Source organism: Gigantopelta aegis, chromosome 14, assembly GCF_016097555.1.
Source record: "Gigantopelta aegis isolate Gae_Host chromosome 14, Gae_host_genome, whole genome shotgun sequence".
NCBI lineage: Eukaryota > Metazoa > Mollusca > Gastropoda > Neomphalida > Peltospiridae > Gigantopelta > Gigantopelta aegis.
In genome coordinates, this window is record NC_054712.1 from 21,829,719 (window position 1) to 21,901,807 (window position 72,089).

Here is a 72,089-nt window from a genome sequence, read left to right on the forward strand (position 1 = left end):
GATACTTATCCATTTTATACTACTACAATGAAATGTGTTGCCCTGTTTTTGGTACATTTTCCATCTCTCATTCTTACGACCAAGTGACATTATTATTTCATCCATAACAGGTTTTCTCCCAAGATTGTGTGTCAGAATAATTACGTTAAATACTCAATTTAAAAAAAACACCATTCTGTAGCCAGGAGGTGGATGATTTAGCACTGTCAGTTCAAGAGCACTCGCCTGAGGTGCTAGGGTTATAGGAGCCATTGGATTTTTAATTATCATTTGACCCATGACTGGTTTATTCGTATTTTGAATACTAATATCACATTCAATACAACACCACATTTATAGCCAGTAGTAAGCTAAATGGTTTAAGTGATCAGTTACTTCTTTTAATAGAATTTTCCTTTTTTTGTAATTTTAGACAGCATATACAAGGTCGGAAGAACTGTGAAAAAGGACAGGGCTGCCTGTTATCGAGCAAACCAGAAGCTAGAAATCCTTGTTCAGCAACAGAAGCGAAAGCTTGAAATGTATAAGAAGAGATATAGCAGGTTAAAGAATAAATTAACACCGTCTGATGCTGATAGTCCTCGAACAAAGACTAGAAAGCTACTACGACACCAACAAGTAAATGTGAATGTCCGTAGAACCTTAGACTACCACCATGCACTTGTTCGTTCATTAAAAACACAGGTTAATAATTGCCAAAAACAGAATGATAGATATGTTGTTGCCCATGTTGTAATGAATAACATCACAAAGAGATACCGTAAAATAGCCTAGTCCTCCACAGGCTTCTCCAGGAGGAGATGGGAAGCTTCTAAGAAGCACACCACACCAGGCCTGCCCAGAAAGCATCGTGCCGCCTCAAAGATGGCTGAAAAACTCAAACATCAAGTGAAGATGTTCTACATCAGAGATGATGTTAGTAGGAGCACAGCTGGAAAGAAGGAAACGAAACTAGGAACAAGCAAAAGAATCAGAAACGACTTCTCAGTGATAGCATGTACAATCTACACAAGAAATTTTGTCTGAATACCAAGGGCGAATATCTTACAGTTTATTTTGCCGATTACGTCCATATTGGGTCATGATACCATCATCTGCTGACAGAAATACATGCCAGTGTAAACTGCACGAAAACCTGGCTTTCAAAGCTAACAAAATGAAACAAATTCATTTAGTCAACACCGAAAACCTGGAAGAGTTAGTAGCCAAAGTAGTATGTCATGTTGACAATAAGGAATGCATGTATGGAGAATGCATTCTGTGCAAGGATACACCTTTACCCATTACCTATGCTGATGAGGTGACTGCTCAGGATGAAATCTGGTGGTGGGAGTGGACTACCACGACTGAAGAGAGAGACAATATAAAAGGAGAAAAGCAAGAGAAATACACTGTTCACTTCACTGCAAAGGAAAGGGCACATGGCACTGTTGGCACACTCACAGATCAATTCTTCATGGATTTGCTGAAATTTAAGAAACACATGTACAACATTAAACACCAATACAAAAAATACAGAGAGGTCAGAGAAAGTCTCAAAGTAGATGAAGCACTACTACATATTGACTTTGCAGAGAATTATGCAGGAAAATAGTGAAATAGTGAAATTCAAAGCATGCATTTCGGAAGTGGTCACCAGCAGGTAACACTTCACACAGGAGTATGTTACATCACAATAAGAGATCCCCTAACTTTTTGCACTGTGTCGCCATGCATGGATCATAGTCCAGCTGCTATCTGGGCTTATCTGGATCCTGTCCTCAGATATATCAAGGTGGAACACACTCAAGTATCAACACTTCATGGCTTCAGTGATGGACCAGTGACACAATACCGACAGAAGCAGAACTTCTTCCTCATGTGTACCAAACCATTTCAAACTGGTTTTAATGTGATGACCTGGAACCTCTTTGAATCCTCACATGGAAAAGGCGCTCCTGATGGTGTAGGTGGTGCCATCAAGCGAAGTGCTGACCGCCTGGTAGCTCATGGCATTGATGTACCAAATGCTGAAACATTTTATGAAAAGTTGAAAGGATCTGCAATCAAACTTTTTTATGAACCTGATGTTCCACCAAACACCTTGCCAATGTTGTCCATTGTACCAGGAACAATGTCTCTTCATCAGGTTGTGTCCTCTGCAAAGGAGATTACATATCGACATGTGAGCTGCTTCTGCAAGCCTACAGAAAATTTCAAATGTGAGTGTTTCACAACGAGGCATTTTAGTTTCCATAAAGCAGAAAACCAACCGGCCAAGGAAAACTGCATAACATCGACAGTCTACCCACAAGATTTAAAAGGGCAACACTGCATCATTGAGTATGATGGCAAACCATACCCAGGCCTCATTATGGAAGCTGACGAGTCTGATGTGTTAGTGAAGGCGATGCACCGAGTTGGCCCCTTATGGCATAATCGCTTCTTTTGGCCTACTATGTCAGATGAATGTTGGTACAGCTATGATTCAATAATCAGACTTATTCCAGAACCAGTGAAGACTGGCTCCAGGCACAGACAAGTCGAACAGAAAATATGGGAGCAAATGGTCAAGAAGTATGAACGGATCATTAGAATGAATCAGTGTGAAAACCATACAGATTTAATGTACAATCTTAGTTTATATTCTTTCATTTTAATATTTTATAGTGTTAATGCGTTTATATTGTTTCATTTTAATATTTTATGGTGTTAATGCTTTTGAATCTGCTTGATGAATTTCAAATAATCTTCTATATTATGAATTTTTGGGTTACATACTTAATTTTTGGCTCTTCAGAACAGAATCACATCCATTTGTGGTGCTGTGAAGTCATATGTTTTTTTTTATCATACTGCATCGTTTATGCCTTTGCCATGATTATGCTGAACTTTCTTTGACAAAACTTTATATTAGTGTTTTGTTTGACCTGTATGGCAGTTGCTTCAGATTGTCGTATACTGATAAACAGCAGTTGTATGGTCAAATCATTTCTCTGTATGGTTCGTGGTATTAATTGTTTTAATATCGCCATCTACAAATATAGGATGCATTAGTTTTGTTGTAGTTCCTACTATTTTTATCTAGTGATCTTATATTGTCATCTATGTTACCCAGCAGTCAACTAAGTTACCGAAGATATTTTTATGTTTAAATGAAGAGCAATAAGAAGAAACTGCAAAATATGGTGGTATAATTCACATACATGTTACAGATGCATTATATCACTTTTTCTAATTTATACTACTAAGACTGTGAATATTATACTACTAGTTGAGACATGAAATGCAAATAATAGTTTTTTGTAGTTTAATTTGAAGAGATTATGATATTATCTGCAAAGGTGAACCACTTTGTTTAACACTCTTTCCTCATAATGACTTTAGTTGAATGTGTACAACAGAACTTGGTACAGATCGGACATCACATGTTAAGATAAAATATATCAGAATGTCTCGGTAACTTAGTGGACATTTCAGTATAAGGTACTTTATATCTAGATCCAATGTGCAGTACTATTTCACCCATGAGCTCGGCTATGATACTCACTGTGATATGAAATCTGAAAAGATATAAATAAATTAATTTTTTTGAAGAAATAACTGTTTATATTTTGTAAATATGCATTGTAATTTGACACGATTCATGTAGAATGACCCATATATATATACATACACATACATATACATCCGTCTGTTACCCACTCCCTTTCCTTCCCGTCTTCATTTTGGCATTTACTTTAGTTTGACACCCAATAGCCGATGTATTTTTCGAGCTGGGGTGTCACTATTTCCACCATCATCACCATAATAATCACCATAGGCGTACGGGCTCCCATTTTTGTAGAGGGCCCAAATGAAATGAAAATACCAAACTCTGGATATCAACCTCTGTTCATATTTTCTTTACTGCCAAACAGTTTTATCAGCCTGCAAATGAATCACGCCACATTTTTATATGGATTACAACTAATATTGTGAGTAGAATAATGGAAATACATGGTGAAAAGGTTGCAGACCAGGTCATTTTGCATGAATATCTCCATCTTTTTTGCCTGAACATGAGGATTTGCTCCAGTAGAGGAGGGGAGGGTTAGTTGAGCCACTGAGTTAGTTGAGCCACCCCTTCCCATTTCTCTGTAAAGAGTACTTTCAGACAGGTGGTGACACCTATTGACAGCTGGTGACCCACTTTGTCCTTGACCTAAGAAATAAACATGTCTGCCATTTGTATAAAATTTTTGAAGGAAAAGAGTGTTTTTCACATGGAAAAGTTGATTTCAACAAACAAGGTAAGTTGTTTACTATTTAAATAACTGTAAAGATTGTTAAAGTTATATTAGTGGTAATCAATAGTATAATAACTTATGTCTTTTCAAAACAAGTTTGAATCAAATGCAAGACATAACTTTTTCCTTGATTAAGCAAAATGTCAAATGGTGGGATCTTGAATGGGGGTAATTTTGTGCCACCTTTAGTTGGGCAATACCGTTGTGCCAGTTGGGGCAAGTTGAGCCATGGCTCATTTTACCCCACTGTATTTTTCAGGATGTTTTGTGGAAGACCTAAATATGTAGATATATTAACACATAATATGCATCAGTATGCCACATCTCTATAAACGAAAAACCAGAAGGGGAAATACACCCATAGATATCTGAGAGAGAGCTACTGTGGATGTTAGAGGTGGTAAAAGTATAACGCTCTGCTGCTAAGGATTTTGGAGTGGACAGAATGACATTAAAGCGTTTTATCTCAAAGCGTGATGTTGACCCTGAAGCTATAACTGGATATTCTGCCGTCTCTAGATCACATGCAGTGTTCACACACAAAATGGAAGAGGATCTTGCGAATCATGTGAAACAGCTTTGTGATCAATTCCATGGTATATCTCTACAAAAATGTGAATTTGCATCATGTAACAATCTGCTTATGCCAGACAATTGGCAAAGAGATGGTAAAGCAGGAAAGGACTGGTGGTTTGGTTTCAAACAAAGACATCACCTAACAATTCGCAGCCCTGAGGCAACATCTATGGCTAGAGCTACGGCTTTTAACAAACATTCTGTCAGTCAATTCTATGACAATCTTGCAGCTGTAATGGACAAGTATCACTTCCAACCTCAAGATATTTATAATACTGACGAAATTGGTTGTACAACGGTGCAGAGGCCTAGTAAAATCATCGCTGAACAAGGGAGAAAGCAGGTGGGATCCATAACCTCTGCTGAACGAGGACAGTTAGTAACAGTAGTTTATACCATGGAGCCTCTGGTAATGTGCTACCCCAATGTTCATCTTTCCAAGAGTGAAAACTACCACGACCCATTTCATTAGAGGTTCTCCAAATGATTCAATTGGGCGTTGCACCAAAACAGGCTGGATGAATGAGGATATATTTGTGGATTACTTACAACACATAATTCACCATACAAGATGCACACCAGAACGTAAAATACTTCTGATACTGGACAATCATGAAAGCCATGTTTCACTTCGTGTTGTAGACACTGTCAAAGCCAACGGAATAGTTTTGTTAACCTTGCCACCTCACTGTTCCCACCGCCTTCAACCCTTGGATAGATCAGTATATGGGCCTTTCAAAGCAGCATTTACAGATCAATGGATGGATGGATGCGTTCGAATCCAGGAAAGACTGTAACAATATACGACATCCCTACTCTGGTGAATGAAGCCCACTGTCAGCGATAACACCAAGAAATGTTCTATCTGGCTTTAAAAACACAGGGATCTATCCATATAACAGAGATTTGTTTGCAGACGCTGACTTTGCAGCCGCAATGGTCACTGATCGTCCCATTAAAGTAACACAGCCTGGCCACGAAGGGGATCAACCTGATTCCACTGATGATACCACAGCTTACTCCCTTACAGGTGCTCCTAGTTCATGAACTACTGAAGCTCAGTCTAACGCTGAACATGTAACTACATATGAGATCCAGAACAGCATGGAAGGTCCGTCCACCTCTCTGAATTACTCTGAGAATGTGACAGGATATGTGTCACCATCTTCAATTTTGGAACTTCCTAAAGCAGAGCCACGCAAAAATGTAACTTTGCGTAAGAAAAGAAGCACCAAGATATTGACAGATACTCCAGTTCGAAATAAGATAGCAGCAGCTCTGATTAATAGTAAACCCAGAGGCCAGAAGACAAACAAATCAGTTAAAAAGGCCCTGTTCAAAACCACAAATGTTCGGAAAAAACGACGAAAGGTGGTATTACCTCTTGACTCTAGAAGTAGTATCCAGGCCTGTTGGGCCCCTTGACCTACTTTCCGTGACCTTGACCTACTTTCCGTGACCTTGATGACATCACGTGACCTCGTCCTACTGACCCTGACCTACTTAGACCGGCCCATGACCTACTTAGGCCGGCACGAAAGAGTATAAAAAGGCTAGATACGGTTTCATTGTCATTCGCTCGCCGAAAACGACCAGATATACGTTCGTTTTACTAGAGAACAGACGTGTTTTATGATTCTGACATTCTAGTGGCTTGTTGCACTCCATCTGGAACGAAGAAGATGGCATCGGGATATTCGAGCAGTGTTAGTAGCAGCAGTAGCGACGAGGACGACATCTTGGTATGCAAATGTTCAGAAAGACATACGATCAAAAGAGTGGCTACCAAACCAGATGAGAAGAAGAGTACTCATTGTGTGGATCAAGCGGATGCTACACGCAAAATTGGGGATAGAATTGAAGATGGCGAACTCGTGGATGAACCCACAGATCAGACGGATGCTGCCTGTGACACAGACGCTGCCTGGGATGAGGAAGACTGCTATTCGAGACGTTACTTGTTCTGTCATCGTCCTGAAATGAGACATTTCTATGCCCGGATGCTGACATTTGGGTGGTGGCCCATACATTACGTCAGAAACCAAAAGAACTTGCCAAAACCGGTTTCTACTACACGGGAGACCACGATGCCGTCGTCTGTTACTGTTGTGGACTACGCGCCTACCGATGGCAGAGAATGGACGACCCAGTGATGGAACATTACAGACTCTCTCCAAGATGTCCTTATGTGAACAACCTGTTCAGACATTAAATGTTTTAGACACTTGTGTGCTATGTTATCATGTTGTATGTTGTGAATAAAACCGTGAATAACAGGTTTTGCTTTCTTATTTATGTCCTGGGTCCATGAGTGTGTCTCTGGACGTGTCCCTATGGTAGTAACACTGGTAAAGGGTAATATTTTGGTAACGATTATTTTTGGAAGCTCGCACGATGAGATTTGTGCTTGGGAGGAGGGACACTGCTCATACGTATCACACACATTCAAACATTCCTGTACCATATCTTTATGCGTCATAAGGTATATAAGTAAAATAGTTTTGGAAAACTCGTCATTTGAGGTAGAACTTTCAGAGGAGCAACATGTCAGACCAGTACAAGTTATATGTACCCGACGTGGATAAGTGGACCCGTTTCTATAAACTGCAGGCAGAAGGTAAACTTCAACCTCATTTTCCAGTGCAACGTGGTGGGAAAAGTCAGATCATGTACAGTGTGGATCGATGTCTAGAACTCTACGATCCCACGTGGAAAAAAGAAAAAGAGGAACAGAACAAGTCCCCGACACCCAAAGTCGTCATGGTCTCCCCAACACAACAAGTGGTAGAGCAAGCCAAGGCCGAGCAGAAACGGAAACGTCAAAAGAGTGGCGTGGAACAGAAACGACGAGAGCAGACTGGGCAAAAACGGCACAAGCATTTCTGAGAAGGCTATAAAAGGGGGCATGGCAGTTTCAACATCGTCAGTTCACCTCGAACACTTCAACAATCAACATCATGAATCAGAATTGGTTTATTCCGGAACATGTCATGAACAAAAGATTGTGTCCCGTATGTCCAAAGACTTTTTCAAAACCATCAAATATGCTACGTCATTCGAAGACCTTCCATTCAGCTCAACTCCAGGCTCCTATGGCTCCTATAGCTCCGGCTCCTCTGGCTCCGGCTCCGGCTCCTAGGGCTCATATAGCTCCTCTGGCTCCTATAGCTCCTGCTCCTCTGGCTCCTATAGCTCCTCTCTGGCTCTTATAGCTCCTATGGCTCCTATAGCTCCTCTGGCTCCTATGGCTCCTGCTACTCTGGCTCCTATAGCTCCTATAGCTCCTGCTCTGGCTCCTATAGCTCCTGCTGGCTCTGGCTCCTATAGCTCCTGCTCTGGCTCCTATAGCTCCTCTGGCTCATAGGGCTCCTATAGCTCCTCCTATAGCTCCTGCTCTGGCTCCTATAGCTCCTGTTCATAGGGCTCCTATGGCTCCTCTCATAGGGCTCATATAGCTCCTGTCCTGCTCCTCTGGCTCCTACAGCTCATGCTCCTCTGGCTCCTATAGCTCCTGCTCCGGCTCCTACAGCTCCTGCTCCGGCTCCTCAGCTACTCTAGCTCATATAGCTCCTACTCCTCTGGCTCCTATAGCTCGTGCTCACAGGGCTCCTATAGCTCCTGCTCCGCTGCAGTAGCAGCCCCTAAGATTGTTACATCCGTTCACCATGATCGTGTCGGGACCCACGTCGTGTGGAAAGACAGTTTTGTTGTACAAACTGCTAAGGGATGGTAAAATCCAGCCGCCTCCCGAGCGCATCATCTGGCTCTACAAACGATGGCAACCCCTCTATGATACGATCAAAATGGTTGCTCGAGTGAAATTTGTTCAAGGCATACCCGAGAATTTGGAAAAGGATCGTTATTTGGATTCGAGAGTCAGAAATCTCATCGTGTTGGACGACCTGATGTCTACAGCTGGAAAAGACCCTCGCATCACCGACCTGTTCACAGAAGGAAGTCACCACAGAAACCTCTCTGTGATTGCCATCAACCAGAACTTGTATCACAGCAAGGACCCGACACAAAAAAGAAACTGTCATTACCTGGCACTGTTTAACAACCCCATCGACAAGCAGCAAGTCCTAACCTTGGCACAGCAGATGTATCCTGGAAATACTCGTCATTTCATGCAGCGGTTTGAGGAAGCTACCCACAGGCCCTACGGATATCTCTTGGTGGACTTGAAACCGACCACGCCCGAATATTTGGCGTCTTCGGCCTAATGGTTTACAGACGGGGCCGTCCGAATGGTATAAAAGCATGAACGTAACGGCGAATGTCTCAGAAGAGTTGCAGCCACCGACGAAGAAAGAGCTCTACATGCAAATCATGCAAAGAAACGCATTCAAGAGAAAATTACCAGGCATACCCGCCTACGAAAGTGACGACGAAGAAGAAGATGAGGTAGAACCCTATCTGAAAAAAGTCAAGAGAATGCAGTCTTGCGATACGTGTGGTCTGGTCTTTAAAGACGGAAGCGACTTGCAGCGACACGTGAAAACGTGCGAAGAGGGAAATGAAAAAGAAGAAGAGCCGTCGCCCGACCTGGAAAACGAAGGCATTCGTCTCATGGTGGAACGTGAATTCGACATCAATCGTGACTATCTCCAAAGCAAGAGGAAACGCTACGAAGAAAAAAACATGTCCCAAGATGCCATTGAAAGAAACATGAAGACATTGCAATGGAAGTTATTTAAAGACACGTACTCTCGCTTTCTGACCTATATGCATTACTTTGACAAAGGTCCCAAGACCAGAACATTTTTACAGTTTGTGAATCCAGACAAAGATGTGAGACCACAGATTCGTTCTAAATTAAATCAGTATCGTTCATGGATCGGCGAATATTTGGATGAACAAGACGACGACGATACCGACGATGAGGAGGACGACGATGATGAAGAGAAATGAACACTCATATTATTCACATGTCGCCCTTAAGGTCTCTCGATGTAACCCAGTGTGTGTCCATTTTATATATGTGTCAGTGATTTGTAATTTAGAAATAAATGAAAAACCAAAACATTGCGTTTGTTTTTTGAGTTTTTTACTCTATGACTAGATTTGTGATTGAATATTTCTACCGCTACTTTATAGTAGCAAGAGCTGTGTGTACAAGACAGAACATACCACGATCTTTGATATACCAGACATAATACACTAGTTGGCTATAGCTTAATGGGCCACCGACGGGGATCGATTCTAGATCGACCACTGTATTTACCTATTTGGTAATTAAAAAAGCCCTGTAAAAAGGCTTGTACTCTAGGGAAATACTTGTGTTTAAAATACAGCTAAAAGATCATAGTTTAGGTCGGAGCGTTCAGTTGCAGTCACGCGTTCTTTCTTCAAAGCAATGGGCTGGGGATGTTTCACTCTCTTTCACACACACACACACACACACACACACACACACACACACACACACACACATCCCTTTCTTCTCCTTAACAATTATTCCTTTCTTCTCCTTAATACATATGCCTTTCTTCTTAACAAACATTCCTTTCTTCGAGACAAATATGTCTTTCTTTTCCTATGACTAAAACAAAACAAAATATTTGTATTCAATTAATCTTTATTTTACGAGGAAGGAAATGTTTTATTTACTCAATATATTTTATTTATGGTTATACAAGAAGAAAGAAATGTTTTATTTAACGACGCACTCAACACATTTTATTTACGGTTATATGGCGTCAGACATATTATGGTTAAGGACCACACAGATATTGATTGAGAAAACCCGCTGTCGCCACTGCATGGGCTACTTTTTTTTTATTAGAAGCAAGGGATCCTACACCATCCCACAGACAGGATAGTACATACCGTTGTCCAGTTGTGGAGCATTGGCTGGATATATACCAGACCGACCCACATCAAGGGAACACTGAGCTACGTCCCGTCCCCACAGGGTTATTAGAGGATGCTTGAAAAAAAATCGTAACATAATAAATAAATAAACAAATAAATAATTAAGTAAATAAGTAAAATAAAAACAAACTATAAATTATTATTTTGTTTTAAAAATAATAGAAAAATATAATTTCCCCACATGAGATACGAACGACGTACCTTTCACGCTAAAGTCGACTACGCTAACGACTGAGCTACCGAGACATCAACAAAATCTGTCATTTAAACCATTATATGTGCGAGCGGCGAAGCGCGGAATGAAGTGACGAAATAGGTCAGTTAATAATAATCTTGTGAATGCGCTAGCGCGGGAGACATAGTGGGACGACAATTCTATTTTACACCTATTTAAATCATTTCTTATTTCACGTCTTTAAGAATGTAACTTCTAGTTCCGAAGAGTATTTTATTTAGAGACTGCCAACACAAGATACCACCGCTTCCCGGATGTAAACAGTGATAACCATTCATCATTCAGTGCGCTAAAATTAAACACACTACCTCGCGTCGGGCCGAGTCCTTAGAAGTGGTAGGTTAACGACACCACTAGAGCACCTCGATTTATGAATCATTGACTATTGGATGTGAAACATACTTTTGGACAGTTTTAGAATTTCCCCACATTAGATACGAACGACGTACCCTCAGCGCTGGACGCGAAGTCGTTCGCACTTGACTACTAAACGCATGTTAACAAAACCTGTCATTTAAACCGTTATATGTGTGAGCGGCGAAGCGCGGAATAAAGTGACGAAATAGGTTAGTTAATAATAATCTTGTGAATGCGCTATCAGATAGCGTAGAACAAGAATTCTATTTTACACCATTTAAATCATTTCTTATTTCACGTCTTTAAGAATGTAACTTCTAGTTCAGTACTGCCACCAACAATAAAATAGGATACCACCGCTTCCCGGATGTAAGCAGTGATAACCATTCATCATTCAGTGCGCTAAAATTAAACACACTACCTGGCGTCGGGCCGAGTCCTTAGATGTGGTAGGTTAACGACACCACTAGAGCACTCGATTTATGAATCATTGGCTATTGGATGTGAAACATACTTCTGACAGTTTTAGAGAGGAAAACCCCCCTGCACTTTCCCATTAGTAGCAAGGGATCCTACAGACAGGATAGCACGGGCGTTGCTAAGTACGACGGATCGGGGTCGGGCTAAATAGGTCAGGATTAGACTAAGTAGGACAGGGTCAGTCTAAGTAGGTCGGGGCCGGGTCAGTAGGACGTTGCACACGGTACAGTAGTCCGTGACGTCATCAAGGTCAAGGCCAGTCTAGTAGGTCAGGGCCAGTAGGACGAGGTCACGTGACGTCATCAAGGTCACGAAAAGTAGGTCAAGGTCACGGAAAACAACAGGCCTGGATACTACTTGTAGAGTTTTGAAGAACGCTTTTTATTATATTTGTGTTCACATTTCTAGTAACCATGTTTGCGTTACTAAAGTGCATTCAGAGAGCCTTATTGATGTTAAGACCGCTATTTTTGACCTGTCATGGTTAACATGTTTTTTTTTCTTTCGGCTGTATAGTAACCATGTTAGGATTACTAAAGTGCTTATCAAAATTTACTGACGTGAAGACAGTTATATTTGATATTTCATAGTTCATGTTTTGTTTTCCTTGGCTCCAGTAATCATGCTTGCATTACTTAAGTGCTCATAGAATGTTTTACTGATATTAAGATATTTATATTTCACACGTCATAGTGAATGATGTGGTACTGCTTGGCCAACAGTTTTGAAAAACACTTTAAAGTTTCATTACGTTCAAATTTATTTGTTTTTATATTGTTTGTGTTATTAAAGTACATCCAGTTAATGTTTAACTGATAATAAACATTTTTCATTATGTTTGATTGTGTTTACATTTCAATAAAAACAATTTAACACCACTGGATCAACTTACCCTTTGAAGTGGCACACTTTACCCCAACAGTGGGGAAAGTTAAGCCATTTAAAAAAATATTTTTGATGGCCCATCACACCACATGTATTTGATCTATCATGCTAGCATCACTGGTAAGTATGAATGACATGATGATGTATGCATTACAATATTGATCATCCTCTAATATCTCATATCTTACGGGGCGATCACACTGGCCCGAATGAGCTTCCGTTTGTTTTCCGTATACGAAAGTGGTGTGATTTTTTAAACTGGCCGAGTGTCCCTCCGAATGTGTTTTCCCCAATGTATCACCGAATGCTTTCCGTTTGTTTTCCGAATGTTTTCAGTATGGTTTCAGAATGCTTTCAGAACAGACCGAATACTTCCCGCATGTTGACTTCGAAAGGTTTCCTTTCCGAACGCTTTCCGAATACGGCGAATCGACCTAGAATGGACTGAACTCTTTCCGCATGCTTTCCCGCAAGGGTTCGGAAAGCGTTCGGAAAGGGTTCGTCATGCTCTATGTCCATTCGGGGTGTTCGGAAAGCATACGGAACATACTGTGCATTCTGGAAGTGTACGAGCAATTCGGAAAATGTTCTGAAAGAATACTGGAAGGGTTCTGGCTATTCGTTATACATTCGGCGGCATAAATGAAAAAAAAATCCGGAAAGAATACTGAAAACGTTCGAAAAGCATTCGTCATGTTCTAGGTCCATTCGGGGTGTTCGGAATGCATACGGAACCCAGCACCTCCAAATTTTCATTCCGAATGCACCAAGAACTAGACGCATGCTTCCCGAACATTTTCCGTACATGCCGTATGCTCCTAGAATGCTTCCCGAATACACATGGACGCCACATTCGGATGGTTGATGAAAATTATTTTGAACATGCACAACAAATTTCTGGAGCTACCGAATGCCGTTCCGTATGCATCCGTACGGAGCCGAACAGCCAGTATGCTCCTAGAACACACCGAATGCTTCCCGAATATGATCCGTTCCCTCCCAGAACACCCAAATTCCTATTCGGAAAACAAACGGAATGGCATTCGGGCCAGTGTGATCGGGCCATTACACACCGGACACAACTTTGTAAAAAGTGGCTCAACTAACTCGCCCCTCCCCTACTGGGGGAGTTGCCCCCCTCCCACTGCTCCGCTGTCTCGTATTCTTATGATAACCAACACCACCACCACCATCATAATAATCACAAAACAACACTAAAGTCGTATTTCTTTATTTTTAGTTTAAGTCCACACGGACACATTTTACAGCTTGTTGATTTTTGTTAATATGTGCTTCTGGAACTACATTATTCATTCCATTAAACTGAAATAAAGAATTGTAAATATATATTAAAATACGTAGAACTTTTAAAAAACCCAACAACACACAAAAAAACCAACAACCCCCTTCCCCAAAACAACACAACCCCACCACACACACACAAATCGTTTTTAATGGTTTAGTAAACTGTTCAAATCCATCTAATATTGTGTACATGTATACTGAACAAAAAAAAAGAAACTTCCGATTTGTACATATAGTATTTGTTGTGTTAAAGAATTCATTGTGTAATGAAATTCTATAGGTAGTATTAGCCTTGAGCTGTATTATCAGGATTCATGAATTTTCTCGATTATATTTGCACTGTTAATCGTCGACAACGTGACATTCAATTTGCACATGCATGCATTGTAGGGTCCGCTAGTGTTCACCTGTCCACTAGTGTAACAATGAACACTAGCGGTTGCAATGTTGACCGCTAGTGTAATAATTTAAAATGTTACAGTAACAGTCAACACAGTCGACTAATTTTACTACATCGACCGTTAGTGTAACAACGCCAACGATTAGAACAGCAATTAATTAATTTAATTATTGAATATTCTTGTCCGTGTATTGGATAGATAACTGGATTCAAAACCAATAGATACTTGCACTGTGTCTATATTATTACTTTCGTACAGAATTGTTGGGGATTTGCCTTATATGTTTGACACATAACAGCCTATGGAAAAACTGTACGCTGAGGTGTCCTTTTCACAAATATTCCAATATCTTCTATCTTCAAGGACCATAATTCTGTCATAAAACTCAAACTGTGTCTGTAACTCCACATGACATATACAAACTTCCAGCTCAATATATTGACGCATTGCAAAGAAAAGTCTAGGAAAAGGCTGACGGACAGACTGACAAATGTTGGAGACAAAACCTATAGTCCCCTCCGGTTAGGCTGGTAGAGGACTACTAAACACCCTTGAAAAAGTAGTTGTTTTTTTTCAATGACGCCACTAGAGCACATTGATTTTTATCTTATCATCGGCTATTGACTAAAACACCCTTAAATTCTCTCTTGTACAACAATAGGTTTTGATAATGATTTTTTTTATTTTATTATTTGTTGCAGTACGATAGTGAATACGATGTGATGTTTCTTTCGCATTTCATTGATATAAACTGACTAAATCAAAATAATGTCCAACATCAAAACCAGTTATGTGAACACTAACGGTCGACATTGTACATAGTTAACCGTTAATGTTCACGTTGTTACACTAGCGGTCAACATTGCAACCGCTAGTGTTAACGTCAATTTTGTGAACACTAACGGTTACATTGTCGACCGTTAGTGTTCATATTGTTACACTAGCGGTCAACATTGCAACCGCTAGTGTTCATTGTTACACTAGTGGACAGGTGAACACTAGCGGACCCTGCAATGCATGGTTCGACATGTCCCGTGTAGTATTCGGTCAATTTGTTTTACTTGTCTTACTGACATTGTTGTCAAGTGAACGAAAACGCTTCAAAATTTGTAAAAGAAAGTAACGTTTTTTACATTGTAGCATTTTTAGTATGCCAAGAATACCCAATAATTTACGCGAACGGGCGATTTGCATGCTTGATGCTGGCATGTCGACAGAATACGTCGCAAGGCATGTTGGGAGTTCTAGTCGAGCGATACGAAATCTTCGCGTAAAATTTCGAACGACAGGAAGCACCAACGACTTGCCACGTCGTGGACGTCCGCGTGTTACAACGCGTGGTTAAGACCGCTATATCATGAACACGCATTTGCGCAATCGATTCCAAACTGCCACTGCTACTGCTGCTAACACACCTGGGCTTCATAATAACCGAATCAGTAGGCAAACTGTTCGTAATCGTCTGCGGGAGAACGGTTTACATGCACGACGTCCTTACGTCGGATGCGTTTTAATGCAACGTCATCGTCTAAATCGTCTTAATTGGGAACGTGTACACACTCGTTGGATACGGCGACGCTGGAATACCGTTCTTTTTTCCGATGAATCCCGATTTTCTTTACAACGTGGTGATGGCAGGGTGCGCGTCTACCGTAGGAGAAATGAACGCTATGCTGACTGTTGTGTTCTTGAACGAGATCGTTTCAGGGGTGGAGGTTGTGTCATGGTCTGGGCAGCCATTGCCCATGGTTATCGTTCACCACTAGTCGTCATTGATGGCAATTTAAATGCTCAACGTTACCGCGATGACATTCTCGCTCATCACGTCATTCCTCTGTTCCATAACAACGCCAACATCTCGATTTTTCAGCATGATAATGCCACCTCTCATACAGCTAGAGACACTGTAAATTTTCTTAGGACAAATAACATTGATTTTATTGATGACTGACCCGCTAAAAGTCCTGATCTCAACCCCATCGAGCATGTCTGGGATAGTCTGGACAGACGATTGAGGCGTCGTCCCAACCCACCCGCTAACGTCAACGAACTTCGTCAAGCGCTCATTCAGGAATGGAACAATATTCCACAGGCAGAAATCAACACTTTAGTCAATTATGTGCGCCTACGATGCACTGCAGTGGTCAATTCAAGAGGTGGTCATACCCGTTATTAAGTGGGTTTTTTTTTTTTTAACCCCTACCACACTTGGTCAAAATTTCTCCCACTTTCTGTTAACCTATGGCCATGATTTTTGCAACAAAACGATGCATCATGGACCACTCTTTAAACGCATATATAACAATTATTCCCCCGGTTTGTTTTCATCAAGTTATGTTCAAGCAAAGTTAGCGGAAGTTTCTTATTTTGTTCAGTATATATATAATTAGTACAGTATGACAGTTCTATGATCGTCAGTTAAAGCTGCAATTTTAAAGATGTTATCGACAAACAGAGACTTTTTAACGATTGTAATTACATATCAAATATATTTGATTTCCTAAAAATTATTTTTTCGTAGGTACAAAATTATTTGAAGACAAAATCCAGTTTGGGCTTCTTACAAATATTAAGACGACCAGAAACACACAGAATATACAGACACTGATATTATAAACAAAGAAATGTATTTAATATGCAAGTTTAATCGTAGAAATATTTGATTAGTCGGAAACATCTTACAATGCAGCAAACTCAGGAATGCCCCTTTAAAAAGTGCTTACAGGATACGTACATGTATTTGCATTATATAGCTAAAGCTTCCTTTCTAAAAACAGTTTGGAAAAAAAAATATGACACTTGGAAAATGCACCTGTTTTGTCGAAGTGGGAAGTAAAATCTGATTGCAATTGGACTGGCCGATCTTTATATAGCACAATTTATGAAGTATTTTAGCTTTTACTTACCAATTTAAATCGAGGATCAAACGCCCAGTGGAGCAGGTGGAGCAGGAGGAGGAGGAGGGGGAGTCTGTAGCCCTGGCGAATTGAATTGGTTGTACTGGTTGTAGTCCAGATTAGATGGTGAATTCATATTCATGTTTCGCATGGTGGACAGAACTGTATCTATCATCTGATTGTAGAACATCGTCATCTCATTGGTTCGTTGTTGACAGGTACACTGTGCATTAACGGAGACGGTCATGGCGCTTGCCACCAACACGAATAGAATCAATGTGGACATCATCATCAGAGCTGACTGAATTCGTAATCTAATGCCTTAAGTTTACTTTACATTTCTCTTTATATACCCAGGACGTGACCGAATCGGGTCAGCAGTTACACGTGTCTTCTTAAAGGCACATATACCATTATTTGACAATGTGTTTGTGTGTCTATATATATATATATATATAATATATATATATATAACAAATAAAATAAATGTTTATTTAAGGACAGCCAAGTACAATTTTAATTACTGTTATTAAATGTCTAATAAACTGTCATTTTGTTCATAATGGTGAAAACCCCACTGCCCACACGTTACTGGTAACGAGTAACAGCAATGCGTGTTTCTGCAGACAGGACAGTATCAGCCAGTATTTGCTATACCAGAAGACTGGGAAAGAAAGAGTTCAACTCATCTACTGCTGGGATGGGGTAGTAGGAATTTATCCTACGGCTAATCTCACTCTGAAAAAAGGTCTACCAATGGCTTAAAATCCACCTCTCCATGGTTATAACGCCTTTTGTGGACATTACAAATAAAGAGTCCAGGGCCCAATTTCACTAAACATCGTGAGTCTAGTGTTGCACGTAAACATACATATACGACTAAAACGCAATTCTTATTACTATTATAGTACAACAAATATAGTCTTAAGTACACATATTTCATTTTCTTTGGTCATTAAAATGCTCAATCTGCAGTAATGGTGTAATTTTCTCTTTGAAATAGATGCCAAATACGTGTAAACGTATGCCCGGTATAACTGCTAGTCGCAGACGTAAACTTACGATGTTTAGTGAAATAGGCCCCAGGAGCATTAGGGTTTGACCCGAAAACAAATCGTATTAAGCTGATTTTTTTCCCCCAAAGCGGGCCTACTTCCCTTATATAGTAAGAAATAATATATTAAAAGTCCCCAAGTTTTCTGAGTGTGCTATGTTTTTACTGGTCGAAATTCAAAATGGCTACCAGCAGAATGCAACTACACACTATATTTCAGCTAAATCATAATTAATAATTTTCTCATGTGTCTAATTGTGGGTACTGAAGGTTTTTGTCTCCGTCTGTCCGTTCGTTCGTCTGTCTGTCTGTTCGTCCGTCCCATATATAGTCTTTCGGACTTTTTCTTAATTTGTCTAAAGATCTTGAAATGCACTTTTATCATGTAGAATTATATATAGAGTTAAAATTTCATGGGGTTATGCCTATTGTTGTAAATGTGTTGGTCTCAGTAGGGGACACGTATTGCTTGAATAGTACTCTAAGAATGCTCATTTTCACATAATACAACAAATTAATACATATAATACAACTACATAGCTAGAGATACAGGTGAGACATAAGATAACAATTTTAACTATAAATGTAAGCACATTGTTATGGGCACATTTGTCATCTTTTCCCCTAAACTAGTTGCTGTATTGTCATATGTATCTCCAATACAAGCGGGCTGGACGAAGCTCAGTGGTAAAGAGCCCCGCTTGATGCGCGGTCGGTTTGGGATCCATCCCAGTCAGCTGGACCACTGGGCTATTTCTCGCTCCAGCCAATGCACCACGACTGGTACGCCAAAGGTCGTGGTATATGCTATTCTGTCTATGGGATGGTGCATATAAAAGATCCCTTACTGCTAATCGAAAAGAGTATCCCATGAAGTGGTGACAACGTGTTTCCTACCTCAATATCTGTGTGGTCCTTAACCATATGTCCGACGCCATATAACCGTAAATAACATGTGTTGAGTGCGTCGTTAAATAAAACATTTCCTTCCTTTCTTCCAATACAAGCATGTACCTAAGCAAGCTATGCCCCCTTTTTATCTAAAACAACAATCATTTCCACATCCTGTTGGACAGCCACAGCTAACCTACGTCAACAATGTGGAGCCGCAGGCTGATCAGTGGCAATTAAAATCGGGAATTGTTCGTCTATTTCCACTCCTATCGGTGGGAGAACACCAATTCCATTTTCATTTCAACTTATTTTCGTGCTTATATCCAATTAAGGTTCAAGCACGCTGTCCCGGGCACACACCTCAGCTATCTGGGCTGTCTGTCCAGGACATTGGGTTAGTTGTTAGTGAGAGAGAAGAGGGTGCAGTGGTCTTACACCTACCCATTGAGTCGTTAAAACTCTCTCTGGGTGGGAGCCGGTACCGGGCTATGAACCCTGTACCTACCAGCCTTATATTCGATGACTTAACCACGGCGCCACCGAGGCCGGTACCAAACAACTGTTGAACTTGCAGATACATTCTGTATGAGAGTTATTTAGCTGCTGCACTGCACGTTAGGCAACATCATCCAACATGTCAGTCCCAAACGAAAGACGCCATCTGGAGTTCCATTGACACAGTTGGTATATCAGCATCTAACCGTTTCGCATTATGTCAATGGAATTACGTTCTTGGGAACTCGGGGTACATTTCTCAATAATTATGAATGAACTGAAATATGTTATGAAGTTGCATTATGTGCCAAATAAATAATAATATTCTGTACCAAAATGGTGGACATTTCAAAATTTGGCCAAACTAAAATAGCACACACAGGAAGATATGTTGTTTCTAACTATATAAGGGAACCATACTGTGAAAAAAACCCCGCTCCTAGACTAATGTAGTCGCATTTGCTTGTAATAATCAATTCTGAAACCAATATGTTGTTTGTTTAAAAATTAATTAATTTATGTTTGAAGAGACCGAGACCAACGCTGTTAAATGTTTTATGTTATTTATTTTGTTTTTATTTAGATACACGTTTTATATATAATATCGTATTAATATACGATACCCCCCCCCCCCCCCCCGAAACGTCTTTTTTTTACTTCGACCCAGTATGTCATCAAGGTGTATTACATACATATCTCCAAAATAGATGCTAGATGCAATGTTGAGACGTCAGCAAAAATACTGAAGTTTGCGGAATATGCATCTTTAACAGGCTACGAATAATGCGAACTGTCCATCTGTAAATATATCTTAAAACATCTGTCTTCACACCTGTCTGACACTTATTCATGTCGATAAACCTAAGTTTGCATTGACATAAAAACACACAGGATTTTTAAATAAAAGAACGTGTAATTATATCAAGTTTAGCACGAACGTTACACTAAAACAAATACTAGTACACTACCAGACCTCACTATTGTATCATCCCAATGGAGGGAAATGTTACCCCTTTCGGAAATGTTCTTTTTTGAATCTTTGAAATTTACCGCGCTGAATATAGCAGACAATTCCAGCAGACACGAGTGGTGACTGCCTAAACATCAGACTAGTACACTTATAAATAACACACAGACACAGACACACACACACATGGATAATTCTATAATTGCGGACTTTAGCATCTAAATTACGAACGTATGAATAGCTTTTTAATTTAATAGTATATTTATAGAATTATTGAAATTATGCTAATAGTGTTTCAATTTCAAATTTACTGAACTACCCCCCCCCCCCCCCAAAAAAAAAAAAAAAAAAAAAAAAAAAAAAATTGAAAATATTACTGATCCAATTGGGATATGTTTATAAGAATAAAAGTACTAAAATTATCAGTCTACAAGCAGCTTTCGTTATTTTATTTTTATGAATTGTGTTTGTTTCTAATATATTCTTCCAATATTTAGTATGTTATTATATTTAAAAGTGTTGTCTTCTGATATTGTCATTGGTGTTACTGTATGAAGGTGTTAAAAAAAGTAAAAAAAGAGAGATGATCTATGGGAGATAGCTCTAATCATTTCAACTCTTCATTGAATATTTTCGAAGCAGACGATAGATACACTTCAAACAGTAAGTTTTTATAGTAGTTTATATACAAATTATACCTAAATTAATAAAAAAAAATTAAAATAGGTTTTATAAGAGTCATTGGTGTTACCGCTGACATGGCAAAACAATACAAATATTTAATTAAATAATAACATATTAATGTGACTGTGTTGTCTGTAAACAGTGCAACAATTTTACTATGAGCTATTTATTTTTAGAAAGAGTTGATTAAATGTAATTTTATCATTGGTGTTAGCTTGTAGGTAACACCAGTGACATCGGGAATAATTTTAAGGTATAATTTCTTATTTAACCTGTACTTGTAGAACTAGTATTATACATTGCTGACACGTGAACGTTTTAAAAATATATTGTAAAAATATACATTTCAACGATATTATACTATTTTTATTTAATATAAAGAAAATAATACATGAGTGGCCATTAGATACCATTATCTTACTACATGTTGTTTAAAAATGTATATAACGAGCGAAAGCAAGTCGGACAAGTTTTTAAACGAGTTGTAAGATAAATGGTATCTAACGGACATGACTGTATTATTCTATTTCTTACATATCCTCAAAAATCAGGTTTTAAGCAAAATTTAACATCTTTTTCGACTAAAAGTTATTTACAGCTATGGTCTTGTAGCTAACTTACGCGTCACAAACAAATGATTGCCAGGTTAAATATATGTCACGACAAAGAGTATGCTAAGATAGTAAAAGAAATAATAAATAATATAAAAATGCAATATGCTGTCCCGGTATATAATATAGATGAAATAAACAATTCCAAATGACACACTTCAATTTACCATTAATGATCAACTTTTCTTGGAAACGCTATTAATGGAAATCAGAGGGAAAAAGATATCATATTCTTCTGCCAAAAAAAAAGGGAAAAACAAAAACTGGAAACTAAACTGTGCGAAGATATTAAGTCGTTAGAAAAAAATGCAGCCATAAACAAATAGAAGAACAAAAACAAAACTTGGTAGAAATTAGAAAAGAGAAATTAAAAGGGCATTTTATTAGATCTAGAGCTAAATGGGTAGAAGGAGAGAAAACCTTCAAAATATTTTTGTAACATGGTAGCAAGAAACTTTCATAGCAAATTAGTTTCCAAAATAGAATTAGAAAACGGAAATTTAATCACAGACCAAGCGGAAATATTGAAAGAAACAAAATGTTTTTATGAAAAACTGTATTCAAAACAGGAATCTGAATGTGAAGATATAACAAAATTAATTGACAATTGTAATTTTAATATTCTCTCTGATAACGAAGCAGCAGAGTTGGAGGGGGAATTAACGTACGCTGAAGCTTTATTATTTCTTAAAAACATGAAGAATGAAAAAAGTCTTGGTTCTGATGGATTTCCAGCAGAATTTTAAAAATTATTTTGGCTTGATTTGGAGCACTTTGTAGTTAGAGCCATCAATTATATTACAGTATTCAAGAAATGTCACATGTACAAAAACTAGGCATCATAACCTGCATACCAAAAGCAAACAAACCTAAGCAATTTTTTTTAAAAATTGGAGGCCACTCACCCTTTTAAATTGTACTTATAAAATAGCATCTAGTTGCATTGCTAATAGGATAAAAACCGTATTGGACAAAATTATTGAAAAAGATCAAACAGGATTTATAAAGGGAAGATACATAGGAGAAAATATAAAGTTGATATATGACATTATGCAATACACAGAAACATATAAAATACCAGGTCAGCTATTATTAGTCGATTTTGAAAAGGCGTTTGACTCCTTATCCTGGAAATTTATTCAAAAAGCTCTAGACATTTTTAATTTTAAGTGTTCAATAAAAACTTGGATACAAACACTGTATAAAAATTCAGTTTCAGGTGTAATCCCAAAATGGACATCTATCAGAAAGTTTTAAGTTATATAGAGGCTGCAGACAAGGCGATCCTTTATCGCCCTACATTTTTATAATATGTGCAGAAATACTTGCTATTTTAATACGCATGTCACGGGGATTCTATAATTCCCGTAACTGAATAAAACACGATTATCAAAATATCCCTCCTAACTGTATATCTATTAGATCTCTCTGTAACAGGCGGTTAAACCCTAGTATGGCTCGTCTAGGTATGATCAGAGATACGATCTTATATAAAGTATATATATTTATAGCACGTTTAGCTCACTAGAAACACAACAAAACACAATACACTTTGGAATCTGTATTAACCTACGCTGACAGCCGTAGTAGTTAATTAATAACAGCAATAATAACAACCCAGAACTGATCACTTAATTAGTTAATCTCTAGGTGTCTAGTTACACAATATGCGAATCACTTCACCGTTACACAACACCCACGCGTGTGATAATTAAGAAACGCTTCCAGGAGAAGTTAATTAATAAAGGAATTACAACACCATTCCTAACTGGTTAATTTTTAATTAACCCTTACTACTCGTTCAGTAACGTGTGATAATTTAGGAACGCTTCCAGGGGAACTTAATTAATAAAGGAATTACAGCTCTATTCCTAACTGGTTAATTTTTAATTAACCCTTACTACTCGTTCAGTAATACTGAATTAATACTGGTACCTATCACAATAAAGACAATAACCTACAGTTTACCTAGGTCTGCTAGGATGACTGGCTAAGCTTTATATTATCAAATACTCATATAATGTTAGAACAAAAAGTCTACGATTTACTTCGTCAGATGACCGAAGACACTGTCTAAAGAATATTGGTATAATACAGTATTAAAATATTTAAAGTCACATCAATCACATCAAGGTTATACACAGAGCAGAAATAAAAATATTTACCAAAGTCCAACGGACTACGTTCCCTGGGAGCCTTCCTATTCTGGTTCTCTTAGATATCTCTAAATCCTAGCTATTTATTCAAAAATCAGAAAACGCCTGGGGGTACAAGGCGGTACCTCCCCCTATCATCTGATATTTCCAACGCGACCAAGCGGTATTATTTCTCTCTGATCGTCAGACTTACTGACGCCATCGTCGCCAAATCACGGTTGTAAAAACCGCACTCGCAGAGGTATTACGTAACCACATGGCCTCCACAGCTGGACTAAGTGCATATTGGAATGTCCGATCGCGCGAAGTATTACGTAACAAGTTGCCCACCTGGGCTACGGGCAATGAAACTGCACACGGCCCTCTAACACAATTAAAATCGCCACAGGCGAAACAAATTTAAGAGGATGTACCGTCACAACGCAATAACAAGAATATTAAGGGAATTTATATTGATGGAGAAGAATATCTTATTTCGCAGTATGCAGATAATACTACTTTTATTTTGGATGGATCTCCCGAGTCACTGTACGGCACACTTACTACTCTAGACTGCTTTGCAAAAATGTCAGGTTTGAAGCTAAATTATTCTAAATCAAAGACAATATGGATTGGCAGAAAAAAATTATCAAATGAAGTCTTTCATCATACTAGATGGAAATTAGAATGGGGTTCAACTAAGTTTACTTTATTGGGAATTCGCTTCTCTTTAAATCTAAAAGATATATTTAAAGAAAACTTTGAACCAAAAGTATTAGAAATGGAAAGTACAATGAAAATCTGGAGTGCACGAAAATTGACGCTATTAGGCACTCACTGTTTTAAAAACATTAATAATACTCAAAATAATAAATTTACTAATCTCATTACCAACTGCATCTGAACAATTAGTCCAAAAGTTAAAAAACAGATTTTATAGTTTTATATGGGAAAATAAACCAGAAAAACATAAAACGTGAAACTATAATTCAAGATTATCAAAACGGAGGATTAAGAATGATTAATATTTCAATTTATACAACAGCCTTAAAATCAACATGGATAAGTAGTACAAATGATTCAAAATGGATACATCTTTTTCATCTATTACAAAGGTATCAATACATGATTTAATTATATATGGGGATCAATTAGTTAACAAGAAAATGCAAAATATAAGTAATCCTTTTTGGAAAGATGTTCATGAAAGCTGGAGAAAAATTCAATGTGAAGAAATCATTGAAAGTATAGACGACATAGTTGGTGTCAATATTTGGCACAACAGTAAAATATTAAAAGATAAAAAACCTATTTTCTACAAAAAGTATGCCGAAAAGGGAATTATTTTTATAAATGATTTAATTGGTGTACATGGTGGCTTTCTAACTGTTGACGAATTTATGGTGACGTATAATATAATAACGGATTTTTTAGATTATACGTCTTTAATTAAAGCAGTAAAATGTTTCATTGAAAAATATGGAAAATTAAATTGTCAAACTCTGAAAATTTTCCCTAATTATAAACCAGTGTATCCACAAAAGTTAAAGCAGATTTTAAAAGAGAAACAAGGTTGCAAGGAACAATATAAACTGCTATGCAAAACATCACAAATACCAAAATCACAATTAAAATATCAGGAAAAAGGTTTTAACTATTCATTAAGGGAATGGAAAATATATTATAGCATACCCTTTAAATGTACTAGAGATACAACTTTGCGGTGGTTTCAGTACAGAATATTGCATCGAATACTCGCAACTAACCATTTTTTATATACTATTCACTATATAGATACCAATAAATGTACTTTCTGTAATCTGCTGCCAGAGACAATGGAACACTTATTCTATGATTGTCATTTTGTTAAAAAACTATGGAAATCTATTGCAAATTGGATAACAAATACTATGGGTGAAGATATTACTTTTGATAAACATATAGTTATCTTAGGTTTGCCTAATGAACAAAACAGCAGTGTAGTAAATTGGATGATTATTAATATAAAATATTATATTTATTGTATAAAAATGCAAAAACAAAAATTGAACTTACGATCATTACAACGGACAATTAAAAACAAATTAGAAATTCAAAGGTGTATTGTATTCTGCTTAAAAACTCTGAATACGAATATTTTGAAACATATTGGAAGAAATGATATAATTTATTTATTGACAATTTTACGTGAACTTTTTCAACTGTAGTTTAACAACATTAAAAGATAAAATTTGCAACCCGTTATTCTTTTCTTTCACTTCTGATATTTCGTTTTTCCCCATTCTTCTTTCTCTTCTTTCTTGCTCCAAGAAATAATTAAAACTAAAACCGACATGTATGAAAACTGATGTACATGGATAGTTGTGTGTGGTGGTGGTGGGGGGGGGGGGGGGGGGGGGGGGGGGGGGAGTAGGTGAGTGGATGAGAGAGGTTTTTTTTAATGCAGTATATGTTTTAAACATGAACATTGTGTACATGTAAATAGTCTGTATATACAGTATATATATATATATATATATATATATATATATATATATATATATATATATATATGTATGTATATATATGTATATATATATATATATATATATATATATATATATATATGTATGAAATATAATTAATATATGTGTACGTCAGTGAACTCAGGGCACCTCAACCCTGACACTGCCAAATATTTCTTGGGACAATAAAAAAATAATAATAAAAAAAAAAAAAAAATATATATATATATATATATATATATATATATATATATATATATACATGTATATTTATATGTCACAGTATAATCGATTTCGACCGTGCTGTTTTTTCATTGGATGTAGGGCATTGGTGAGGTCATCACCTAAGAGCAGCCAGTCGTGTATCTTGAAATTGTTAACAAACATACAATGGTACATGTGTTAACAAGTATGTGTTATCAAAATACCGAATGATGTTCTCACCAACGGGTGTGTAAGAAACATCGATACTACAGACGGTTTGGGATCGAACCCCGTCAGTGGGCCCACTGGGCTATTTCTCGCTCCAGTCAGTGCACCAAACTAGTACATCAAAGGCCGTGGTATGTACTATCCTGTACTATCCTGTCTATGGGATGGTGCATATAAAAGATGTCTTACTATATGCACATTCATGCTAAATATTACATCTCTTGTAGGAAACAGCCTATATGCCTACTAAATTAAGCAATGTCGAAAAACAAAAGGATTACAGAAACTGACGAGCATTTGATGCAAATAAAACAAAACGATACTTAGAAAACAAAGCAAAAGAATATATAATTGATCTAAAGCTTGGCAAATGAAGTAACATCAGCTCGATGTCGGATAGTCAAACAAGAAAACGGAGAAAAGAATGGAAAACCAGAGAAAATGTCGGGAGAGAAAACTAAAGTCCACCAAAACCTCCACAATTTTCAGCTAATAAGCCTAAATCGGTGTTAGTATTTTGCACTTGTATTATTTGTACACGTACGTGTATTTTGTTTATTATTATAATATGTCAAATTTATTATTAAAAGGTTTTAACTATTCATTAAGGGAATGGAAAATATATTATAGCATACCCTTTAAATGTACTAGAGATACAACTTTGCGGTGGTTTCAGTACAGAATATTGCATCGAATACTCGCAACTAACCATTTTTTATATACTATTCACTATATAGATACCAATAAATGTACTTTCTGTAATCTGCTGCCAGAGACAATGGAACACTTATTCTATGATTGTCATTTTGTTAAAAAACTATGGAAATCTATTGCAAATTGGATAACAAATACTATGGGTGAAGATATTACTTTTGATAAACATATAGTTATCTTAGGTTTGCCTAATGAACAAAACAGCAGTGTAGTAAATTGGATGATTATTAATATAAAATATTATATTTATTGTATAAAAATGCAAAAACAAAAATTGAACTTACGATCATTACAACGGACAATTAAAAACAAATTAGAAATTCAAAGGTGTATTGTATTCTGCTTAAAAACTCTGAATACGAATATTTTGAAACATATTGGAAGAAATGATATAATTTATTTATTGACAATTTTACGTGAACTTTTTCAACTGTAGTTTAACAACATTAAAAGATAAAAATTTGCAAACCCGTTATTCTTTTCTTTCACTTCTGATATTTCGTTTTTCCCCATTCTTCTTTCTCTTCTTTCTTGCTCCAAGAAATAATTAAAACTAAAAACCGACATGTATGAAAACTGATGTACATGGATAGTTGTGTGTGGTGGTGGTGGGGGGGGGGGGGGGGGGGGGGGGCGGCGGGGGAGGGTGAGTGGATGAGAGAGGTTTTTTTTAATGCAGTATATGTTTTAAACATGAACATTGTGTACATGTAAATAGTCTGTATATACAGTATATATATATATATATATATATATATATATATATATATATATATGTATGTATATATATGTATATATATATATATATATATATATATATATATATGTATGAAATATAATTAATATATGTGTACGTCAGTGAACTCAGGGCACCTCAACCCTGACACTGCCAAATATTTCTTGGGACAATAAAAAAAATAATAATAAAAAAAAAAAAAAAAAATATATATATATATATATATATATATATATATATATATATACATGTATATTTATATGTCACAGTATAATCGATTTCGACCGTGCTGTTTTTTCATTGGATGTAGGGCATTGGTGAGGTCATCACCTAAGAGCAGCCAGTCGTGTATCTTGAAATTGTTAACAAACATACAATGGTACATGTGTTAACAAGTATGTGTTATCAAAATACCGAATGATGTTCTCACCAACGGGTGTGTAAGAAACATCGATACTACAGACGGTTTGGGATCGAACCCCGTCAGTGGGCCCACTGGGCTATTTCTCGCTCCAGTCAGTGCACCAAACTAGTACATCAAAGGCCGTGGTATGTACTATCCTGTCAATGGGATGGTGCATATAAAAGATGTCTTACTATATGCACATTCATGCTAAATATTACATCTCTTGTAGGAAACAGCCTATATGCCTACTAAATTAAGCAATGTCGAAAAACAAAAGGATTACAGAAACTGACGAGCATTTGATGCAAATAAAACAAAACGATACTTAGAAAACAAAGCAAAAGAATATATAATTGATCTAAAGCTTGGCAAATGAAGTAACATCAGCTCGATGTCGGATAGTCAAACAAGAAAACGGAGAAAAGAATGGAAAACCAGAGAAAATGTCGGGAGAGAAAACTAAAGTCCACCAAAACCTCCACAATTTTCAGCTAATAAGCCTAAATCGGTGTTAGTATTTTGCACTTGTATTATTTGTACACGTACGTGTATTTTGTTTATTATTATAATATGTCAAATTTATTATAACATATAACGAAGTTATATCAAAATTCACATCGACAAAAATGCTCATATACTAAAAGACAGCTGGAGAATGTTTTACTGGGTGCTCTGGATTGTAAGAATTTAGATCAATACCCCCGAGTACACCCATTAATCTATTTCCAATTTTCCAACGTGAGATCCACAACTGATATGCCAAAGGCTGTGATATGTGCTGTCCTGTTTGGAAAAAATGCATATAAAATACTTGTAACTTTTAATTTAAAAAAATAAAGAGTAGTCAAATAGAAAAATAACAAAATGCATAACAGAATAGGGGCAGCATTTAGCTAAGTAGAACGCTCTCCGAAGCTGTTTAAGGTTGTGGGATCAAATCTGGCTACCAGAGGGATTTTTACCATCACAACTAGTAAAGTTAGCGTATTATGCATCTTTAACAGGCTACGAATTCTGCAAAAAGTCCATCTATAAATGTATCTTTAAGGGACATTCCTGAGTTTGTTGCATTGTAACATGTTTCCAACTAATAAAATATTTCTACGATGAAACTTACATATTAAATATATTTTCCTGTTTAGAATATCAGTGTCTGTATATTCAATGTGTTTCTTGTCGTCTTAATATTTGTAAGAAGCCCAAACTGGATATTGTCTTCAAATAATTTCGTACGTACGAAAACAAATAATAAATTAGGAAATAAAATTAAATTTAACCTAGTACAAATATTAGAACGATCAGAAACACGTTTAATATACAGCCACTAATATTTTATGCAGAAAAATATATTTGATATGTAATTAGAATCGTAGAAATAGTTTATTAGTCGATAACATCAGCAAACTCAGGAATGTCCCTTTAAAACAACTGTTGTCACACCTGTCTGACACTTATTCATGTCGATAAACCTAAGTTTGCATTGACTTAAACCACACACGATGTTTAAATAACATAACTTGTAGATATATCAAGTTTAGCATGAACGAAAAACTAAAACAAATACGCCACAGAGGTTCTTAAACGCTTATTATCACGATTTTACAATCCATCATTTCTCAACAAAAAAAACAACAAACAAAACAAAAAACAAAACAAAAATAGGTGTACCAAATCTTGCTAATATTGTACCAATCAAAGCTATGTAACTGAACCACGATGGAGGAAAATCCATGTACAAATTGTGGATAAAACTAATGAAGTCACTGACTGGATTCTTCCTCATGAAATATTGGTAAACATATTACCAAACGCCATAGCAACAGATATATTACCCATGCAACATCTTTCACTTGATTTACGCTTTCCACTGCACCGTAATTGGTGCCTATAAAATAATAACATCCGAACGTATTTACTTTGATGATCACTTGTTGCATTGCTTTCGAATTTGTAACAAGTCATTACTAATACTTCCAGTTAAAGGGATATTCCTGAGTTTGCTTCAATTTCTAACATGTTATCGACTAACAGAGACTTTTTAGCGATTGAAATTACATATAAAATATATTTTTCTGAATAAAATATTAATGGCTGTATATTAAACATGTTTCTGATCGTTCTAATATTTCGCGAATATTCAAAATTTTGAAAATTGACATAAAGTCATTTTTCATATTGTTTGGGCAGTGTGTTTTGATTCTGAAAACAACAACTTGATATTTTACTTCTTTAATTAGTTAATTAATTAATTACTTTTTGAGAATGGGGCAAATCGCTGCATAAAGCGCTTAACGTTATCTGACGAACAGCCGAATTTACATTCGTCTGTTCGTCAGATAAATGACGCGAATAACTAGTGCATTGTATTCTCGCACGAAAGGGCGAATATATATTTTCTCATGCAAAAGGCCACTTGGTAAATAAACTTAGAAATACATATTCTAATTATGAAGCTTATATTCATTTTAATTTCAAATTGATCACTACTGACATTATGGATCACCCACAAATATATATCTACTATTGATTAGAGCCAATATTTCGTAGAGTTCCATTCATGATGGAAGTATTATTATAATATTTTAAAAGTTATAGCATTGTTAGTTCATGAACTAGAATGACACTGCATCGAATATGTTACATTGTATTGATTGTATTGTATCCCCGTCGGTGAGCCCATTAAGCTATTTCTCTTTCCAGCCAGTGCACCACGACTGGTATACCAAAGGCCATGGTATGTGTTATCCTGTCTATGGCATGGTGTATATAAAAGATCCTTTGCTACTAATGGAAAAATGTAGCGGGTTTTCTCTCTAAGACTATATGTCAGAATTTACCATGTTTGATGCCCAGTAGTCGATGATTAATAAATCAATGTGCTCTAGTGGTGTCGTTAAACAAAACAAACTTCTTCTAATTATATTACTGTTATTAAAACGTTTTCGCAAAATCATCTTCTGCCTTTAGTATCTTATGATATGCAGGTTATGTTATAGGTTTACTTATGTGGTGTTCGTCCTATATTAATGTGATAATGTGACAAGTTCTCTTCGTCTTTTCTCTTTGACAGTCTCCCTGTTTTGATGTCTTGGTTCAGTGGGATGGAGGAGACGAGGTGAATGTTGTCCATACCTCGGATTTAGAACTGGTGGATGGAGGATCGTCGTGGAGAAAAGGGAAGGCTGTGAAGATGTGGTGGATGGAAACACAATCTTGGTTCAGTGGCACTATTGTTGATACTGAATTTATATCAGACCAAGAAGATGATCCAGATGACATTCCACTAGCACGATTGGCTGCTGTTATTAAAACGTCTGTAGATGATATGGATGACATTCCACTGGCTGGAATCAATGATATAAATAAAACCCCAGACGATAATTTAGATAATATCCCATTATCCCAGCTTGGCAAAGAACTTTCAAGTGATCCAAATTAAACAGAAAATATGGAGATCATCGACAATGTTGATACTAACCAGTCACAACCTGCAGTTTGTGAAGTGAATGGCTGCATGGTCGAAATATTTGTAGCGTGTGTAAAGGAAAATTGTAGTCGGCTACTTTGTTGTGACCATTTCACGGGTGACTGTACAATTTGTTCTCCAAATGCCATACATTACCCAACTGCTCAAGAAGACTATGCTGTAGAAAGAAGTCCGCGCGAGCGTGTGGACGTAGAAGAATCTCTATGTCACGAAAACAGAAGAAAAGTGGTAAAGAAATGTCGTAATCGAGGAATGGCCTACTATACAGAAAAATATAATCATAAAAAAACAGCAAAAACCACAAAATCTCGTTCCTCCAATGAGAAGTATTGTCAAATGAAGGGTTTTCAGTGTTCCAATGTTATTCAATGGCGGATCTGCATGATCAACGACAGTGAATCAAAAGACATGTGACGAGGAAATCACCTACTACAGCCCGGACACATAACTCAAGAAAATCTTCGACTATACATTATTCTTTACCCACCACCGATGGACAGCATATTCAAGTTTGCAGGCAGATGTTTTTAAACACACTGGGTGTAACGGAAAAACAAGTTCGCACGGTTCTGAAGAAGACTGATGATGCTGGGGTGATGGCAGGAGAGGCAAGAGGAGGTCGAGTTGCCTCGCTTACAAAGCGAGATGAGAATATACGTTGTCGTATGCCATACCACATCAACAGATTTCCAAGAATGGAATCACATTATTGCCGAAACAATTCAGCATATGAATATCTGTCTCCGGACCTTACTCTAATGAAAATGTTCGACATGTACAAAAGAGAGTGAAGCAAACCAAGTGTCATACCCGCTCTACTGCAGAGTTTTCAACTCAATGAAATTGAAATTTCATGTCCCCCAAAAAGATGTGTGGCTTATGTGCTTCATACCACCAGACTGAGAGGGATGGAAAAGCAGACAATCCTCTCAGAGAAGCATTCAACACTCACGCCTCTGAGAAGACAAAAGTGAGAGAGATCAAGAACAAGTTTAAGTGTGATCAAGATCCCTGTCACTTTAGCTTGTTTTGATTTAGAACAAGTTTTATACTTACCAAAATCCAACCGATGTGAGATTTTTTACAAGCGTAGAGTGGCATGCTATAATTTCACAGTCTATAACGTGTGACTGTTTTATATGGCACGAGGGAATCGCTTCACGTGGAGCAAATGAAATAGCATCAAATTTATACAGTTACCTACAACTAATGGATAACAGACAGAATTTTTTTTTTATCTATTCTGCGACTCTTGCTCAGAACAGAACAGGAATACAATCATACCTGCCATGTTCCTTAGTTTCATTAATCAGTCAAATTCGATCAGTGAGATAACATTGCACTTTTTTTTAACCACATCACGGCCAAAACGAGGGTGACAGTGTCCATAGCTGTGTAGAACGGGCAATGGATCGTGTTCCTGAAATCATGCTACCATCCCAGTTAGCGACCATCATTGAACTCTCACGACATCGTCAAAACCATGTTATCCAGTTACAAACATCTTACATATCTGATTGGAAGAAAGTTTCCATTGATATTGGTGTACTGAGGTGCAGACCTGCCACAAATGGCGTGCAGGTAGACTGAACTAAAGTCAAACAAATACATGTTACTAAACGTTCTGCACTTCAGATTGGCTTCAAGATGTCACATCATGACGACCAATGGTCGTGGCTAGACCTTGGTCAAAGGAGATAGCCTAAACCGATCTCCGTCCGAGAGAGACCGGCATCGGTGGCGCTGTGGTTAGCCGTCGGTCTACAGGCTGGTAGGTACTGGGTTCGGATCCCAGTCGAAGCATGGGGTTTTTAATCCAGATACCGACTCCAAACCCTGAGTGAGTGCTCCATAAGGCTCAATGGGTAGGTGTAAACCACTTGCACAGACCAGTGATCCATAACTGGTTCAACAAAGGCCATGGTTTGTGCTATCCTGCCTGTGGGAACCGCAAATAAAAGATCCCTTGCTGCCTGTCGTAAAAGAGTAGCCTATGTGGCGACAGCGGGTTTCCTCTCAAAATCTGTGTGGTCCTTAACCATATGTCTGACGCCATATAACCGTAAATAAAATGTGTTGAGTGTGTCGTTAAATAAAACATTTCTTTCTTTCCGTCCGAGAGAAAGCATATCAATGTTCACCCACAGGTGCTTGATTAGCGGATATCAAAATAAATTCTTATTCTTTTTTAAATTAAAAAATATTTGCAAAATAAGCTAATAAAAACAATACAAAACATCATCTAACCAACATTTTACCTTTCTGTCACGTATTTGAAAGTGTCTTAATATCGACCCCCGTCTACTATAATAGTTAAGAAAGGTACGACACTCGCCATTTTTCCTATGTTAAACGATATTTCAAATGCTTTGACGGAAGTGACGTCGTATAGTAAAAAGTTTACCAAGAGTTCAGCCCCTTGCATATAAGAAGCCATTCGTCCCTCGTACAGATGCGTACAGACTTTTTCGTCCCCGTTCTCAATAGAACTGTATTTTACCGATTGAAATATACGTTTTGGGAATAAAACAATAAATAGTAAGATGCTTGTGTGTCATAAAAATAAATAAATTGTAAAAATAAATAAATTGTATCATTTAATATTCAACAAAGATTATTTGTTCTGTTTTGTTGTAATTTTAATACTGCTGTCATTGAAGAAGGCTTACAGAGTACTTAACAATCCAACATTATGACTTGTATTTATATACTGTTTCTCTACATAAATATATATATATATATATATATATATATATATATATGTGTGTGTGTGTGTGGATATATATATGAACTACTCGCATTTTTTCATGTATGAGAATTTTTAAGACATTAGTCTTTGAGAGTGGAACACTTGTTTTAGTGTTTGGAGTGGAACACTTGTTTTAGCTTTGAGAGTGGAACACTTGTTTTAGTGTTTGGAGTGGAACACTTGTTTTAGCTTTGAGAGTGGAACACTTGTTTTAGCTTTGAAAGTGAAACACTTGTTTTAGCCTTTGGAGTGGAACACTTGTTTTAGTCTTTGGAGTGGAACACTTGTTTTAGTCTTTGGAGTGGAACACTTGTTTTAGTCTGGAGTGGAAAACTTGTTTTAGTCTTTGGAGTGGAACACCTGTTTTAGCTTTGAGAGTGAAACACTTGTTTTAGCCTTTGGAGTGGAACACTTGTTTTAGCTTTGAGAGTGGAACACTTGTTTTAGTCTTTGGAGTGGAACACCTGTTTTAGCTTTGAGAGTGAAACACTTGTTTTAGCCTTTGGAGTGGAACACTTGTTTTAGCTTTGAGAGTGAAACACTTGTTTTAGCCTTTGGAGTGGAACACTTGTTTTAGCTTTGAGAGTGGAACACTTGTTCTAGCCTTTGGAGTGGAACACTTGTTTTAGCTTGGAGAGTAGAACACTTGGTTTAGTCTTGAGACTGGAACACTTATTTAACACTTGAGAGCGGAACACTTATTTATGTCTTGAGTGGAACACTTGTTTTAGTCTTTGGAGTGGAACACTTGTTTTAGTCTTTGGAGTGGAACACTTATTTCAGTTTTGAGAGGGGCGGTGTGCAGGAGGGATGAAATGTCCCGTGAATGATCTTCTGGTGGAGAAGCAATTTCCCTTTGGACAATGCGAAGCAATCACGACTTCGCCAAAATCCCTTTTGACTTTGCCTTGTGCGACGATATGATTTTGATTACAATATACAGTTTTGTTGTTCACATTCTTTGTATACATGTAGGAAAGCCATGTTATTCAAAATATGCTTTAATCATATGCCTTAAAGACACAAAGTGTATACAGCATCAGGATTGGAACTTACGACCCAGTCATCGTCATCGTCCAAACCAATACAGTATCTATGGTACCAAATGGAACAGAAATCACAACAAATCCAATCTGTGGCATCCTCGTACAATTTTGAACATATTCCGCAACAGTCACTACAGCCTTCAAGTGTGTCGTTGATTTTGGTCATTATTTTGTTTTTTTCACTTTGTTTTTTACCTTTACCTTTTCCTTTTTGTATTTTGGCAGTTCTTGTTTTTTGTGCAGATTTACTTCCTTGTTTTCCTGTTTCAGTTAGTTCTTCTTTCCTATTAGAAGAACTAGGGCCAGCAAACACATCTGTATGCTGTAACTGTGTTTGAGTGGACAAGTTAGTTTCAGCGTAAACAACATGTTTCTGTAGTGCAGGCTTATTAGGATCAGAATCTGAACAAGATCGGATTCCATGTTCATCTTCCAGCACAGACGGGTCAACAAAGTTTGTCATTTCTTTTAACACTGTTATCAGCTGTTTGCCTAAAACCTGTTTTGAATTTGTGGTTGAACTTGAAATGCCATAAGCTTTTAGTAGTTGCACAAGGTCATTTTTGAGAAAACGATCATAAAATGTTGGATCTTGTAGAACCTCAGCTTTTAGTTTCAAATGAGAAATCATTTTATTTTCCGACTTGTCTGATTTAATAAACTTCATGTCCAATTTAACTACTTTTGTTTTCTCCTTTTGCATAACTTTCTTCCTTAAAGCTTTGCCTTTCTGCACTTTGATTGAAATCAAGTAATCCTTTCTGAATTGTGATACAGAAACAGCAAGGAAAAGGTTGATAATTTTGTTGAAAAGAAGTTCAAGATTATGGCACGTACTGGCCAAACTGTCACAAACTTCAGATGTAATAATTTCATTTTCTTTTTCTTCTGAGGCAACATCAGCAAGTGTTCTAATGTACAGGTAGGAGTTGGTAAAATATTCCAAAAGTGATACATCTTTTTTAAGTATCGCATGAGCGTAACAATATAAGTATTTTCTATGTTTTGTCAGATTTTTCGTGGACAAGAGATCGTGTTTTTTTCTCGAGTATCTCAAAGAATTCAAATATTCTGTCGTGTATGTTTGTTAATCCTTCTGATATATTTTGTTTCCTTGCCGTTTCATTCAAAGTTTCTTTATAAAATGTAATTTCCTGTATTTCTGTAGCAGATACATTCATTTCGTTCAGAATTGCACGGCTTTCTTGAATTTGTTTGACATACTCATCCATCCCTGGAAGAAACAAACTGTTATGCAACCTTCGGGACAGATTGTATTCACATTTGGCCAATACATATCCACCGATATACCGAATTTTCCCTCTTCCTTCTGAAGACAATTCTGATTCCAGAGAGATTTCGCTGTGTGAAATAGGTGGATCTTTTTTAACAGACTTTGCCTCTTGTTCTAGGTAACGACTTTGAATGCGAAACATAGCACTGGTTAAAAGCTGTTGGACCATAACACCATTACCAAATTTCAAAGTTTCTTCTTTGTATTCCATAGAGTTCAAATACTCATTGAATTTTGTGTAAAAGTCTGTGAAGTGTTTTTGCCTCATAAATCCCTTTTCTTGTGTACAGGAAATGGTGTAAATGTTCCTCACTTTTTCTGCTTGTGTTGTGTACCAATTTTTAACGAGAGTTTTATTCATCATAATGTGGTTCAGCGCCCTTTCACTTTCTTTTTCACGTGGAGTACATTTGAAATCGTCCAGTACATGTTGGAATATTTCTGTTATTTCACTAGTATGACACTGAGATGCATTGAAATAATTGTGCTCTTGCTGCTCACGTCAGATCCTCATTGCCACTTTATTGCCGTGACCACTTGGGCATTCATTTAAAGGGGATACAGAAATGGTTTTATTCTGTTGTTTTACTGTCTGACCAGGTGGACAGTATATTTCGGAACCAATTCCACCTGTATTTGATTTTCTTCATATAGATGTTTGTCCCAGGATTACTGTATTCATTGTCCTACAATAAGTCAGGTAAGTCGGATTTGTGTTTGCGCCATTGTGGAGTCCTCTCTGTTGACAAAATACATTCTCAATTACACTGTTTATTCTGTTGGGGATTATTGATGCTGTAGAAGATTTTAGTTTCTCATTGCACATTTCATCGAACCCAAGTAGTAAATAAACAATGTCTTCCCTTGTTTGGTGTGATAGCAGTAAATTTTCTTTTTCTTTTTCAGAAATGCCTTCTTTACATTTTATTTGTTCTTCCCACTGGCGGAACCAGCTGAGAACTGATCTGTTTTCCTGAAGACGATCATCTTTGTAGTCAGATATAGGTCTAGGATCACGGAAATTTCTGACAAGAACCGAGGTTTGACGAAGAAGAGTGATGGTGCTTTCCAGTGTTTTCCCCATTGCTCCTAAAGTGTTTTGGTAGCATTCCATTAGGTGAAGCATGTCTTCGTTGAGGACATCTTCCGCCAAATGGTTTCGCATTTTGGATTGCGAGTTTAAGAAGAAGTGATCATTGGTCAGTTTATAATGTATTTTAAAGGGATTAGTGGTGATATCCCAATGATAGGCATTATACCAATGCTCCCACACAATGTCACATGAATCTATTGAAAGCAACTTTTTATACTTTTTCCCCTTTCCACTTTTACTGATATTATTTCTGATTTTTTTCATGACATGTGAGTAATCCATTATAATGGCTATTTTGGGCATTGTCCTATCAAAAATGTTTTCAAACATCATTGCTTTCGTGGTGCCTGATTTTTTTCCTTTGAGGAACATCTTCATGAAATCCCTATTGCATTGCGCACCATCGATACTGATGTAAGTTACTCTGAACCCAAAAATACCCAGCATTTTGACGGTCTTCCAAAACGTGAGGTACATTTCAGAAGCACTTACTTGATTTGTGGGAAAGTGTGCTACTGGAAATCTAAACCCTGTGTGACCAAGAAAAACAAATTGGAGTATATGAGTGGCTAACTGCGCAACTGGCTTTCCCATCAGAATGTTCATATTAATGGATTCTTCGGTGATTTCAGTAAAACCTATTAGTTCATATTCGTCACCTATCCGTCTCATTTGCAGGTCATCTTGTATTGACATTTCGTCAATCATTATCCCACCATCATAGCCCTCTATGCTTACATTCCTAGCCTTTGCCTCATTTTTCATCCAGTATAGTAAATCTTTATGTATTCCGTCTTCCTGTTGAAGCCGATTTTTATATCTTTGTATTTGTCTCTGTGAAGGAAGAACCATGAAGCCACTGTTCTTAATATCTTGGTATCCACGAGGAGTGCGGCAGTACAGTGTAAGGCACATTCGTATTAGTTCTTTATTCCATCGCCTACCTAAAGGGTGCCTACTTAAGCACTGGGCTTGCGATTCTAAAAATGTGCTAATTTTGTCTGGGGTAGTATCTATAAGAGTTTGTAAAATCTGTGTCATATCCATGTTATCTTTCGTTGAAAGGTCAATTTCATGAGCGGGGGGCCTCTCTGTCGTTGGATATTTGAGTGCTATTTTGTGCTGTACCTGTCTTTTGTTTAAATAGCAACTTTCTACAGTTTTTGCAAATACTTTGGTGTGATAACAGAGGTAACACGACCATACATTTTTTTGATCTGTATTTAATACAGGCATCTACACTGTTGTCAGACCTACTTTCCTTTATCAATTCTCTAAAATCGACATCACTGCCAGCAGGTTTACTTATGCCCACACATATTTTAAATGCTTTAGGGTTTCTAAAACTGCACTGATACTTGATTTAGTGAATTGAAAAGTCTCACAAATGTTAACGTCGTTCAGTGGGATGATCTTACCACAAACGACCACCTCCCATTTCCCACAGGAATTAAAAGCAACTTCTGTCAGCAGTTTATTGCCATTAACGACTGAACCATTAAAATAGCCCACTTTTATGACTTGGTCTGACTGGTGTAAAATTAAAAATTCTCCACCAACTCAATTTTTAATATCCGAAAATAGACAAGTGTCATCACCAGGTATTGCCCATGTTAAGCCAACATATTCTGTAGTTCGTTTACACCAATCGTTTTTATTTCTTTTTTGATTTATAAACACACCTTTGAAAAGTTTTTTTCATGGTTTCACCAGTCTTTTGGGTACTGTATTTATCTAACAGTCTATTGTGAATTTCTGAGAGTTCTATTTTTCCATTTTCACATTGTTTGATGTTTTGCAGTAACCTGTAAATAATTAAAATAATGTACGTCATTGTTAGTATGTGTGTCTGTGTGTGTGTGGGATTGAGTGTGTCTTTTTGTGTACGTAAACAAAATAAATACTGGACTATTAAAATATCTTATTAAACAAGGAAAAGGATTGTTTAAAGAAACGAGAGGTGGAACCAAAGTGAAGGGGATCAGATCTGTTATCCCTAAAAATGCAAAGTGCATATTTTTTCTTATTTGGCAAGCCCTTCTCATCAGTTGGTGCGTGTTTTCTTTCGCATTTGGTGACCCCGAAATATTTCCTGGATCTGCCCCTGTAAGATATTATTATATCAGCATGGGAGGGGGTAATCAAATGTATGGAATTCCCCTGTTTTGGTGGGTTGGTATCTTGTGTGTTTGTGTGTCTTTCTGTTTGTATGTGTGTGTATGTATGTATGTATGTATGTATGTATGTATGTATGTATGTATGTATGTATGTATGTATGTATGTATGTATGTATGTATATATCAATCAATCAAATGAAGTTTTAAATAAACTTCAATAATTATTATAAGGCGATCAATTCACCGCCCTCCTAAAACTTTTCAGATGAGTGTGCATGAGAGCGAGAGTGATCACTCGCTTTTCATGGCAAAGACTGCATGGGTGAAAATAAGGTCAGTCGGTAAGCCGTCCAACAATCTAATTTTATTGGGGTCTGGACCGAGTGGCGGATCTAGAAAATCCATTTAGGGAGGACCCATGGCGTAGACAGGATTTTGTATTGGGGGGGGGGGGGTATAGAGTAGTGGGATGACACCCCTAATTGCCACGCCCCCCTGGATGCCCCCCCCCCCCCCGGGAGGCCCCAATTACATGAGGCATTCCGCCAGGGGAACTTTGGAGGGGATGAAAATTAATATATAATAAAATTATAACTGTCGCCTCTGGGACTATTATATCGACAGCTACCACCAAATTGTTACACAACTGTTAATGCATTTTAACAACCAAGTGTAAAAAAAAAAAAAAAACTTTTTTTTATTTTTAATTATTTATATTTAAAATAGGCTTTTTAAACCTACTATTCAAATTTGTCATTTTATAATTAATTAAATGAATAAACTACTCATTACCACATTGTCAAATAATTTGTGCTTTCCATCTTTTCTTTTGCTGTCAATTTCTTTCAGTTTATATTTCGCGGCAAAAAAAATATGCAAGGGGCTGAACTCTTGGTAAACTTTTTACTATACGACGTCACTTCCGTCAAAGCATTTGAAATATCGTTTAACATAGGAAAAATGGCGAGTGTCGTACCTTTCTTAACTATTATAGTAGACGGGGGTCGATATTAAGACACTTTCAAATACGTGACAGAAAGGTAAAATTTTGGTTAGATGATGTTTTGTATTGTTTTTATTAGCTTATTTTGCAAACATTTTTTAATTTAAAAAATAATAAGAATTTATTTTGATATCCGCTAATCAAGCACCTGTGTGTTCACCGTGGTTGTCGGAGGCCAAATACAGAGATAATTTGGAAATGATCAGCGGAGACATGCCAGTGATTTTACATCCCGAGCATAAATCTTTTTATAAAAACTTGCCGCATTAGATCTACTATGGAAGCCCATCACTGCATCAGCAGTTACTGGCACCAACTATGTAAACCTGCAATGAAATGTTGTGTTGTTATTATTTTTCAATAATATTAATTGCTAGTTTACTATTTTTAGGACAATGCAGAAATAAGACTTATTGATGTTCATGTTAAATTTGTTTTTGTTAAATTTACCTCCAATTCATTATTAAGATCATGAATAGCCATCTAAGCTATCGTGTCAGTTACTGGTTTGCCAATTATTATTCTATAATAAAATTATTTAATATCGTTAGAAAATGGTTACATTCATTCATTTAAACTTAATTTTTTTATAGCTGATGTTAAGATAAAAGCACCATATCCTGGAGATATCGCCGCTATCTGGGCGGTCTGTCCAGTATAGGGTAGTTGTCAGTGGTTACAGAGATTGAATAACCCGCCTTAAGTGAGATGGCTCCGAGGCTGGTTGTGGTTAAAGAGGCTAAATGCATCGCAGCACCGTTAGGCTATAGCCATCAAACAGGAAAATCGTGGTCGAATCATAAAAGTAGAGTGATACGTTATTTCACAAAAGGGCGAATATTCACACACCATTTTATACAGCCCCTAGTTTATACAAAAATATACAGAATCACATAAAACCAACTGGAATTGCCATTCATTATCTTTAGGTTAATGCTATCAAAATCAGTTGTAAATAGGATCATTTTTTAAAATGTCAAATTGTGAAAACGTTATTACGTAATTTGGCTAAACTGCATATTCGCCCCTTCGTCGGAGCGCCGACGATTTGTACTAGGTTAAATTTCATTTTGAAAACAAAATCCAGTTTGGGCTTCTTACAAATATTAAGACGACCAGAAACACATTGAATATACAGACACTAATATTCAAAACAAGAAAATATATTTAATATGCAAGTTTAATCGTAGAAATATTTTATTAGTCGGAAACATCATACAATGCAGCAAACTCAGAAAATGTCCTTTTAACCATAATGTGCTGGGCCTCATAGATCGTTGGCTTTGAAACGTAGATCAGTCTTACAAAATCAACATTAATAGCCAATAGCCGATGTGTAGTTTTGTGCTGGGTGTCGTTAAACATTTATTCATTCATTCATTAATGTTTACTCTTGAATTTTTATATTGATGTTGTTCATCCTTCATTTTTGCCATTACCTTAGTTTAACACCCAATTGCCGATGTATTTGTTTCGTATTGGGGTGTCAATTCAAAAACGTTAACTTACCAATTCCTTTAATGTTGTATATCCCCTATATACTGTTAAAAAGCAGGTTTATGTTTATTGCATACACGACTATTTTAAATATTGCTACTTATATCTGACATTATAATATTATATACCACTGGGACCTAAACTTAATGACGCCACCAACTGCAGTACTTCTTTGATATTTTGAAAAGCAAGTTCCGTGAATTATTAAAACAGGTTAAATTATTTTAAAAAAATTAAATAATAATAACGAAGCCGAATATTGCTTCATGATGTAAACGAGGGTCAATTCAGAAACTCAAGCTTACAAGTACCTTTAATATTGTATGAATGAATGAATGTTTAACGACACCCCAGCACGACAAATACATCGGCTATTGGGTGTCAAACTATGGTAATGCAAACAAATAAAGTGATGATCAACATCAATATAAAAACAGTGTAAAGAACTGCAAAAATACAAATATCACAGATAGATACTGACTTTTACTCAAAATTTCAATTATATCTCGAAAAAAGATGTTACACCCCTGCACCACGGTGAGGTTACAGCGCTTTAATATTGTATGATGTTATTTTAATACATAAGGTTCAACAGCAGGTTTACGAGTATTGTATATACGACTGTTACACATATTGCTACTTGTATCTGATGATATGCCTGAGAAGTCTGGGACATTAGCAATGCCAGTCTTTTTCTTTCTTTTTTAGGTGGGGAGTATTGTTTTTTCCACTCGATAAACCAATTAAAAGTAATACATTAAAACAAGTTTAATAGTAGAAATGGTTACATATATGAAGGGGTCACAGACATAACAACCTAAGTGCCACATAGGTTGTTATGGAAGTAATATAGCAAAATGGAGTTTTATAAATGATCCATACAATGAAGTGGGTTTAATTACCATCAGCGTCCTCTGTGAACAAGAAATTACACCTCAAAATCCATCTCTCAATTCCAAAAAGACCTATGTGCCACTTGGGTTGTTTTGGCTCCAAGATCATTAAATATAGGTTGTTTTAGTTCCAAGCTCTCTAGAATTGGAGGAGAAAAACTGCCACCGAGCAGAAAATGGTGCAAGGAAAACGAAGGAGGCATTGTGATATTTTAAGGTAAATAAAGGGTTTTAGGCAGATATTGATTATTGAACGCTTGTCACGAGGTTATTTTAGATAGCAAAGGACATTAAGATGGTCTTTATTTGTGTTAATGAACAAGGATTGACTTGGAAATCCATGATGACCAATTTAGGAACATAGGCTGTTTTGGCCCTCAATACATGACTGTACAAAATTGCATGGCGGCATGGTGCATTTTCAAGTGTAGTGCCATGATTGGGTTCGAACTAGACCGATAACTTTTCTTATAATATTCTTGGTTGGTAGAACTGCAAAATGTTTCACCTCAAAGTGCAGCCACTGGTTGACAACAGAATCGATGATAATAATTCAGTTATATTGCATTCAATATCTTTAAGGGGCGAGATCTAGCTCAGTCGGGAGAGCGCTCGCTCGAGGTGATTCCGTGAAAGGATCGAATCCGCTCGGTGGACCCAATTCTCTGATTGGGCTTTTTTCCGTTCCAACCATTGCACAACGACTGGTATATCAAAGGTTGTGGTATGTACTGTCCTGTCTAAGTGAAAGTGCATATAAAAGATCCCTTGCTATATAAGAAAAATGTAGCGGGTTTTCTCTACGTGTCACAATTATCATATGTTTGACGTCTAATAGCCGATGATTAATAAATCAATGTGCTCTAATGGTGGCGTTAAACAAAACAAACTTTACTCAATATCTTTACTGATCATATTTAAAGGTTTATATCTTTGTTTCAGATCAATGGTAAAGAGAACCTGAACACTTCCACGATCACAATGAGTAGATTTACTATTGCACAAGTTCTTGAAATGATTGCTTCCAGTGGTTCCGACAGTGAATCAGAAGATTTTCTCTCTGTCAAATCGGGTGAAAGGGAAAATCCGCACACTGCTGAATTGGACATTCCCTCTGTTGAACCTGTTATAAACAGTTTGCGTGAATCAGAAAATGCACACTCTGTCTGTTATGCCCGTTATGAACATGATAGGTGAAAAGGAAAATCCGGACACTGCTGAATCAGACATTCTCTCTGTTGAACCTGTTATAAACATGATGGGTGAAACTGAAAATGCACACTCAGCTGAACTGGACATTCTGTCTGTCATGCCTGTTATAAACATGATAGGTGAAACGGAAAATCCGGACACTGCTGACTCAGACATTCTCTCTGTTGAACCTGTTATAAACAGGATGTTGTGGTAAAGATTTAATCTTGGTAGCATACTGCAGAGAAAGCTTTGCACGTCTAACACCCAAACAAGGTCCGTGTGCATCAACGTACACGCTCTCTACAGGAGATGTTCTAAATGCACCAAGACATAGCCAAAGTCCCTGGTTGTGTATAGGATCTAGCATCTGCAAGTAAGACTTGCGTGCCGACCCATACACAATGCATCCATAATCTAGTTTAGACCTCACAAGAGATCTATAGAGACGGAGCATAACCTTTCGGTCTGCCCCCATTCCGTATTACCAACAACTTTTAAAATATTGAGAGCTTTCAAGCCCTTCTTTTTAACATATTTGAGATGGGGCACAAAAGATAGCTTCCTGTTAAATGTAACCCCCAGAAATTTAGTCTCCCCCACAACTGGAATTGGATTTTTGTCCAAAAACAACTGTGAATCTAAGTGAAGACCTCTTTTCTGGCAGATATGCATACAAACCGTTTTTGCCCTTGAGAATCCAAATCCATTGTCAGTTGCCCATTGATGAAGTTTATTCAAACAAAACTGCAACTTACGTTCAATAATACTCATATGGACGATCTTTAACAAATCTGAAAATCATCGACATATAACGAGCAATCCACACCAGGTGTTAAACACTGGGTGATGCTGTTAATTTTCACAGAAAATAGAGCTACAGACAGGATATTACCTTGAGGCACACCCATCTCCTGTCAGACAAAGTCGACCCCACCCGGACTTTAAAAGATCTTTTAAAAATTGAGAAATAAAAACAAGAAGTCGACCTCTAAGGCCCATGCCATGGAGGTCGTTTAAAATCCCATACTTCCACGTGGTATCGTAAGCTTTCTCCAAATCAAAAAACACTGATAAGTGCTGATTATGGATGAAAGCCTTCCTACAAAACGTTTCAAATCTAACAAGATGATCAACCGTGCTACGTCTAGATCTGAACCCACATTGCACGGTAGTAAGCAATTTGTGTGATTCAAGATACCACACAAGTCTACGATTGATCATTCGTTCCATGGTTTTACAAATACAACTTGTCAAAGCGATAGGGCGATAGCTAGTAGGATTAGTTGGATCCTTACCAGGCTTGAGAATAGGAATGATAATAGCTTTCCTCCAATCAGAAGGAAAGTTTCCAGAAATCCAGATGTTATTAAAAATATTCAAAAGAACCATAAAAGTTGTTGCAGGTAAATGTTTTAATAACTGATAATGAATTTCATCTGGTCCTACTGAAGTATCATGGGCTCTACGAAGAGCATCCTGCAATTCCTCCATAGAGAAACACCTGTTGTACACTTCAGCATTTTCAGATGAAACATTAATGGACTGCTTTTCAGCTTTAGTTCTAACAGATGTAAAGGCATCTGTACTGAAAGCAGAATATGAGTTATAAGAAAAGTTGTCTGCCAATGTCACGATGAGACATGACATTCGTATCATTGACAGACAAATGATTAACTGTATTACTGGATTCTTTACGGATCCTATTCCAGACATCTTACTGATGTTTGTGAAATCAAGTTGGAGACGACTGTTCTTCAAGATGTTTTCTTACTCTGTCTAATCTCTCTGCGAGCCTTAGCCCTAGCAATACGAAATGCATCCAGGTTATCCCCAGTATGTTCACGTTTGAAACTCTCAAGGAGCCTGTTTCGCTCTTTGAATGCATATTTGCACGTATCATTAAACCATGGTTTATTGAAACCCTTTGGCACTGCCGAAGTCTTAGGAATAGTTTCATCTGCAATATCTTTCAAGATGGAAGTGAACAAAGACATGGGATCATCAGCATCCGTAATGGCAAATTGTTGCAGTCGAGTGTTGCATAGATGCTGAAACTGACTCCAATTTGCCTTCGCCAACTTCCACCTTTGAACCCTTTCAAATGATGGAGGTCCATCATTCTCCAAAATAATGGGAAAGTGGTCACTACCACAAGGGTCTGAACCAACTTTCCAGTAGAAATCAAGAAAAAGTGAAGGACTACAAAGGGTTAAGTCTGTAGAAGTGAAAGAACCACTACCAGAATGAAAATACATGTATGTATGACTTTTATCATTAAATAAAAGTAAGTTTTTTTTTAGAATTAAGTCTTCTAATTGGTTTCCTCTAATATTAATATCCTCGCATCCCCACAAAGTGTGGTGACCATTCAAATCTCCCATAATGATAAAGGAAGTAGGGAGCTGGTCAATATCTTGAAAGTCCCTAGGATTAAAATTAAAATTAAAATTATTACGAGGTGGCAAGTAAACTGAACATAGAGTAATAGTTTTATGAGCCGTGATTTTGACAGCCACGACTTGTAAATGAGTATTTAATGTTACTATACTCGGAGGAATGTTTTCATTAACAAGAATGGAAACACCCCTAGATGCTCTATTTTCATTTTCTTGAAATTTATGATAGAGGTTAAATCCTCTCATGGTAATATGATCAGTGTCCTTCAAGAAAGTTTCCTGAAGACACACTGCAAGAGGATTATGTTTTTGAATTAAAAGACTTAATTAATCAAATTTGGGCCTACGCCCACGGCAGTTCCACTGAGTGACTGAATTAGTCATTTGGGAGGACGTATGGGGGTAATAATTTTCTTTGGAGATTATTTAGAAGGTGGATGATCATAAGATGATACATCCATCTCAGCCAAAGATTCATAAGGATTGTCCAAGGGAATCAGTTGTTTTTCAAACTTCTTCAATCGACCTGAAGAACAATCTTTATGCTGAATTTTGGTGTCCTTTCCTGACGAAGGTTTACTAGGACCCGTCTCCCTAGTTAAACCTTTTGATGGATTTTTGGAACCCAAAGACTCCTGTACAGATTTAGCAGGTTGCTTTTGTAGCTTATTGTTTGGCTTTTGCAATATCTGAAATATTTCTGTATCTATCCTCCCCATTAGGCCAAGTTAACTCGGTCTGAATGGCAACACTGGTTGTAGAAACCTTAACTGCAGTGGCATAAGATTTACCTGTCACTACAGGTGTTGAAGTCTCTACAAGTTTTCTTGCCTCATAAAAGGACAGGTGTTTTTCTACTTTTACCTGTTGTACTTGCTTTTCCATTTTCCACCTTGGACACTCACGCGAGTAAGCAAAATGCTGGCCCTTGCAGTTGGTACATGCCATATCATTTTCACATGTCTTGCTGTCATGATCAAATTGACCACAATGAGCACATGTCAATCTGATACGACAAGTATTTTGCCCATGACCAAACGTTTGACATTAAAAACATCTCAAGGGATTGGGTATGTAAGGTACAACATGTATATTTAAATACCCTGCCTTTACCGAGATTGGAAGAGTTGGTAAGTTGAAGGTCAAGATCAAAGTATTCGTCGGAACAAGTTCATTATTCCGACGAATACTGATCCGTTTAACCAACACAACACCTTGTGAGACGAGATTTTCACAAATCTCATCCTCACGTACTCCTTCCAAGTCTCTAGACCTAATCACTCCCTTTAATGAATTCAGGGAAGAATGGGGTGTAACTTTAATTGGTATGTTACATAACAATTTAGATTTCAGAAGATTTTTTGAATGACTCTCAGTAGCGCATTCCACTAGCAAAGAGCCATTCCGCAATTTTGTAATGGTTTTAAGCTCCCCAGCTAAACCTTGCAATCCTTTGTCAATTGCTAATGGAGATAATTTCCGCAAGGCCTCGTCATCAGATCCTATAACAAGGAACCTTGGCCAGGTTTCAACAGAAATTACATTAGATTTTTTAATATTCAAAGTCATAGACTCTTCATCCGAAGATGAAGAGTGAAACCTCGGTGTAGACCCGTTTAAGGGCCCCATCAAAAGGTAATGACATATTTTTAGCCATATTAAAGGGACATTCCTTAGTTTTCTGCAAGTTTTAAGATGTTATCGACTAACAGAGACTTTTTAACGACTGTAATTACAATATTAGTGGCTGTATATTAAACGTGTTTTTAATCGTTCTAATATTTGTAAAAGGTTAAATTTCATTTTATTTCCTAAAAAAAGATTTTTTCGTACGTACGAAATTATTTGAAGACAAAATCCAGTTTGGGCTTCTTACAAATATTAAGACGACCAGAAACACATTGAATATACAGCTACTGATATTCTAAACAAGAAAATATATTTAATATGTAAATTTAATCGTAGACATATTTTATTTGTCGGAAACATCTTACAATGGAGCAAACTCGGGAATGTCCCTTTAAAATATCAACTGATTCATCAACCATGCCCCCACCTACCACGCAGTCCAACGAGGGGACATGGTGCTGCGGATAACCAGCAGGCAGGCATGCCAGAGTTACATGGTTGATATACTTGGGCAATAAATACAAATAAATCACCCAATTGACCCTAGCCACCGCCCAAGAGCAATACATACAAAAGGTATATCAAACAATGTTTGTTCTTGACTATAAAAACAAAACAAAGGTTAATTGCTCTACAGCTATCAGGTCGGGCCTCCCTGACCACCCGTCTGGCTGAACTCCAGGCCAAAAGTGGTGTGTTGCCAGAAAACATACCCGCAGATACGTCCCTAACTCAACCACCAGGATCCCATCATCCAGCATTACGGGATGCACCTCACGGCCAACAAGGTGCCCCAAAAGGGGAGTTGTGCTGTATTGGCCATTCTTCAAGAGAATGTTACAGCACGCGCAGGGGTAGAAGAATAGGTGCACGAATTGTTAAGACAAATATGTTCGTCGAAACCTGAATGTCGAGTTAAACGCAAAAGTATTTTAATTGGAAACTGTTAATTTCCTTTCACATGCATTGTAACCAATATTCATAGTTACTTGGGTGTAGAACTTAGTTTGTAGGAAATGGAATTAAACACGGAAGGTTATTCTTGAAAATAATGAAAATCTCAACACTGAATTATAACAACTAAAATACTAGTATCTAGAAAGTTTATTTCATGCAGGTATTACACCTTTTCGATATCAATGTCTTCGGTCAGTCGTCTTTATACTGTACTGCCATAGATGAACCCTGCAGATAGAAATCAAACAGCTTTACAATAAAAACAAGTTACTTAAATCTCCAACAATTTATTAGAAACCAAACATATTTATAATAATAACAGCAACAGTTAATTAAATGTCTCACAATTTATTCTAAGGTACACTATATTTTTGTTCTTTTGGACGCATTATCCATTACCACCATACGTTTACAGACTTTCTTACTTTCAACATAAGCAATGCGTAAGATTTTACCTTTTGGATTGGTCAAAGCGCGGTATGAGCGATGATCTGAGGGTATGGTACCATCTTCCAATGTTTAGAATATCTATTTTCTATCTATTTTTAATCAATTAATTAAAAACAAAACAGTGACCAAGATTTAAATATTAAAGGGACATTCCTGAGTTTGCTGCAATTTTAAAGATGTTATCGACTAACAGATACTTTTTTTTTAGCGATTGTCATTACATATCAAATATATTATTCTGCATAAAATATTAGTGGCTGTATATTAAACGTGTTTCTGGTCGTTCTAATATTTTTACTAGTTTAAATTTCATTTTATTTCCTAAAATATTATTTTTTCGTACGTACGAAATTATTTGAAGACAAAATCCAGTTTGGGCTTCTTACAAATATTAAAACGACCAGAAGCACATTGAATATACAGACACTGATATTCTAAACAAGAAAATATATTTAATTTGTAAGTTCAATCGTAGAAATACTTTATTAGTCAGAAACATCTTACAATGCAGGAAACTCAGGAATGTCCCTTTAAGAAGAAAGCCGAATGTGGATATTATGCAAACGTCAAACGGTGTTTTAGTTATCTGTCACTGCAGCCATAACAAAGGACCTAGACCTATTTTCCATCATCACATATTGTGTTATATGCAACCGTTTATGGTCTTCGATTGGTTCAAACCGATCCTTACTGTGATTTCATCACGTACATTCTAACATGAAATTTGATTTTTTTGAAAATGACTCATTCCAGAATCCCTGTTGACACTTATCTGTCTCAGCCATAGGGGCGAAGTTTCATATATAATGCAGGTAAGTTATACATGAATGTGTAATTCAGTAATTCATTCTCATGCACTATTATTAAGAGGTTAGAAGAACAAGACTGGATAAAATAATAATACTTTATGAACAATTATGTAATATGCAACCTGTGACGAATAACATTATACTACATATACATCGGCCATAACTAGCGGAAGGCGGTTTGGACTGGCGAGTTTTAACGACAGTTGCTTCTTTTCCAAACAAGTACAAAAAGTGTCTTTATAGTTTAAAATATCCTTCCCTGTGAGGTTTTTTCCAGTGCAGTCCCACTTATTTTTAGGCTAGCTATGGTTCTATTTACATGTATATATATTACACCATTATTTACTATAATGAATGTTTAAAGGGACATTCCTGAGTTTGCTGCATTGTAAGATGTTTTCGACTAATAAAATATTTCTACGACTAAACTTACATATTAAATATATTTTCTTGTTTAGAATATCAGTGTCTATATATTCAATGTGTTTCTGGTCGTTTTAATATTTGTAAGAAGTCCAAATTGGATTTTGTCTTCAAATAATTTCGTACGTACAAAAAAGAAAAAAAGAAAAAAAAGAAAGTAAAATGAAATTTAACCTGGTACAAATATTAGGACGATCAGAAACACGTTTAATATGCAGCCACTAATATTTTATGCAAAAATATATATTTGATATGTAATTACCATCGTTAAAACATCTCTGTCAGTCGATAACATCTTAACAATTGCAGCAAACTCAGGAATGTCCCTTTAACGACACCCCAGCACAAAAATACACATCATGTATTGTCAGAAAAGGTAAGTCTATGGAAATATTATTTATATAATTATGTAAAACTACAGGGTAAAGAGCTGTGGGGAAATGTACAAGCATGCTAAATTGGAGTATTAATTTGGCACTTGACCTGGACATATTACAACTATTTACTTGTTAGCACCGTAAACTAAGAACCGTACAAAATCTTGGTATAGTGGGAAAAATCTTAAAACTACATTCCCTGGGATATTTTTATTATTTAAGCATATAGAACAGAAAACCAAATTACGTTTGGTGCACTCCGCATTGGTTTCACTACGCTGGCTTATCCAGGTCAAAAACAAAGCCAGTATTTTGAAAGTGGGACACTTTTGACGGGCTCGTACCGATCTCGGTTTTCATTGGCTTATCACAAGTATAGAATTCCCCAACAAGATTTTGCAATTTTTGAACAAATTTAACGGTCTTGATTGAGGGGTCGTCTCATATCTCCAAAACATATTTATATCCATAGAGATATGGTACAACGCCTTTCCAGGGGTCGGTGAGTGGGGGGATTTGCCTTGAAATTTTGACAGTGGCCAGCTGTTGGTATACGCGTTACTAATTACGTAACGCTCTAGGGGTAGAGGAAGAGGGTACTGTGTTCGATTTACGTAACATTTTTCAAGACTATATGTTATTTTTATTCATTATTTAGATCTAAAAAGGTGGGTTTTTTAAATGAGCGGTCAGTCTAGGATCGATCCCCATCGGCGGGTATACAAAAAGACCATGGTATGTGATATCCTGTCTGTGGGATGGTACATATAAACGATCCCTTGCTAAAAAAAAAAATGGAGCGGGTTTCCAAGGCGCGTGTGCAGGGATTTCAGCGGGGTTGGGGTTATAGACTGCGTTGAGCGAAGTTTATATGGGGCCATGCTCCCCCCAAAAATACATTTCATTTTTTTTTAAGCTTGGGCAAGTAAGGGTTTTGATCTCCAATACCCTCCCCCTGCACATGCACCCGATTCCTCTAAGATTATATGTCAAAATTACCAAATGTTAGACATCCAACAGCAGATGGAAGGAAGGATAGAATGTGTTTTATTTAACGACGCACTCAACATATTTTATTTACGGTTGTATGGGTTCGGATGATTATTAAATCAATATGCTTTATCTTTGATATCGTTAATCCCCCCCCCCCCCCCCAACAATAATATTTATTTGAATTTGTCGATTTTAACACGTAAAATTAAGAAGTGAAAACGTTCATGGTCTACTTTAGTATATTTTATTTTTAAAATATATACATGATTAATGTGTTACTAGTATACAAACTAAACTTTGAAAGTTCTACTAACATTTTATAAAATATCAATTCTGAAATATCAAGTCGATAATACGTTGTCAAGATCAAACCGGTTTTAACTAAAGACACTAGTACCGTATCCTCAACCGAACGTTCTTCGTACAGCGCAAGATTTCTCTTTTAATTTTTTGAGACGAACCCTACAATTTGAAATCGGCAAACGCACGTATTAACAGGAACTGACAACAGGCTGTCGTTTGTGCTTTGCCGAGCTATGGCGGCACAGGCGACGAATCAAGCGTATACGTTTGACGATATCCGTTCATAGCGAACACACACGACTTTTTTAAAAGTGCATTTGAGCTTGTATTTCACATTTGAACATGATGTTATAATATGGTAACCAGAGAATGTAACTTTAACACCTAACATTTACGTTACTTACAATATACTTATTTGCCGGGTAGTATTGGAGGAGTGTTCGGTGTCATTCCCTGTATGAGCTGAAACAGTACGCCTTGATAAATCTCCTTGGTTTTCTGCAGGTTTTCTTCACAAGTGCAGTAGCCATTAGTTATGGCCAACATCGATACCATCATGAATACAAGAATAAGGAGTTTCGAATACATTATTTCTGTTGGTGAAAAGCTTCTGAGGTCTTTTCCAAAATGGTAAAAATGCGAATATCTTTGAATTATAAAGATATATATGTTTGTGTTAGTTCAATAACAGGTCGCTTGCATCTGTACAAAAAGTATAGGTTTCACTGAACGGCACAGCTGGATAAATATTGTATAGTGCTAGATAAAATCGACAGTGGCACGTAATATCTTTAAAAAAAAAAACAGCAAAAAAAACTATGGAGCGCTCTTCTGGCTTTTTATACGTACATGTATGTTTCAGGAACCCAAATGATTGAAACCTACAAATAATGTCAAAAACTGCATCAGGCATCTTTTAAGTTGGCAATTTCTGTTCAAATTGGGTACTGTGAACGGTTGAATAAATACATCTTAATTTTAATTCAATTTCAATCTTAACTTTTTTCTTATCACTATCGTTCACACATACAATAGTTACATTCAATAGTAAAAATTAGTTATACCGGTATTATGCGGAGACTAAAAAATAGTATTTGGGAATTGGATAACGGGCATCAAAAATCGCGTGTAGTGTTGGCAACTGAAAGCGTCAACATCGTGAAGATGCGAGTATTTGTTATGCATTCATACATTTTAAAGGACCCTCCTCAGTGTGAACATTGTCAGTGTACACTGACTGTGCGGCACATTTTGGTGGAGTGTGATCATGTCAAGCCGACGAGAAATGATATATTTGGCAACAAAAATGTTTGGAATCTTTTAAATTCCATCCAGAATTAATGGTTTTTAAAACATTTTGACTTCTATACAAAGTTTTAAGGGGACATTCCTGAGTTTGCTGCATGTTTTAAGATGTTATCGACTAACAGAGACCTTTTGACGACTGTAATTACATATCAAATATATTTTTCTGCATAAAATATTAGTGGCTGTATATTAAACGTGTTTCCGATCGTTCTAATATTTGTAAAAGGTTAAATTTCATTTTATTTTCTGAAAAAGATTTTTTCGTACGTACGAAATTATTTGAAGATAAAATCCAGTTTGGGCCTCTTACAAATATTAAGACGACCAGAAACACATTGAATATACAGACACTGATATTCTAAACAAGAAAAATATAGTTAATATGAAAGTTTAATTGCAGATATATTTTATTAGTCGGAAACATCTTACAATGCAGCAAACTCAGGAATGTCCCTTTACCGTATATGCAAATATTTTCGCGGCTAAAATAATTCGCGAGCGGTCTTCCATTTTATATTTTCGCGACTGAGTCCCCCGATAATGAAATCGAAATTATACATATTTCATTTGCCAAACTCTTTTCAATGACGATTTCACGCACACACTTGGACATGTTACCATGCTGTCAGCGAGACATCAATGTTGTATGTATGTCTGATAAGACATGTTATCGATGGAACACGCACATGCGATACAGAAAATTGAAAAACGCAAATATCAGAAGAAATAACTTTTAATTATTGATGGTACCCACAAGCTTCCATTCAAGGTTACAAAGGAAACAAACAAAACTGAGATTACGTAACAACAGACTTACACCCAACAGTGTGTCACTTGGATCAAATCCATGTGACCATGCAGGTTTACAGAACCACGTGACCTTGTGGATAATTTGGCGGTAAAGACAAAGTGCATACGAAACTCGGCATAAATTTAACAAGTACCTCTTTTCTTGTCTTTTGTACCCATGAAAATTATACCAAGTTGGAAATAAGTTTGCGTATACGGTAATTTAATTTGGATAAAATACTGAAATGTCTAGACGGTAATGTCATACTCTATTCTATAAGCGTGGATTCATCAAATACTATCGATTTACTACACATCTGATACATTAATAATAAGGCAAAAAAAAAAAAAAAAAAAAAAAAGAGGAAAAAAAACAGAAGAAAATTAGTTAGCGTCCACGCCCGACTAACGAAATGCAAAACGAAAACACGTTAAAAACGTTCCATACGATGTCTAGCAAATGTGAAAAAAAAGTGTTTAATATTCTTCCACAAGCCTTAAAGAAACAGCTAGTGCCTGTCAACAAGTTTATAACACAGAACTTCCAAATATAGATGAATATATTTCTGGAAATGTTTGCATTCAAGCGATTTATTCGAATATCTCGACCATTTCCCTGATGGTAGCCGATACAAATGTTTTGAAGATGTGTATGGAAAGGTATGACATGTAGATATTAATGAATGAATCCAGATGAAAAATTCTTCTTCTTCAGTAAACCAAATAACAGCACTGGGTCTTTTGTGTGCACTTTCCCACAACTACAACAAACTACGATCCTACCTTTAATGAATGAATGAATGAATGAATGTTTAACGACACCCCAGCACGAAAAATACATCGGCTATAAAGTGACGATCAACATCAATATAAAAAATTCAAGATTTAAATAAAAACAGTGTAAAGAACTGTACAAAAATACAAATATCACAGATAGATACTGACTTTTACTCAAAATTTCAATTTGTGCTGTACTGGCCATTCTCAAAGAGAATGTTACACCCCTGAACCACGGTGAGGTTACAGCACGCGCAGGGGCTCCTACCTTTAATTACCGTTACATTCCCCCCCAATTTTGTCCATACACAAGTTGTGAAAAAACCATTACAGTGACACAAAGTCCATATATATATATGAGACTCTTAACGATGTCGTCATTTGCTGAGATAGCATAGGGCAAAATACATGCAGTTTTCTGCCATTTTGCTTTTTTTATGGAATACTCTTCAAGAGGGATGAAAGCCTCCAAAGTATGTTACATAATTAATATAAAATCAATGATCTTTAGTGGTATATTTAAACAAACACAAAATATTTTAAAAAATTAATATGACGTATTCACGTTTGCTTTTATATCATAACATGTTATGACGTTGCTAGATTAAGTCATATCCTTTCACCCCTCTTGGAGAATATTCCATAAAAAGTCAAAATGGCAGCCGGCACAAAATTACATGCTTTTTGCCCTATGCGATCTCAGCGAAGTCGATATTGGTGACATGGTTATCATCTAGTATGTGTCATTGCAATGGTTTTTCCTAGATTTCTGTCTGGACAAAATGTGAGTAAAATATAACGAACAATAAAGGTACGAGAGCAATTTTTCGTAGTTGTTAACATTTGGTTCGGACTTTAGTTAACAACGAAACACAGTGATATTATCCCCTAATTAACTGTCATAGATTTGACATATATACTGGCAAAACCTTTCTTTCATGTTAATTTTTTAAAGGTTCAAGCAGTCATTAACATAAAGTAAAACAAAAGTGTATTATGATATGATTATTGTCATTTTTAAAATTTTACCTACACGTGAAAACAAACCCAAATCCCAGCATATTTTAGGTCTGAAGTATAGTTGTTTTTTCTTTAAGCAATTGTCTGTTTTCCCTTGCATTTTGTTTTACTTGTATTAAAAAACCCTGCTTAAACAAAGTATCACTATAGAATGCTTAAATGTAGCTTTTCAATTGCTTATGGATATGGACCTATATCGAAGAAATGAATCCATTATGCTATCTGAACTCTACATTTATGTTTTTGTTATATTCTTCCCCAAGATATCTTACAAACCTGCAACAAAATTCACATCTCATGTAAAAGATATCTATTTGGGAAATGTAAGAACATTTAAAAGTAAAAATTACTACTTCAGCCATTTTAGACTATCATCATAATATATATAAGTAGTACCCAGGCCTGCCGGGCGTCATGACCTACTTTCCGTGACCTTGACCTTGATGACGTCACGTGACCTCGTCCTGTATAGCCCCATGACCTACTTAGACTGGCCTTGACCTTGATGACGTCACGGACTACTGTACCGTGTGCAACGTCCTACTGACCCGGCCCTGACCTACTTAGACTGACACGAAAGAGTATAAAAAGGCTAGATACGGTTTCATTATCATTCGCTCGCCGAAAACGATCAGATCTACGTTCAATCCAGAGATGGCCTGTTCCACAAGTGATGAAGCGAGATGTCGTCTAGAACTTGGAACTAACGTCTACGTGGTGCCAAGTTATGGAAAGGGGACACTGCTATTCACATAAGGAAATTTGACAGTGACAAGGGGAAAACCTTCCCCATCAAGCGAGGTATTGTCCTTAGTCTTAAACAGTGGATCGAACTGTGTGGATGTAAAAGCCAAATTGACGAAACGATTTCAGCATTAAACCAGGGGAAAGACGAAACATTGTTCAGACACCTTGGTGTCAACGTCCATGTCAGTGTCGACAAGAACTTTGCTGGGGTGGACCTGCGTCAGTGGTGGTGGTGTGAAGAAACTAAATCCGTGAAACCTTCGAAGAAGGGAATATTCCTTTCTCTACAACAATGTGAGAAATTGAAAGGCTGTTTCACAGTCATGTGTGACTTTGTACCAGAGCTGAACTCGATTGTGCCCTGCGCCATGCAAGACGACCATCAAAACCAGATGGGATTTCTTCAGTGTAACTTCTGCAACCCTAACGAGTGTCACCTCGTGGTGAACGAGTTTTGTTTTGGACGAAGGTATAAAAGAATGGATTTATGGTTTACACTTCATTTGCTTTGTGACTGTGCTAGAGAACAGACGTGTTTTATGATTCTGACATTATTGTGTCTTGTTGCACTCTATCTGGAACGAAGAAGATGGCATCGGGATATTCGATCAGTTTTAGTAGCAGCAGCAGCAGCGACGAGGACGACGTCTTGGTCTGCAAATGTTCAGAAAGACATACAATCAAATGTGTGACTAGCAAACCTGAAGAACAGTTCATGGATCAAGCGGATGCTACACGTGACACTATGGATGAAGATGGTGAAATCAAAGAAGCCACAGATCAAACAGATGCCGCCCGTGACACAGACGCTGCCTGGGATGAAGAAGACTGCTGTTCGAGACGTTACCTGTTCTGTCATCATCCCGAAATGAGACATTTCTATACCCGGATGCAGACATTTGGATGGTGGCCCATACAATTACGTCAAAAACCAAAAGAACTTGCCAAGGCCGGTTTCTTCTACACGGGAGATCACGATGCCGTCGTCTGTTACTGTTGCGGACTACGCGCCTACCGATGGCAGAGAATGGACGACCCAGTGATGGAACATTACAGACTGTCCCCGAGATGCCCCCATGTGAACAATGTGTTCAGACATTAAATGTTTTAGACACTTGTGTGCTATGTTTTCATGTTGTATGTTGTGAATAAAACCGTGAATAACAGGTGTTGCTTTCTTATTTATGTCCTGGGTCCACGAGTGTGTCTCTGGGCGTGTCCCTATGGTAGTAACACTGGTAAAGGGTAATATTTTGGTAACGATGATTTTTGGGAGCTCGCACGATGAGATTTGTGCTTGGGAGGAGGGACACTGGTCATACGTATCACACACACATTCAAACATTCCTGTACCATATCTTTATGCGTCATAAGGTATATAAGTAAAATAGTTTTGGAAAACTCGTCATTTGAGGTAGAACTTTCAGAGGAGCAACATGTCAGACCAATACAAGCTATATGTTCCAAACGTGGACAAGTGGACCCGTTTCTACAAGCTGCAGGCACAAGGTAAACTTCAACCTCACTTCAAAATTCAACGTGGTGGAGAAAGTCAGATCATGTATAATACAGTCTGGATCGATGCCTAGAACTCTACGATCCCACGTGGAAAAAAGAAAAAGAGGAACAAAACAAGTCCCCGACACCCAAAGTCGTCATGGTCTCCCCAACACAACAAGTGGTAGAGCAAGCCAAAGCCGATCTGAAACGGAAACAACAACAACAACAACAACAAAGTGGTACGGGTTGGAAAGCCCCGAAACGGCAGAAGCATTTCTGAGAAGGCTATAAAAGGGGGCATGGCAGTTTCAACATCGCCAGTTCACGTCGATCACTTCAACAGTCAACATCATGAATCAGTGTCACATTTGCGAAAAGAAATATGTTTGGACCCACGACCTAACTCGACACGTACGAAATAAACATGGACTCTTGGAATCTGACAATAAGCCTTCCCAGCAGCAGCAGCAGCAGCAGCAGCAGCAGCAGCAGCAACAGCAGCAGCAGCAGCAGCAGCCAGCACCACCACCACAGCAGCAGCAACAGCAGCAGCCCCTAAGATTGTTACATCCGTTCACCATGATCGTGTCGGGACCCACGTCGTGTGGAAAGACATTTTTGTTGTACAAACTGCTAAGGGATGGTAAAATCCAGCCGCCTCCCCAGCGCGTCATCTGGCTCTACAAACGATGGCAACCCCTCTATGATATGATCAAAATGGTTGCTCGAGTGAAATTTGTTCAAGGCATACCTGAGAATTTGGAAAAGGATCGTTATTTGGATCCCAGAGTCAGAAATCTCATCGTGTTGGACGACTTGATGTCTACAGCTGGAAAAGACCCTCGCATCACCGACCTGTTCACAGAAGGAAGTCACCACAGAAACCTCTCTGTGATTGCCATCAACCAGAACTTGTATCACAGCAAGGACCCGACACAGAGAAGAAACTGCCATTATCTAGCGCTGTTCAACAACCCCATCGACAAGCAGCAAGTTCTGACTTTGGCACGGCAGATGTATCCTGGAAATACTCGTCATTTCATGCATCAGTTTGAGGAAGCTACCCACAGGCCCTACGGACATCTCTTGGTGGACTTGAAACCGACCACGCCCGAACATTGGCGTCTTCGGCCTAATGGTTTAGAGACGGGGCTGTCCGAATGGTATAAAAGCACGAACGTAACGGCAAATGTCTCAGAAGAGTTGCAGCCACCGACGAAGAAAGAGCTCTACATGCAAATCATGCAAAGAAACGCATTCAAGAGAAAACTACCAGGCATACCCGCCTACGAAAGTGACGACGAAAAAGATGATGAGGTAGAACCCTATCTGAAAAAAGTCAAGAGAATGCAGTCTTGCGATACGTGTGGTCTGGTCTTTAAAGACGGAAGCGACTTGCAGCGACACGTGAATACGTGCGAAGAGGGAAATGAAAAAGAAGAAGAGCCGTCGCCCGACCTGGAAAACGAAGGCATTCGTCTCATGGTGGAACGTGTATTCGACATCAATCGTGCCTATCTCCAAAGCAAGAGGAAACGCTACGAAGAAAAAAACATGTCCCAAGATGCCATTGAAAGAAACATGAAGACATTGCAATGGAAGTTATTTAAAGACACGTACTCTCGCTTCCTGACCTATATACATTACTTTGACAAAGGTCCCAACACCAGGAAAATTTTACAGTTTGTGAATCCAGACAAAGATGTGAGACCACAGATTCGTTCTAAATTAAATCAGTATCGTTCATGGATCGGCGAATATTTGGATGAACAAGACGACGACGATACCGACGATGATGATACTGATGAGGAGGACGACGATGATGAAGAGCAATGAACACTCATATTATTCACATGTCGCCCTTAAGGCCTCTCGATGTAACCCAGTGCGTGTCCATTTTATATATGTGTCAGTGATTTGTAATTTAGAAATAAATGAAAAACCAAACCATTGCGTTTGTTTTTTGTGTTTTTTACTCTATGACTAGATTTGTGATTGGATATTACTACCGCTACTTTATAGTAGCAAGAGCTGTGTGTACAAGACAGAACATACCACGATCTTTGATATACCAGACATAATACACTAGTTGGCTATAGCTTAATGGGCCACCGACGGGGATCGATCCTAGATCGACCACTGTATTTACCTATTTGGTAATTAAAAAAGCCCTGTAAAAAGGCTTGTACTCTAGAGAAATACTTGTGTTTAAAATGCAGTTAAAAGATCATAGTTTAGATCGGAGCGTCTTTTATTTCAATATCACAATCTACTGAATGTAAAACATTTTTTTTGTATATGAACACAATGAAAGGGGATTGTTTCAATGAACTGTTACAAAGTATAACATGTGACACGCTTAGCACTGATAGCAGCCAGAGACGGATCCCTGGGGTGTGCAACCTGAGGGGTGCTGTCGAAGTACTGTCTTTTTTGGAGGGAGAGGCCCCTGGTCACAGGGACCATGGTTTACTCGAATTTATTATAATATTGTAGGGTATCACAGGAAGTTTTTATTTTATTTATAAATAATTTGTCCCCTCCTAGTTGCTGCTTGGAAAGTGTAATTATGAAGAAAACAATTCTCATTGGGTCAGGGAGATTCAAGGTTTCTAGGTCGATGACCTAGTTCTTCAGTAGGTTACTGGAACAGTCATGGGTATAAATTCAAACACATTTTTTGTTACAACAGATCAAGATGGACACCATCAATGACAACACGTGAGTTTAAAAATTATTTATGATATATACATTTTGATAAACTAACATATAAAGAAATATTTACTGCTTTGATTCTTTATTTTTGGCAAAATGTTAGTTAAATCATGTCAAATTTATCATTTTAAAATCAGTATTGTTTTGTTCCAAATTATTTTTTACATCAAAAGTTTAGTTTAAAAATCCCATTCACGATAAAAGTTATAAATGTCTTTTCTCTTTTTCAGAATAGATCAGTTTGACCTGGAGGGGTTTCTGGACCGGTGGAGGTAAGATTTTTGTTATAGCTCACTATCGTCCTAGTTGATTTTTTAAAAAATTTCACCATGTTTTATGTTCCACACGGCGATGTTCGAAAGGTTACAATATACACGGCTTTCATCAATGCTTGTATTTTTATGTAAATTTTTGTATATTTTCAGTGACGAATATTATGTGGCGTTAGCCGCGGCCACCACCACCGGCCACCGCCTCCACCACTGCCGCCGTCGCCACCACCCCAACTGCCTCCACCACCCTCACTGCCGCAGCCACTGGCACCTACCCTGTTCTGAGGGGTATGCTAAACCCCCCACAAAACACTGATATGTAAGTATGTTTACTAAAAAACACACTACCTGACTGTTCTTTTAAAATCGTGCTGGTTTGTTTTTGTTGCTTTTTATATAATTAAGATCCAGCGGATGACATGTGTCATAGGGACGTCAGAATTAATCTGAGTGGGTGAGGGGATGTTCTCTATACCACTACAATGTCTAGACATGATTTTATAAAATGGTATTAAACTGAGTATCGTGCAATTTTTACATATATATTAAGCTTTTCAGGAATATTAACTTTTTTGAGAGCATCACATTTGAAAAACTATTTCTTTTTTCCAGGACTAAGATCAAAGAAGATCTGGACAGTTTAATTTTAAAAATTGAGGAAATAAAAAAAAAATAATAAAAAAAAAAAAAACAGGTTTATGGGTATGATGCCTTGTCAATGACACTAATCAGGGCACATTCGCATATATTTGTTATTAACAATTCGACTGAACCACCTTTACGTGACCTACGATTCGCCCGCTATCCTGTCAACGTATTATTTGCAAGGTCAACGCTCTAGATTAAACACATATTTTTTTCAGGAAATAAGTGTATGATTTAAAAATATTTATTCAAATATAATACTCACTATATATAATATATATATTGTAGTAATATCCATATTTTTAAAACTGTATTGATCTTAGTTTACGTTTTCAAATTTTAGCGCCCATATTTGCTTGCATAAAAAAACGATTGACGTGTGACCTCACATTTTTACTGACGTCACTCACTAATGCGTAAAAAATAAGCATGCAGACGACACTTCGATAGATATTTTGGGCATGATCGCCATAAATTACGAAAACTACAAATGTTTTAATTGTCATACGGGTCATGTGTTTTTGACCTATTTTGGTTCCTGTGTACAAAAAAAGCTATTTTTTAAGGTAACAAATAATTGGATATACATAAAAATTTCGTAGCTATTTGACTGTCTACACATCTTACAGACTTAGAACGTAAACAAACGGTAGGTACTTTAAAAAGAGGTGAAATGACACGACTTAATAGAGACAACGACTCAACAGGGGTGAGAGTATAACACGTTTATAATGTTTGAATGACGTCAGTCTTTGAATGACGTTGCATACAAGAACAACTGCTTCCGTTTTTAGAACATTTTCAATGTAAAATTGTTATTTATTTCACCGTGTTTGAAGAAAGAACGATTTTCAAAAAGTATCATTTGTTAAATTTGTCCACCACTGCAAACACATAGATCTTCAAACTAAATCAGTATAAGAAAATTAACTTACTATTTTCAAGTCTTGATCCAGTCGATTTCTAACAGTGACAAAATCTCTCACAATGATCCAAATGAATCTTCTTCTAACAATGACGAAATATCTCAAACGAATAACAATGACGTAGTAGATGTGGTCGTTTTCGGCGAGCGAATGACAATGAAACCGTATCTAGCCTTTTTATACTCTTTCGTGTTAGTCTAAGTAGGTCAGGGGCCGGTCTAAGTAGGTCAGGGCCGGGTCAGTAGGACGTTGCACACGGTACAGTAGTCCGTGACGTCATCAAGGTCAAGGCCAGTCTAAGTAGGTCAGGGCCACGGAAAGTAGGTCATGGGGCTATACAGGACGAGGTCACGTGACGTCATCAAGGTCAAGGTCACGGAAAGTAGGTCATGACGCCCGGCAGGCCTGGGTACTACTTATATATAATAAAAATAAGAGCATAGTTCCGAATTTGTCATATCCTCTCCACGTTCCTACACATTTTAACCGATTGCATATTCGAATGTCGATCGATTAGAACTAACCGATGATCGATGATGGAATTGCAACAGATTCCCAACACTAGCAGACGGTGAAAAATTGCATCTATTTTGGCCTATGCAATCTCAGCGACGTAGATATCGGTGACATCGTTACAATATTGTATGTGGAATCTGTGTCGCTGTAATGTTGTTTTTTTCTCACGATTTATGTTTGGACAAAAAGTGAAGAAAATCTAACGGTAATTAAAGGTACGAGAGTAATTTATCGTAGTTAAGACTTTTTGCAGATCAAATATAATAATAGAATTTTTTAGTCTAGGCAAACCTGCCAATCTCAGCAAACACCTTACCAGCATTTTCTGTTGACACGCTGCCAAACACTGTTGAAGACCTGAAGAAACTTCTGGGGCAGGTCATCAAGGAGGGGAGAGAGAGAGGGGACTGCCATCTGGAGCGAAAAATGAGGGAGTTAAAAGGGAGACTGGCACGTTATACACGTCCATTCCCAGGGGATGTGTTGGTAACTTCTAGAGACCAGAGACGGTCTAGTTGTCTTTCCTGGATAAAAAAGGTCATTGAACAGTGATTAAAGAAAATTATTTTTACATATGTATAAATGTCATTAATTATTACAAGTGATTGTTGTGTAAGCATTCTTCGGATATTTCGTCATTGATGAAAGTGTGCACCATCTTCTGTTCTTGGATTCAGTGCACCTTTAGTCTGTGTCAATTCCAAATGGATGTGCTTTAACATAACACGATGCTAATTCCAAATGGATGTGCTTTAATTCCAAGTGGATATGTCTTAAAGGGACATTCCTGAGTTTGCTGCACGTTTTAAGATGTTATCGAATAACGGACACTTTTTAACGATTGTAATTACATATCAAATATATTTTTCTGCCTAAAATATTAGTGGTTGTATATTAAACGTTAAATTTCATTTTATTCCCTAAAAGTTTGGGCTTCTTACAAATATTAAGACGACCAGAAACACATTGAAAATACAGACACTGATATTCTAAACAAGGAAATATATTTAATATGTAAGTTTAATCGTAGAAATATTTTATTAGTCGGAAACATCTTATAATGCAGCAAACTCAGGAATGTCCCTTTAATGTGATATTAATTCTAACTGGATATATTTTAATATTAAAATAATAAATCTGGAACTCTGGATATTCCTGACTGACTTTACAACCACATGCTTCTATTACATACCTATTCAATCTTCCTATTGTGACGAAGACATTTTCAAACCGTGTGATCAATTTATTTTGTATCGCACATATGTGCGATAGGTACCTGAACTTTTAAATGGGGAATTCCTTTTTTGTTTTTACTGCAGTTAGCGCCTTTTATCTCACTACACAGATGTCATCTGCCATTGAAACCCATGTTAAATTGCCCAACTTCAAATGAAGATTGCCAGTAGAACGGGTTCTCGTAGACACTAATAACATACACCCCTGTGTGCGTGTTGTAACCTCACCGTGGTGCAGGGGTGAAACATTCTCTTTGAGAATGGCCAATACAGCACAAATTGAAATTTTGAGTAAATCAGTATCTATCTGTGATATTTGTATTTTTGTACAGTTCTTTACACTGTTTTTATTTAAATCTTGAATTTTTATATTGATGTTGATCATCACCTTATTTGTTTGCATTACCATAGTTTGACACCCAATAGCCGACGTATTTTTCGTGCTGGGGTGTCGTTAAACATTCATTCAACAACAACAACAACAACATAATAATAACATACACCATTGCGAACATACATTATGGAAGCATTTATTTTCACTCCAAAATTGAGAACATTTCCATCTCAGTTTTTTGCTATCTGGCTGTAGTACAGGCCTGGTGCTTATAGTCTAGACTCGAGACTCTAATAGAGTTTGAGACGGGAACGTCATGACAACGTCATACAACTTTTATGCGTGTGACTTCATTAGAGATTGAGTCTGGACTCTAAAAGATTTATAAGCGCGGGCCCTGGTCCGAACAGGTGGTTCATTAACCGATCCACTCCGGATGTGTCTTGCGCTACACGATCTGTTAAAGGAAGTGTTTCAGAACACCTGGGATTCTTCCCAGTTTTAGATTCTTTAGTTATAATTGTGAATTCTAGATATATTTTGTTTTAAAATCTGATTAACTTCCGAGAACGTTCGGAGTTTAAGTGAGTAACAATTTTTGGGAAATAAACATACAACTTTATTATTCACCTATTTTGTGTATCATGTATAACATGCCTTCTTTAGTTGTCATTTGTAAATAAATATCTATTTTGTGTATCATGTATAGCATGCCTTCTTTAGTTGTCATTTGTAAATAAATATCTATCGTTTTTTGTTACCTTTGAAATTGTGTTTGTTCGGTCTTTTATTTATTAATCATCCGGTAAAGAACCCAGTCATTATTTTTATTTCTGTGATCGATGACTATAATAAAATAAAATATATAATACTAATGATAAATAAATAAATAAATATAGGCGTCGGAAAGTGGCAGCAACTGGGGGAGTCACTTATTAAATGCGAATTCATATTATGGCCCCCAGTTTCAGAGTTGGACCCTCCCCCCCCCAATTTCCGACGCCTATGATAAACAAAATTACCGTAGGCAGCAAAGTATTGGAGGGGGGAAGATACCCTCGTTACACCCTTCCTGCCTTTAAACTGAGTCAGTGAGTGTCACAATTTAAAAACCAAGTGACATTGACATCGCTTGAACGCCGTTAGTTACGTAGTCGGTTGTCTGGATGGTTATGACGTTGATCTGACTCGTTCATAGCGTTATTGGTATTGATAAAAATGAAGCGAGTAGGAAGATTCGTCAGAAATATTTTTAGACCATGCAGGTATCAGGGTTGAAAATTAGCAGTCGCCCGTTCGCGACCTTTATTGACTAAGGGCGACTAAGAATTTTACAAAGGTAGTCCGTTGGGCGACCATCGATTTTATGGTCTGACCAGTATGGTACTGGTTTAAAGGGACATTCCGGAGTTTGCTGCACATTTTAAGATGTTATCGACTATAAAAGACTTTTTAACGATTGTAATTACAGATCAAATACATTTTTCTGCATAAAATATTAGTGGCTGTATATTAAAAGTGTGTTTGCTCGTCCTAATATTTGTACTAGGTTAAATTTCATCTTATTCCGTAAAATATTGTTTTTTCGTACATACGAAATTATTTCAAGACAAAATCCAGTTTGGGCTTCTTACAAATATTAGACCGGCCTCGGTGGCGTCGTGGTAGGCCATCGGTCTACAGGCCGGTAGGTACTGGGTTCGGATCCCAGTCTAGGCATGGGATTTTTAATCCAGATACCGACTCCAAACCCTGAGCAAGGCTCAATGGGTAGGTGTAAACCACTTGCACCGACCAGTGATTCATAACTGGTTCAACAAAGGCCATGGTTTGTGCTATCCTGCATGTGGAAAGTGCAAATAAAAGATACCTTTCTGCTAATTGGAAGAGTAGCCTATGTAGTGGCGACAGCGGGTTCCTCTCAAAATCTGTGTGGTCCTTAACCATATGTCTGACGCCATATAACCGTAAATAAAATGTGTTGAGTGCGTCGTTAAATAAAACATTTCTTTCTTACAAATATTAAGACGACCAGAAACACATTGAATATACAGATACTGATATTCTAAACAAGAAACTATATTTAATATGTAAGTTTAATCGTAGAAGTATTTTATTAGTCGGAAACATCTTACAATGCAGAAAACTCAGGAATGTCCCTTTAAAAAAAAACCTACTGAAATTTACAAAACACACCGCATCTGTGCTGGCGCGAACTACAGCAACCATTCTGTACTTTTGGCATTCCAGTTATGCAGCCTATCCAGCAACACGTTGTCGAGTGCGCTGTGCAATTACCCCCCCCCCCCCCCCACCTGGGGGGGATTAATTGCCACATACGGAAGCTTGTTAAAACATCGAGTCACGGGCAACCGTGACCTTGGTGTACGGAGATCGCATCCAGAAGAAAGGAAGGTGGAGGAAGAGGAGACGTGCGCCAGCGGCGGCGGGTGTGTGTGTGTGTGTGTGTGTGTGTGTGTCAAAACCGGTGGCTAAACCGCCGGCGGCGACTCCTTCTGTTAGACCGCCCAACGCTACTCAACCGAGGAAGACGACCAGGATGGAAGAGGTTCCGGCCCCGGCTGTCTCGGCTTCTGTCCGTCAGGAAGAGGACGAATTGAACGAGCTGGACACAGCCATCTGTGTCACTCCGTTCAACCGGCCACCTGCACCTGAACCTTCTCAAGCGCCTCCGGATGTGTCGCCGATCCAGTCGTCGACACCCGTTGAGGCGCAGGCCCGGACAGGATCTGTTGTGAAGAGGAAGGCGACCACTCCTCCGAGTGCCACTCCAGCCAGGCCAAGTCGCCCCTCTCAACCGCCGCAGCCGGGGACAAAACCAGTGGAGCAGTGGTCACTGCAGGCCGGCCGTCTCCAACAGCTGGTTAAGACGAACCTGACGGATGCACGTCAACTGATGAGCCATCCAAAAGAACAGGCCTACCAACCTCTGCCAGATGGACGCAACGAGGGGGAATTCGCTGTGCACCGACTCAAGATGCGGGAGGAACAAAGCGCTGTATGCGTAACCATCCGCCGGAACGGAAGATTCAACCAAGGTCTGCTGCTATCGGAGATGGACAACCCGACATTACACCGAGTCCTCAAAACCGTCGCGGGTCCACACTACCGTCCAATCACCAAGACCTTAGAAGACTCCGACTACCGGCAGTTCCTCCAGCATCTTGAGACCACCGACTACATCGGATCCCCCTAGACACCAACCTTTCCTAGGACAGGTACCAACCTCCTTTATTGGGCTAGTTAGACTTTAAACGTTTTAGAAGCAGTTCAAAATTCTTATGTTTATTTTTTTATAAATAGTCTAACGCATTTTATTTTGGCGCCCGATCAATTGCTCAAATCACCTTAAAAACCTTTTTGGCCAAGCAGTCTTAACTATTTTGGGTTAAATTTTAGAGTCCAGACATGTTTTTGGAGGCAGTTACTCTTTGTAGACTTAGGTAAAAAACAGGCTTCACCGAGGAATCGAAATTCAGCCAATCAGAACACAGCTCCCACTCGGTGTTACTTCAAGTTTGCGAAGTAATTTTCAACACTGCTTTTAAGATGTTTCCGACTAATAAAATATTTCTACGATTAAACTTACATATTAAATATATTTTCTTCTTCAGAATATCACTGTGTGTATATTCAATATGTTTTTGGTTGTATTAATATTTGTAAGAAGCCCAAACTGGATTTTGTCTTCAAATAATTTCGCACGTACGAAAAAATATTTTAGGAAATAAAATAAATTTAGTCTAGTATAAATATTAAAACGAACAAAAACACGTTTAATATACAGCCACTAATATTTTATGCAGAAAAATATATTTGATATGTCATTACAATCGTTAAAAAGTCTCTGTTAGTCGATTGCAGCCACATTGGGTGACGTCACGTCACGTAAACAGCAAAATAACGCAACAAATGCTTTTTATATTTCATAAAAACAAGGAAAACTGCTGTCATATAAAAAAGTAAGTACATACTCGCATGTAATCCCATTTCCATCAAAAATTACACCAGGTGGTAAGAAAACGTCATTTTAAAAGCATTATCGAAAACCGTACTATGACGTTATCAATGGCAACGACATAAAATCGGCTTTTCCCGCGAAAGCAGTAACATAACAGTCACGTGACCTAAAAGCGGCTATCCGGAAATGATCCGTCATTACTCATTTGGCAGTGCTAGCAGACGTGTTTGGTTGTGTGGATTCCGTCGTGCACCTGTTGCTGTTTAGGGATGCATTTGCATTGCATTCATTAAGATTCCAGGGTGCAAATTAACCGTAATAATACATTTCACTGTGCATAAACGTATTCTTACTTTTCCCCCCGCATTTTTAAGGAAATTTGTTTTAAGTGTACTTCCTTAACAAGAAGTTCTTGTCGTATCAACGATCGAACATGCACAGACATTACAAAATACCCGGAAGTAAATAATACGGTTTTCGACAATTGGCGATACTTTCCATTTCTGACTCCTAATAGCCGTCGCGAACAAGCTTCATTTTGGCAGTCCTGGAAAAGTGACAGTCATCATAAAGGCGGTATAGGAAGGATGAAGTAGAATTGTGCCGTGCCCGTACAACGAAAAAATATTTTTTAGGAAATAAAATGAAAATAAACCTAGTACAAATATTACAACGATCAGAAACACGTTTTAATACACAGCCACTAATATTCTAAACAAGAAAATATATTTAATATGCGAGTTTAATCGTAGAACTATTTTATTAGTCAACAACATCTTAAAACATTGCAGCAAACTCAGGAATGTCCCTTTAAAGAAGGACCTTCCTCCTCAGTGTGAACAGTGTCGGTGTACACAGACTCTCCGCCACATGTTGGTGGAGTGTACTCATCTGGGGCCAATGAGAAATTATATATCTTGCAACATAAAGGTTTTGGAATCTTTTAGCTGGATTCTTTTTATCGTATCTTCATTGCACCACAATTCTATGATCTTTATATACATACATGTATATTGTTCTTTTTCAATTGGGCATTACTAAACGGAAATTTAAAGCCATAGATCGAAATCCGTATCCTACCCACACCCTCACAAAATCAGCCTGCTTATCACACTTTAAGGCGAAAAGGTGCATTGGTATATTTACCATAGTTTTTTAACCAGCGGACAAATTTTTACCTTTACATTAACTTAAGGCTTGGAATGCCTCGGTTTTAACGGACATTTTGGAAACGCCTTCATGTTTTGTTTTGCCGCCTTGGTGTGTATAAACATTTCGTAGAAATCCCGGGGGAGGTGTTACTGTGATTGCATTCCTGTTTGCACGGGCGGATCACGGGGTGGGAGTCCTGTGGCTTATGCTGCAGTTTTTCCCATCGGACGCAATGGTTTCCATGAGATTGCTCGATTCGGCATCAGTCTTTGCTGCTGAGATTTGGGCAGTCGTTAAAACCCAGGAACAGATTAAGGATTCATGTGCATCCGGGTATGTTATATTTACAGACTCACTTTCGTGTCTCCAAGCTCTACAGTACATGGAATTGGAGCATCCCTTAGTTGGGATGGTGATACGAAAGTAAAGATAAAGATGTTATATTTCATTGGGGTTGCTGCCAAGTCTGCTTTGAACTTGCCCCATGTCCATGTTCCCTGCAGTGATTTTGAATTTTGACCAATATATCTTCGACTTGGCAAGACGATTGG

General features: G+C 37.5%; 2 long non-coding RNA genes across 2 annotated transcripts; both read right to left on the bottom strand.

Annotated features, from left to right (window-relative positions):
- Nucleotides 1-13,890: 13,890 nt before the first annotated feature.
- LOC121388270 lies at nt 13,891-17,574 on the bottom strand. The gene is made up of 2 exons (XR_005959966.1): nt 17,288-17,574; nt 13,891-13,998 (listed from the first exon to the last, which is right to left on the bottom strand). It is a non-coding gene; the product is annotated as an uncharacterized LOC121388270 (long non-coding RNA).
- Nucleotides 17,575-50,397: 32,823 nt separating this feature from the next.
- LOC121388092 lies at nt 50,398-54,349 on the bottom strand. Its single transcript, XR_005959932.1, has 2 exons — nt 54,025-54,349; nt 50,398-50,493 (listed from the first exon to the last, which is right to left on the bottom strand). It is a non-coding gene; the product is annotated as an uncharacterized LOC121388092 (long non-coding RNA).
- Between the last annotated feature and the right edge of the window lie 17,740 nt (nt 54,350-72,089).